Source organism: Berghia stephanieae, chromosome 3, assembly GCF_034508935.2.
Source record: "Berghia stephanieae isolate SIO BIC M18660-M18661 chromosome 3, UCSD_Bste_1.3, whole genome shotgun sequence".
Classification (NCBI taxonomy): domain Eukaryota; kingdom Metazoa; phylum Mollusca; class Gastropoda; order Nudibranchia; family Aeolidiidae; genus Berghia; species Berghia stephanieae.
In genome coordinates this window covers 96,812,895-96,884,983 of record NC_088362.1, presented here as the reverse complement: position 1 = coordinate 96,884,983, position 72,089 = coordinate 96,812,895, and the positions used below count along the sequence as shown (strand labels likewise).

The 72,089-nt window shown below is 35.8% G+C and overlaps 4 protein-coding genes across 25 annotated transcripts in view; 3 read left to right on the top strand and 1 right to left on the bottom strand.

Annotated features, from left to right (window-relative positions):
* The window catches only part of LOC144968930 (serine/threonine-protein kinase TAO1-like), a 28,029-nt gene extending 18,495 nt beyond the window's left edge, over nt 1-9,534 (top strand). For 4 of the 5 annotated variants that reach the window (XM_078907809.1, XM_078907807.1, XM_078907808.1 and 1 more), the window contains 5 exons: nt 502-699; nt 1,950-2,189; nt 5,538-5,750; nt 6,487-6,669; nt 7,135-9,534. In XM_078907809.1, the coding sequence (XP_078763935.1) occupies nt 502-699; nt 1,950-2,189; nt 5,538-5,750; nt 6,487-6,669; nt 7,135-7,371 (1,071 nt within the window). In that variant the 3' untranslated portion in view covers nt 7,372-9,534. The remainder of the gene's footprint in view (nt 1-501; nt 700-1,949; nt 2,190-5,537; nt 5,751-6,486; nt 6,670-7,134) is intronic. The other variant, XR_013644696.1, reaches the window with a different exon arrangement.
* Nucleotides 9,535-24,003: 14,469 nt separating this feature from the next.
* On the top strand, nt 24,004-40,141 carry LOC144968927 (mediator of RNA polymerase II transcription subunit 19-like). Of its 5 annotated transcripts, none has more exons than XM_078907786.1 (6): nt 24,004-24,219; nt 25,042-25,198; nt 27,082-27,181; nt 27,522-27,627; nt 29,839-29,945; nt 33,684-40,141. In XM_078907786.1, the coding sequence occupies exons 1-6, from the start codon at nt 24,024-24,026 to the stop codon at nt 33,735-33,737; spliced, it is 720 nt and encodes a 239-aa protein (XP_078763912.1). In that variant the 5' UTR covers nt 24,004-24,023; the 3' UTR covers nt 33,738-40,141. The 5 variants fall into 5 exon arrangements, with proteins under 5 accessions (XP_078763912.1, XP_078763911.1, XP_078763913.1 ...); XM_078907785.1 differs by having other exon boundaries at nt 33,681-40,141; XM_078907787.1 differs by having other exon boundaries at nt 24,006-24,219; nt 29,842-29,945; nt 33,681-40,141.
* Nucleotides 40,142-41,063: 922 nt separating this feature from the next.
* Nucleotides 41,064-60,093, bottom strand: LOC144968929 (uncharacterized). 14 transcript variants are annotated; one of them, XM_078907801.1, is made up of 5 exons: nt 59,893-60,093; nt 52,974-53,215; nt 50,053-50,227; nt 47,770-47,883; nt 41,064-47,148 (listed from the first exon to the last, which is right to left on the bottom strand). In XM_078907801.1, exons 2-5 carry the CDS (start codon nt 53,183-53,185, stop codon nt 46,942-46,944), a joined length of 708 nt encoding a protein of 235 aa, XP_078763927.1. In that variant the 5' UTR covers nt 53,186-53,215; nt 59,893-60,093; the 3' UTR covers nt 41,064-46,941. The 14 variants fall into 14 exon arrangements, with proteins under 14 accessions (XP_078763927.1, XP_078763917.1, XP_078763922.1 ...); XM_078907791.1 differs by having other exon boundaries at nt 52,974-53,392; nt 59,872-60,091; XM_078907796.1 differs by having other exon boundaries at nt 52,974-53,263; nt 59,893-60,091.
* Nucleotides 60,094-60,474: 381 nt separating this feature from the next.
* Nucleotides 60,475-69,555, top strand: LOC144968926 (protein HGH1 homolog). The gene is made up of 4 exons (XM_078907784.1): nt 60,475-60,608; nt 62,047-62,939; nt 64,626-64,816; nt 66,698-69,555. The coding sequence occupies exons 2-4, from the start codon at nt 62,270-62,272 to the stop codon at nt 67,049-67,051; spliced, it is 1,215 nt and encodes a 404-aa protein (XP_078763910.1). The 5' UTR covers nt 60,475-60,608; nt 62,047-62,269; the 3' UTR covers nt 67,052-69,555.
* Nucleotides 69,556-72,089: the final 2,534 nt, after the last annotated feature.

Here is a 72,089-nt window from a genome sequence, read left to right as displayed (position 1 = left end):
ACCCTTGAATCATATACCTATGATGTCCGCATGGGTGTACGATCTGATAGTGATGTCGTTTCTTCTTCTCTTTACTAGCCTATCCTGCTTCTTTGGTTTGTGATTGTATTTTTGACAGGGGATATTTTTTTTTTTCTGTAAATCTTCTGCCTGTTTGTTCTTGGTTATTTATAATTTAGCTTATGATATCTTTAGGTTATAATTTTGATTGACATTTGTACTATTTTTCTTAGATTGCCTGTTTTTTTTGTTTCAGCGGTCTCTCATATAACCTCAATTGTGTTGGAAGAGACCTAAAGCAACAAACAAACAAACAAAAGTCCCAGTATGCTACTGGTGCCTTTTGAATTGACAAATCATTATCGGTTGAGGTAGTCTTTTCTTTTCTTTCTTTTTTATTTTTTGCGATTTCCACAAAATTACGTTTTATTACATTTTTTGGATGGGATGTATACTTTTTTTCCTTGCCCTAAATGATGTTTTAAAATATTTGACTTTCAGGGTCTGGACACTGGTACTCCAAAGAAAGAAAGGGAGGACGTCATGAAAAATTTCAAGGAGACTTTGACGCGCAAGAAGAGAGATGCCGAATTCCGTTTAGAAAAATACCAGGCGGATACCTTAACGTTCAACCTACGTGCTTTCAAACGTCGAAAATTGTTGCAATTGCAGACATTGGAGCAACGTCTTTTACAAGAAGTAAGATGTCAGAAAAACCTTTTTTTTGGGGGGGGGGGGGGTTGTTGTTTTTCGGGGAGGGTGGTGGTGGTTTTGGGTGTGTTGTTTTAAATTTGTGAAAGACAGTAAAATGTGATGATCCATTTGCACTTAATTAATTTTGGTAGATCAGTTATATTTAAACAGAGTGACAAATTAGGGAGCACATACTGGTGTAAGATAAAGATCTGAAAAAGTGTGTATGAGACGGTGCCACGAGGAAGGCTGATTTTTTAGGATGGTGTTTTTCTTGTAGTTTTCATTTTTTTATTTGTTTCATACATACTTTACTTCTTCAGTTCTTTATATATTAATTCAGCCCTATCACTTCTACAGATATTCATGTTTGTGGCAGGTCTTTTTATATACAGACTTGTACATCCTCTGACTGTAATAGTAATTCTGACTCATCTGTATCGATCAACAATTGATTCAGCACCCTTTCTCAGTCTTGTTTATAAAAAGAAAGTTCTGTAGGAACAATAAAAAGCCGAATGCTCCACTCTGATTGTACTATTTTTAGTTTGGCAACCCATTGTCCATCCTCCAGCTTTGTGAAGCATTGTTAATGTTTGCTCTTCCTTCACATAAGTTGAGCCAGTGAGTCTAAAATGTCATTTTTAACCTTTACAAGCCTGACTCGTTGTTTGCTCCATGACATAGTTGATATAGTTATATTGCAATAAATGAAACTTTGCTTGTATGGAGTTAAGGTTACTGGAAAAAGGCTTTTGGTTTCGATTTTTATGGTCGACTTGATTTTGGATTCACCATTCACATTTCCTTTCACATTTTAACTTTGCCTTAAATTCAAAATGCCTGAATATTTTGTCAGTCATTCTGCTAGCCAAAAACTAATGGTGGACATACAAAATACTGAAGTGCGTCATGTGTACTGATTTCAATTTTGTGCTCGATTTTGTAAAATCAATTTTTAATGATTGGTTTTTAATATCTGAAACTTTCCAACAGTTTACACAAATTCAATAAATTATACATCAAAAGAAACTAGTTGTCAAATTCCATATATGGATATGTCATTGTATTTGTTCCAACCAGTATTGAATTATTAGCAGATTAATTAAGACTGTCTAGTTTCTTTTGTAAAGAACTGTATAGTATTGATTCCTTTCTATAGAAAATGTAAATTTCATGAGATAACTTCTTGAATGGGAATCAGATGACAAGAGCTCAATTTTAAAACCATCTTTCAATGAAATTATTTTTATCAGGAAATTGGTCAAAGAGCTGCTCAACAAGAATACGAACACACAATGCTTGTCAGACACCATGAGTCGACACAAGACTTGGAGTACAAACAGCTGGCTGCGTTACAAAAGATGAAAGATGAACACTTGAAAAAACAGCACGAGACAGAAAGAGAGAACCAACATGACTACAACCGCTGTGCTGAGGCAGACCTCCGTAAAAAACATGCCATGGAAGTCAAGCAGCAACCGAGAAGTTTAAGGGTGAGTGTCCGTCCTGTTTACTGGGTGGGGTTCCTGACCTCCCATAGTGGGCAGGGAGGTACATACTGTGTCTTCTATCCCCCTATATCTATTTTCCAACATGCTTTCTGTCTTTGTCTTGGAATGAGATTACTTAGTTTTGTCCTGGCCCTGGTCGGAGTCCTGCCTGGGAGGGAAACAGTCAAATGCATAGTTATTGTTTTGGGAGATTATATTTTTTTCCTTGTAAATCATCTCTCTGTTATGTATTATTATATGTTATTTTTAATGTATAATGTAAGCATTTGAGTGTATTCCTCTTTGTTGGATTTTGTGCTTGTCAGGATGAGACTTATAGGTGATCTCAAACTAAGTAGTTTGATAGTGTGCTCTTGGAATCTACATCTGATCCCTATTTGTTCCCAGTTCCCCTATGTCTTACTTTTTCTTGGGTGCTTTATTGTAATTCTAGAACTTTTTACTATCCCATTTTCTTCCTTTTTACTGGCGCTGATATAACCTAAATGTGTTGCACGTCGTAAAACCCTTAAAAGCAAAAACAAAACAGTGTCCCGTTTGAAAAGTATTTGCAGTGATGCCAAAACTCCGGTTTCACCGGAAAAAACTCCGGTCTGGAGCAAAAAATTCCGGGCTCCGGGCAACTTCCGTCAAATTCCGGTGAGGTCAATTTGTTCCAAGGAAACCCCCCCTTCCAACCACCAGATCATCATCATTGCCACTAGTATTACAACCATCATCACTACCACCACTACTGCAACCACCACCACATCATCATCACTACCACTACTACTACAACCACCACCACCACATCATCAGTACCACAACTACTACTACTACAACCACCACCACCACCACATTATCATCACTACCACTACCACAACTACCATCACTATTATAACCACCACCACATCATCATCACTACCACTACTACACAACCACCACCACATCATCATCACTACTACTACTACTACAACCACCACAACCAAATCGTCATCACTACCACTACTACTGCAACCACCACTACCACATCATCATCAATACCACTACTACTACAACCACCAGCATCACATCATCACTACCACTACCACTACAATCACCACTACCACTACAATCACCACTACCACATCATCATCACGACCTCTACTACTACAACCACCACCACCACATCATCATCACTACCACTACTACTATAACCACCACTGACACCATTACATCATCAATACCACTACTACTACAACCACCACCACCACATCATCATCACTACAACTACTACTACAACCACCACCACCACATCATCATTACCACTACTACTGCAACCACCACCACCACATCATCATCACTGCAACTACCACTACTACTACAACGACCACTTCAACATCGCTACCACTACTACTACTACCACCACCACCACCACATCATCACTATCACTACTACTACAACAACCACCACAACCACATCATCATTACCACTACTACTACTACAACCACCACCACCACATTATCATCACTACCACGACTACTACTTCAACCACCACAACCACAATATCATCACTACCATTTGTACTACAATCAGCATCACCACCACATCAGCAACACTACCACCACTACTACAACCACCACCACATCCTTATCATCACGACCACAACTACTACAACCACTATACCACCACCACATCATCATCACTACAACTACTTCAACCACCACCACCACCATATCATCATCACTACTACTACTACTACAACAACAACAACCACTATCACATCTTCATCATTACTACAACCACCAACACCACATTACCACCAGTACTAAAATCTCTACCATTAGGTTTTTTGCGCTTTACTTCATTTGAAATAAGGAAACTTTGGGATTGTATTTGGCATTGTGTTTATTTATCATAATATAATTCTAATCAGTTATCTATTTAGAACTATACAATATGTAAACACAATATCAAATACCATTCGAATTCCTTTTTCTTGTGTGCGGAAATTCCTCTTTCGGCATTGAAATTCCTACGAGTGGTGTCTGAAACTCCTGTGAGCCAAATTTAAAGTTGGCGTCTCTGTATTTGGAACCATTTTCTTTGCTTCTCTCTCTTCTTTTTTTCTTTCTTTTAGTCAAGGGGACCTGAATTAATTATATACATTGTACTTTTATGTATTTGTTTTTATTTCTGAAATTCATGTCAAGGTTTGTTTTGTTTTTTCTAATGCACCTGCTTATTATAGTATTAGAAGTTATGTAATAAAGGTGCTGCATGTGAAGAATGGATGAGAACATCCTCATAGATTGTAAACATGTTTGAATTTGGATACTGTGTTATATTTTCGGTTTTGCAAACCATTTGAAAAAGAGCGCATTTCAATACAATTCAAGCATCAGAATTATGGTTGATGAGGCAGACATGGAAGGAGCACAAATCACTGCACTGTATGTTCCACCTGTGTATGTTTTGTAGGTATGATTGAAATGTGACATGATTCTAAATTGATTCTTACAATGAAAACCTCGAAACAGTGGGCTTTATGGAGTCACTCTAACAACAATAGGCTTTAGGTATCCATAAAATCAGTGTGAAAAATGATATCACCATGTCTTTGTTCTGTTATGGAACTCACCAATAGGGAATGAGAGTAGCGGAAGAGTAGCGTCCCTTGATTGGACGTCAGCGGAGAAGTTATTTGTAAACAAACTGAAGCTTCGTCTCCAACTACAAGCCAAGCGCCCCAAATACAAAATGTATTATTCATATTTCTTTAATTTTCTCCATTATGAAATGTTAACAAAATATGATGTAGACTACAAATTAAAAATAAAAGATGTTGATAAATAGTACAATACAATGGGACAACCCTTCCTAAACTTACTGAACTTCCCGCTAATGATTGGTACTAATAATGGCGATAGCGTCTGTCGGTTGTCAAGACGCTACTTCCAACAAAGGGGCCCTACTCTTAAATCTGTTTTGAAATCTCATTCCCTATACCTGTGGCATGGTTTATATTATCAAAGATATAAAGACAAGATGAGAACCAAAATCTTGGCAAAAATCAAGTGACTGGGTTACCACCCCAAATGAATTGATATCAAGCTCCAGGTACAGATATTACTTTATTTAAGCATTTATTTAACTTACTTCATCTGTCTCCTTTATTATCCTGTTAGGGCCCAATATTTGATAACGCCCCATCTTTTTAAAGTGTGTTCAGTGTGTGTGTGTGTGTGTGTATTTTGAGTGGAATGTTGAAAAAATGTTATCCATCTTTCTTTTCATGAGCCCTGGAATTACCTTATAAGTGTTGCAAGCTCAAACTTCTAAAAACTAAAACTAAACCATAATTTTCAACAGGCTAAAGAGATTCAAATTAGAAAGCAGTTCAATGAAGCTGTGAAGACCCAGCAGAGGCAGTATAAGGCTCTCAAGGACCATATACTGCATCACACTCCCAAAGCAGATCAGAAGACTGTGGTGAAGAAACTCAAGGAAGAGCAGCTGAGGAAACTGACAGCACTGGAGGATCAGTATGAACTCAGCATTGCTGAGATGCTGCAACAGCAGAATGTAAGTCATGATAAATGACTTGATATTAGTTTTTTTTTTTTTTTTTTTTGTGACGGGAATCTTGTTGCTCTTTAATCTCCTTCTGATCTGTGTTGACCTTGCCATCTCAGTTTTACTCTTTTTAGGGTGCTAGTTAACTTGACCTAAATTTAAACCCCTAAAAAAAATTTTTTTAAAGACTATTTGAGAGTGTTTATTTCAGGGAGGATCTAGTACTTGTGTCTCAGACCTGGCATACAGATTGCTTCTGGATCTACTTCATTTCATTATCATAAATAGTCCCTTTTGCTTTTTTTTTTTTTTAACCATGTCCATAACATTAATTAGGATCTTATAAACTATACATATACATACATCAGATTTCAGAAATCTTTCATAAACACTTCTTCATTTGCCAAATTGTATAGAATCTCAAATGTGTTGATAAAATGTTTATTCATTGATTCATTTCCATCGGATTTTGATTATCCATTTATATACATATAAATACAATATAATAGTATATAATGTGTGTGCGTTCTTGTGCACCTAGTGTCGTTTTGACGACAGAATTGGGAGCAATATAATCTTTTGATCTGCTTTTCCCCGACATGGTATGTTCTAGACCTAAAATTGTGGCAAAAACTATAAAACTCAACTTTTTTAGTAAGTTTTTACTCTAAGGTTTTGAATGATACTACCAGCAAGACATCTGCTTATTCATCATTATATTATTGAAACAATATACGTTCTACAGGTACGTCTAGACGAAACTCAAGTTCAGGATGCAAATGAACTCAGTAAACGCCTGCAGCAGGAATTGGAGCTCCTGACAGCCTACCAAAGTAAGGTGAAAATGCACACGGAGGCACAACACCAACGAGAACGTAAGGTGCTGGAGGAAAAGGTATCCCTCAGACGAGCTCTTTTGGAGCAGAAGGTAAGTTAGTGTTTTATACCAATCTTTTATTCTGAACGCCAACAAATTGCCCTTAGCCTATCTTCCTTTCGATTGGATGGATGCTGTTATTCTATTATCTTTAAACTTTTCTTCAAACTTCCAATTTACTGGTACGGAAATTACTTAAGTGGCAAGTGCCGTAAAACCCCTAAAACCTGAAACCTCACTACCATTACAACCACCACCACCAACACATCATCATGTCCATTGCCACCACAACCATCATCATCATCACTTTTTTTTTTTTTTGGTCACATTCATATGGTGTCCAACGCAGGCCTAGAATTCCTTATTTTGCATCATAATTTCAAAGATTTTCTGGACGAGCTTTCCTGTGCTACAGAAATCGAGTGAATCTATGATAAACCAGGGAGGCAACTCTGTTAGATGTCATATAGCAAGGTTTCATTGAACATCTGGATTTTTTTTTCTCATCCTCTACAGATGGAGGAGGAAAAATTGAGCTTCCAAACAGAAGAAACAGAGAAACGGCAGCAGCTAGAAGAGAAACACAGCAAGCAATTAGAGGCTTTCGATATCGAAACAACAGGCCTGGGTCTGAAGGCAGTTGAAGTCGTGCAGGCCTCCCTGGAAGCTGCAGACGACGACATCAGCATCAGGGGCAGTATGTTGAGTCTGAGCTCAAGCAATTCCTTCTCTTCACACTCGCCATTATTATAACAATGTCCTCGTTTTGTTCAACACCAATAACAAAAGCAACAAACTATTCCTTCTGTAACTTTATTCAGGTAATTTCTTTGTTATATTGTTTATTTGCAAGAGCCCCCCCCCCACACACACACACACACACACACATACACACAGCGACCAACTTGTATGGAAATGACCCTTGCGTGTTCCAGGATTATACTTTTTTGACTAGCAAATTAAAACAAGGAACATAAAAGGCTCTAAATCTAGATTATATTATATAATAGTCCAAGCACACTGTTGTTTAGGGTCCATACAGTATTGTGTGTTAGGGTGTCCGCTATGCATACATACACAGACAAACAAACATTTTTTGTTTTTTGTTTTTTTAACTAAACTGTCATTGTACTTTTGTCAAATTGCTGGTCAAAAAATAATGGCAATGGCCTTTTTAATTTTGATAATTTCAAAAGGTATGTTAGGTGTGTTTTCTGTTTGAAAATGTGATCATTCCTTTTGATTTTTGTTTTTTCTCCTTAAGTTAAACGACAACTGCAATCGAATACTTTTTCCCCATGGTGTAATTTTCTCAAGTTTAATGATAATATACACATAAAACTGTTCACTCATTAAAACTAGCCACTTTATGATTGTTATGATTTTCATTATTATCATTATTATTAGTACTACTACTTCTATTCACATTATTGGCAGAAATGGAGATAAAGCCCTTAATTCACCTTTCAACCTAAAAAAAAAAACCAAAAAAACGACTTGATTTTGTAATTACATAAGTAGGTAGATCTAACATCCCAATTTACAATGGTAGGTTGGGGTTTTTTTCCCTTTTTTTTGACCATTTCCCAAGTCTTTAATGTGTTCAGTCAAGATTGACAAAATTAGCAGCAACAGAGGAAACCGATTTTCATCAATTGTGTTTAGTGCTCACAGATAAATATTTTATTCAGTTAAAAAGCAATTTTATTTTTAGTTCATTTGTATTATATTTTTTTTAGCTCTTAACCCTCAAGTGTACCTATGAGATACGCCAGTCCGGAATTAGAATTCCAGTATAATGTGCCAGGTGATTCTTGCCATTAAAAGTACAAAACAATACCTGTAAAATATATATAAAGGCAACAATGAGATTTTCTATAACTACCAAGACAGAATAGATCACCATGATAATATCACTGTGCCTACATTTGTATTTTTACATAGCCTTTACAAGTTACAATCATAGGATTTTTTTTTGTAACCAAATACATACGGGCATCGATTAACTCTCTCGAGTTCATATGCATGGAAAATCTAACAAATTCGTTCGATTTTCAATGAGGGTGAACTCGAGAGAGTTAAACGATCCAACAATCCATCCCTTGGCAAAAAAAAAAAACAAACAAACAAACTCAAGAGACTGGTGTATCTCAATCTGTTTTTCACCTCATTTCAAACCACCTATGCATTGTTTGCATTCTCATTAGCTACTTTTACACTTCGTCAGTTTTTTTTCTTTCTTGTTATAGGTTAAAGATACCTTTTTCTATATATATATATATATTCACTAAATAGTAGCAAATATGTAATGTACAGTGAACGTGGAAGTGTTTTTAAGTTAATGTTATTTCAAGGGTTTATTTCAACGCTGCTACAGATACTTCCATCTGTGTCTGCTACAGATACTCCTATCCTATCTGTGTCTGCTACAGATACTCCCATCTGTGTCTGCTACAGATACTCCCATCTGTGTGTCTTTGTTGACAATAATCTCTCCATCCACATCCCAATACAAATGAGAGGAACTATTTAAAACAACTACAAAATACTATTCTACTTATGTTATTTCATTTCTTGATTTATTATACGCAATGACAATAGTGTATACTTTGCTTTGATTAGTGTAACAATATTACGGCGCTTATTATCTTCTACATAATATACACGGTACCATTCTCACAAGAATGAAATTATTATCTTTTATTTTTATTCTTTGTTGTTGTTTTTGGGGGTTTTTTTGTTTGTTTTTATTTGCATAGGATGAGCCATTGAATATCACTTTTTGTTGCAGACATTTCTTTAACTTATATTTGCGTCTTTTTGTGTTTGCTTGACGTTGTTTTAGTTCTCTGTTTTGTTCTTTTTGTTGGGTTTGTTTTGATTTTGGTTTGTTTTCCTGGGTTGTTATTTATAAAATTATTATAGAGGAAAAGCCAGGCTATTTTATTATTTTTTTCACTACACGTGTTTATTGTGACAATTTAAAGTTGAATAATAAGATTGTCTCAATAGGGCATAATGTTATGTCTAAAAGATAGGTCTGATTCTTTCTTTAAAAAAAAAGGAAAAAAGAAGTACCTACACATCAATGTCTGTGTTAACTGTTACAATTATAACTCTATTCCGCGTACACACTCACAATGTGAATGAAACTGGATGATTGTAGAACATTTTGTTATGATTATTGGGGGTTTATTTTGGGTTTTTTATGGGGGAGGGGGGGAGTTGGCCATTATTTTGTACTTTAAAAAAAAAACAATCATAATAACACACGATTTTCATAATTGTCTTTTGTCTGTTTCGTTGGACTTTATTACATCTTTCATTACATTTACTTTTTTTTTCATTTTCCATATTTCTTTCTCTCTTTTTAAAAAAAAACTATTTTAGGCCTTTACTTAAATGAATTAACAGAGGACAAAGATTCCCGAGTTTTTTCTGCTGTATACATCAATTTTTTAATATTTTTTTATTATTAAAGTTTCTCTCATAAAATTAAACGCAACTTTTTTAAATGTGCAGACTTCCCAACTGCTTAGAAAAACTCTGTAAATCTAAATAACATTTTGTCTTTTACTATAGCCTCTCTAATTAAATTTGAATCCTTTCAAGATTTTGGAGGGTTATTGAACCCTGCAACTTGTTCATTTATAAAATTAGATAAGGTGACATCACTTTTTAAGCCATTTTAAAAATTTGAAGTTGGCAGGTCCTCTGCTGTCCTGTATATTGTGGAAAGATCATCAAGTCTTGTCAAGTAAAAGCTAATTAGATGTTGTGTATAGATGAGTAATGACCAAAAAAAAAAAAAAAAAGTAACCTTAGGAAATCAATGCTGTATACCAGCAAAATTTCTATTGTTTTTATTTTGGCTAGAAAAAGGAAAATGGTGTCTCTTGTATTAGAGAGAAATCTCTGAATAGGACACTCCCTTATTTAAGTCATTTTGACATGAACACGCCTTCACTCTGAGGAGAAATCATTTAGCAAAATTCTACCACTTTTTCTAAAACATTCTTCCCAAATTTTGTTCATTAAAAATTACAGCTTTTTTACTCATTGATTCGGCTCTTGTCTGCCATTTCATTCTTGTGGACATGTTTTGACAGTTTTGAAATTAAGCTATTCTGACTTTCTTAAACGATTTTGATGACGTCACTTGGCATATTTCAATAATTTGACTTCTTGTTAAAAGTTTTGATAATCGCTGACAATCATCCATCCTCTCAGTCTCGGGAAGAAGAATTTACATTTTAAATTAAATAAACACAAGATAATGAAATACATTTTGGCAGCATTGCCTTGCTCAGTGTATTCCATAGTGATGATTTATGCCTTGTTTAATCAACTTGCCCATAAGAAGTAGAAGCCCTTTCATGTACAAGCCTGATACTCAATTCAACTTGAGTCCAGTCGGGTAATGTGTGTAAAGTGCCTTACCCAGGGACAGAATACTGAGTCAATAATTTTGCCAGCATTGTTGATGATTGTTCAGTTACTAATCATGCTCATTGTTGCTTGATTCTGATACTAATTGAGAGACGATACGGCTTAGCGATTAATGCTATTTGCCCGTCATAATTGTGATAGTTCAGCATTCATGATTGATTTCACTAAATCACAGAACAGAAACCCATCCTTTTTTTTCTATGTAAAAGAGGTGGTTATGTTGTATATGGAGACTTGTAAAGTGGCAATTATATATTCCATAAGATTGAGGGGTTTTTGGGGGGTTTTTTTGTTTTGTTTATGTCTTTTCCCACCACCAATAAACTTTAGTTCGTTAACCACATATAATCGTGATGTTTGAAGATTATGACTCCAGCAAGTGGTACTCCCTTCCCTGTATGTCGTTTTTATGTTTACTATTATGTTTGCTGTATCAGCATTTACTATCTGGGACGTATTAATATGGTTTTATATCATGCATTCCTTTTTTTTTTCCTTAGTCTACTTTAAATTTCATTTTCTTTTAAAACAACAATAAAACTCGAATAATTGCTTAATCAGTGAATACTTCTTATTTATAGAGTTCAAAGTCAGTGCTCATGGTAGAAATTTTTAAAAAAACATAAAATTGTACTAATCCAATTGTTTTCTCATCTGCAAAATGTTGGTTTCTTAACTCACTCAACCCTAACACCGACTATGTCCGTAGTTTACCCAGGGTTACTTTTACCCCATGCCTATTTATTACATTTTTCTGAGACAAATTATAGGCGCAGTATCAAAGCTAATGTTTTTAGTTTTTGCATGTGAATGGTAGTTGAATAACACTGTCTATGTACATGCTCAGTTTTAATACATTTTTTCCAATTTTGAAAAGTAGCAAAAATCTGTAGGATTGAGTGAGTTAATTGTAGTGTGTATAAATAGCAGTTGGTTGGGACAGCAAAGCGCAGTCAATGTGAGGCCTTGTCTACCTAAACAAAACCTATAGAAGGGATTTTCTCTCTTCAGGCCCTCTAGAATGAACTAATCCAACTGAAAATTATCTTTGACATTTTATTGGGCTGGAATGCAAACGTTGGACAAATGATAAATACACAAAATCTTGTCTAGGCTCATGGTGGTCGCATGCTATGGGACTCTACTTTCAGGACTGCAAGTTGGGTTGTTATTTTTGGGGGGGAGGGGGGTTGTATGTTTGTTTTGTTGGTGGGGGGGGGGGGGGGGGGTGTTCACCCTAAACTAGATAGTGATGGGTGCTGAAGTAACCATTTTGAGAAGTTGAATTTTCTAAGTACGTTTGTATTCAAGTCACTAAAATGTCAGACATCATTTCTGATCGGATTTGTTTTATGTTTAAAGTTTGTACATAATGACTATACCTTGTAAACCATGTTGAATGCTCATGATGATGATGATGATGATGTTTGGTGATAATGGCAATGTAAGAATGTCTTTGCAGCACTTGTATTACGACAAAACACTTCCTTTTTTTTTTCATTTAGGCTAGAAAACTTTCATCTTTAAATATTGTTTGACAAGATTATACCAACCCTGTCAAAAAGTGGTAAACATGAGATTTCCTAGAAGAAAACATAAAAGTATTGGGTTAATTTTTTGACCAGGTGTGAAGGGTCATCGTAATTGATCAGTATTTGAAATAAATGTTTTCAGACCTTAATGAGAAAAAAAAGTGTATTGTTAGTGTCCATGTCTATATGATGTGTAAGTGTGGTTGTGTGTGCTTCCACTCATTGCATCAAATTGTGTGAAGGAAGTGAAATAATTTGGTTATCTTTTTTTTTTTTTTGGCTGGGAAGTTTCAAGATATGAAATCATTGAAGGGGAAATCGATTACCCAAGATATGTTGCTATATCAAACTATTTCTATTATTATTATTATTATTATTACTGTTAATAAATTGCATAATCACTTTTATAATGTGTACAGACAAAATTACTTCCTCTGCATACAACATTTATTTATCTATAGTATATCATGCTTCCGTTTCTACAATCTTATTCAAATCACTTTTGAAACTTCACATACACACAGACGTACACACACACCCATGCACGCGCTCAGATGCAATACACATCTCTTTTTCTTTTTTTTAAATTAATATTAAGATTCATTTACTAACATGATACGCTGTATGTACCTATAGTAGGTATGTTACTGTATTGGTTCCTATTGGTTATCAGTAACCTTTAAGAAGGCAGTCATGGGTGCTCTACTGCCAAAGCAACATCAGATCATAAGTTTGTATTTTCCTTTAAAATGAAATTAGGAAAGGATTCTCAATTTATTTTTTATCATGAATTATTTATTTGTTAATTTATTTTCATTTCTTTTTGTTTCTAAGCAAGAACTGATTTTTGCATTTCCGTTACATTTTATGGAAGAAAAATATCTACCCATCTAGCGCTGTCATGTCTCATTTCAAGTATATGTTAGTAAATTTGTTAAAATCAACACAATAATATTTGCAGTCGAGTCACACAACCCTTATTTATCCCTGACGCCAGCAAAATCAGTTGTAATATTTGTATTAAACCATGCTGGTGTTGTTGTTTCAACTCAGGCACCCCCAGCTTCATCGATCACGTTTTATTAAACATTTAAATCAACCAGACGGGTCATACCTGATGACGTCAACATCAACAATATTTTTTTCAAGACTCTTTCCCTTCACAATCCTGTTTTACAGTAAACTTTTGGTTTCAATTCCGCTGCCTTTTATCGATGACGAATTGGAAAGAGACAAAAGGATCTGTTTAATTAATATACATGAACCAAAAACAATTGTTAAGAAGAAGAAGACTGCATGGAGCGCGCTTACCTTTCACCTCATATATTTGGAGTGAGTACAAAGTAAAAATGTTTATACATCAAGATGTTGGTGATTTGTAGCTATGACCTACAAATGTGTTGTAATCGCTCTTGGAACTCGTAAAAGTGTATGTAAATCAGTGCAAAGAAGGGGTTCTACAATCTTTGAGTTTGGAACTTTTCTAATTAGAATTAGAAGGTATTAATCCTTCGATATATTTTCTTCTATTCTGACCGCTATTCACACGACCACTACCCTCATTCTATAGAATTAATGATTGAAATGAACACACCCACCCATTGATTGTACATTGTGTCATTATTCACTCACTCAAACAAAAAAAAAAGTCAAATTATTCCCATACATTTTGTTGCTTTGATCTACACATACCTATTACATTACGTACAAAATTTTGCAATTTTATAATAATAATATGAAAACATTATAGGCAATTGATATCTAATAAATATTATATTGCTGGTCAGACCTGATTCAATGTTAAATATTGTATGATGCATTACGAACTTGTATTATCATTACTATGGTTATCATTAATGTTAACTAAATAAAGACATTATTTACAAACTTATGGTTTTATTTCCTTTTTTTTTTAAAAATCATTTTCCCTTCGATATCAGTTAAAAATGTGTTTGCGGGCGGTTGGTCGGGGGTTACTAGTAGTGGTAGTCATTTATTATTCTTATCCGTTGTCCATTTCTCTGTGGCGTTATGCCCTTGTCGTGAGGTATTGTTGGATGAAATTCCCCATAGGACATGGGGACGTCAGTCATCCATTGGCCGGGGAATTCTTCACTTGTCTGCAGTCTGGCTACCTCTTCAATCGCCCTAATATATATATATATATATATATATATATATATATATATATATATATATATATATATATATATATATATATATATATATATATATATATATATATTCTCTCTCTCTCTCTCTCTCTCTCTCTCTCTCTCTCTCTCTCTCTCTCTCTCTCTCTCTCTCTCTCTCTCTCTCTCTCTCTCTCTCTCTCTCTCTCTCTGTCTGCTTTTGTCCTGAAGTGGGGGAATCTTTGTTTTGCCAATACAGTAGCTGGAGTCCTTCCTGAGAGAAAATGAATAGATTTGTGAATGTGATGTGGTTTTTTCCCGTTGTAATTCATCTCTCTGTATGAGTGCTCATTAGTATTAGTAACCATTCAGATAGTAGCTGGAGACCTTTCTGAGAGAGAAAATGAATCATGTGTCTCGTCCTTGATCCAGGGGGTGACGAGAAATGGACCTCCAGCAGTCACGTTCTTGGGCGCGTCTTGTGTATTGGTGGAGATCCATCCCCAACCAATCATTGATGTCTTTGCCGACCTCGTGTGACCTTTTACCTTCTACCCTTCCTTCTGAGCAATCTTTAATAATAATAATAATAATAATAATATATACTTTATTCATCCCCAAAAAAAAAGTAAATTCGTTTACAGACGTGGCATGCATGAAAATGTAATAATAAACACAAAACTAATAAGCACTCATACTTTGTCTCGTTTATTATGGCCAAAAAAAGTGTCTCGATCTTAATGTTTGTTGTAGCTCTCTTTGTAAACCGAGAACTTCAAACACTTCTTTGTCTTTCAATCGTTCCATTTTATCCTACCTATTTTCCTAATAAATATCCACATTTCAAAATCATCTAATGTTCTTTCTATGCTTTTGTTAATTGTCCAAGTTGCCGAAGCATACAAAAGAATGGAGTAGATGTAACATTTTATGAGTTTAAACTTGTTTAGTAGGCGGATTTGCTTTGAATTGAAGATATTTTTCAATTACACAAAGTTTGATTTCACCATATAGATTCGTTTGGTCACAACATTGTCTGAGGAGCTTGTCTCATTGATACACTGACCTAGGTATTTTATTGAATTTACTTCTTGGATACTTTCTCCATTAATTTTGATATATGATTTTTGGAGACAACTATTAATTTTTGTTTTCTTCACATTCATGTCAAGTCCATTATAATTACGATCTTGATTTACAACAGATGCTAATTCCTGCAGATTATTGTTCTATGGCCAGAACTGCTGTGTCGTCCACATATCGGATATTGCTGGTGTTTCTACTGTGTTGAGTTACGAAGGATAAATTCTGTGTACATTTTAAATGGGGAGGCGAGAAAACGCACCCTTGCCTAGCACCTCTTTTGATATCTGTGAATTTTGAAGTGCCACTTCAACATTGCACAGCTGCTTTTTGGTACCATGACCAGTACAGGTTGGCAATCAGTCTAATATCTTTGCCCTCAATGCCAAATGTTTCTAATATTTCAATTAATTTGCTATGGTGCAATCGATCAACCGCTTTGGCGTAGTCGATAAAACGGGCATATTATACAACTTGAACTTCAATGCGTTTTTGTATCACAGTTTATGCAGAAAATGGTTTCTCTAGTTCCGATCTGTGATATAAAGTCAAATTGTTCATCTCCATTTATTTGATTTTTCACTTTATGTTTCATTCGTTCTAATATAATTTTTAACATTTTAATGATGCGACTCATCAGGGTTCGTGAATATGTTTGGGATTATTTTATCTGCGGAGGTGATTTTTTTTCCGTTGTAAATAATCTCTCTGTATGACTGCTTACGACCCTCAGAGTGTCTCGCTTTTGGTGACTGGGTAGGGTCTATTGACCTCCCATGGTGGGCAGGAGGTCACTTTGTGTGTCTTCTATTTCCCTGTATCTGTTTTCTGAGTCGCTTTCTGTCTTTGTCCTGGAATTTGATCACTTGATTTTGCCATGGTCCTTGTCGCATTCCTCGACTGAGAAAGAAATAGTCAAATGTATAGTGTTAGTTCTAGGAGGTGATTTTTCCCCCTTGTAAATCATCTATCTGTTATGCACTGATCGTTATATTTTTGTTTTAAACATATCTTGTAAACATTTGAGTGTGTTCTCCTTAGAGGGATCCTCTGTAAGTATCCTCTGCTAGTAGACACTAGACGTATGAGGCTGTTAGGCGATCTCAAACTAAGTAAATAACAATGTGAAATTGAAAGTAAGCTTCAATTTAATATATGAAAACAGATAAAATGGACCAAGTACAAACATTGATGGTTTACTCTTCGAATCTACATATGTTCCCTGCATATTTGAAACAATTCCCCTTTGCCTTACTTTTTTTTTTTTTCTTGTGTGCTTTAATCGTAATTCTAGAATGTCCCATTTTCTTCGTTTTTAATGGCACTAATATGACACTAAACGTGTTGCTAGCGCCGTAAAGCCCCTAAAAAACAATACCTCTTGGTGAGGATCCCATGCCGTTGTCGCTGTGAAACTTGTGATGGTCTTATGATGCCCACTGTGGTAGATTGTTGATGGGATTTATTGTAGCTCCTCTTGTCCTTACTTTTCTTAAGCATCCGTGACCCAATTTGTATTTGATCACGAAACTTTCCCTTTGTGAACCATCTTCCTTTTTTATCGGTGCTGATATCAAAGGTTTCAAGCGCAGTTTGTTTTTTAAAATGTATATTTATATATAACTTTGTAAACATTTGAATGTGTCGTTATTTTGAGGGATCCTTTGCTTGTACCTGGGTGCGACTTTTAGGACCGGGTGGGGCTTTTTGTCCTCCCATAGTGGGCTGGGAGGTCACTTGTAGTGTCATCTATCCCCTTATTTCTGTTTTCTAACGTGCTTTCTGCCTGCCTTGGAATGAGATTACTTGGTTTTATCCGGGCTTGACGGGAGTCCTTGGCCAGGGAGGGAGACAGTCAAATATATTTAACATGTAGGACGGTACATGACGCCTGTTAGGCGATTCTACAATTTTATTATTTTTGGACGGAGACAACGCTGTTAACGGCCAGGTACTCATTTTACACATGAGTACGGTGAGAGAATGTGAGTAAAGAGCCTTCTCCAAGGACTCAACTATGCGCCGAGCGAGGCTCGAACCCAGGACCTTCCGATCCGAAAGCGAGTGTTATAGGTACCACTAGACCACATAGCCGCAATAAACGTAGGAGAGGCATCACGCCTATATGGCACTGTGTAAAGACAATACTGTTACCAGCTAATTATTCATTTTATAGATAGTATGAAGTTAACGTCACTCGGGTCTTTGTTATTGTTTTCTGCCATCCGCGTTTATGGGTAATTCTCACTAAACTGTATTAACCAGACTATAAACGTTTAAGGTTACACATAGTTTTGTGTGTTGGTTCGTGTTATTTCCGGATGGCAATGTTGTGAGTTTCTTAGCCAAGCGCATACTATCTATAGAAGGGTGCGTTGAGAAAACCCTTCTCGTGAAATCAAATTGGCCCCGTAGATAGAGACAGTGTTGTTACTGGCTAGGTATTCATTTTACGCCTGAGTACGACGAGAGAATGTGAGTACAAAGCCTTTTCCAGGGACTCAAATTACGAATTTGTGTGACTCGACCTACAGGTCAGAAGGCGATTGTCATACCACTAGACTACAAAACAATACCAGTATGCCTACAATAAGTGAGAGTAAAACCCGAATCTTTCTAGTAAAGAACAGTTATTTAAAAAATTAATTATAATTAATGGTAAATCCTTATTAGTTGGGTGGGTACGATTGACCCCCCCCCCCTACCCCCCCTACCCCCCTACCCCCCCCCTACCCCCCCTACCCCCCCCCCCCCCCCCCGAGGCACACTGTGGATGTCACTCTTGCTGTGTCTTCTTTCCTCATAGAGCATCTATGATCTCGTTCCAAATTACTTTCAGTCTTTATCCTATAATGAGGCAACGAGGTTTTGTCCTAGCTCTGAACAGGATCCTTAGCAGAGGGAACAATTCGAGGTATAGTTTTCACTTTTTATTTTGAGATACAATTTTTTCACTTGTTAATCATTCCCCTATTATCTAGATTAGATTTTAGTTTTAAATGTTGTATGATATTTTGTTATCATTTTAGTATATTCATCGGGATCATGTGCTTGTGCTAGAATTGAATATTCGGGCTCAAACTAGACACAGGTGCTCTTGGAAACACATAGGAACCAACCAATTTTTAAAAATCGCCTTAAATTTAAGAAATCTTAAAGCCCCCCATAGACGCCGACATCCCCTGGTAGCGGGACGGATGACCTAGTCGCTGTGACCCGATCCCTGCGTTTATCGCAGATGATTTTTGCCCACATACGGGGAGATATTTTTTTAGGCGATCGGCGATCGGGGCGTGGCAGTATAAAAAAAGTGGACAATTTTTTTCGGATTTTCGCTGTTTTCACGTCGGATTCGTGATCAGCGTCAAATTTACAATAGGTTTGATACTAAGAACTGTGTGTTTACTCCAAAAATTGGTGAAATTAGAAATAAATTTTAATTAATAGTGAGGCTACGATCCCAGTTACTGTATGTTATTCTATCTTTCGTCTTGCGCACAATAGTGATTACTTCTCACTAAATTATATCAATTAGACTGTTGAAGGAACGAAATTGACATCATTCCCCTCTTTGTTATTGTATTAAGGCAGTCATTTTGGTAATTAGTTCTCACTAAATTATATCAATCAGACTTTTAACGTTCAAGGTTACTTGTAGTTTTGTGTGACGGTACGTTATTTCCGACTGGTGGATGTTGTGAGCATTTTACCTAAACTCATAGCATCAATAACCGTCCAAGATATTCCCATCATATGTAGCAATAGCTAAGAGAAGAGAGAGAGAAGAGAGAGAGAGAGAGAGAGAGAGAGAGAGAAAGAGAAAGAGAGAAAAATTTACTTGCGCTATATATACCGCTATATTCAATAAAGGTGCTCAAATCACTTTATAAGGGTCTTTGGCCAACATAAAAACATGTTAGACGAGACATGACTGTTAAGCGTTATTGCAATTGTTTCCCGACAGAGACGACGCTGTAAACAGCGAGGTACTCATTTTAACAGTGAACAAGGTGAGAGAATGCGAGTAAAGAGCCTTTTCCAAGGACTCAATTATGCGCCACTCAGAGCGGGACTCGAATCCAGTACCGTCCGATCCAAAGGCGAGTGTCATTTCACAAGATCACATGCATAGCCGCACAAAAAAGTGATGAGAGAATAGATTCATATGTATTGAAGGAGGAGAGAGCGGATGGAGTGAGTAAAGTTCTTGGATATTTATAGAAGGAACCAAATTGACGTCACTCATCTCATTGTTATTGTTTTTAGACACCCATTTTTATGATTAGTTCTCATTAAAATATATCAGACTATAACGTTCAAGATTCCATGTAGATCTTTGGGCTGGAGTGATATTTCTGGCTGGCGGACTTTGTGAGTATTTTAATTTAACACAGAGCATCAATAGAAGGAATGAATTGGACGTTAGTCAACCCGTTGTTATTGCTTTTAGACAGCATTTTATAATTAACTTATCACTAAGTTATATCAATCAGACAATGAACGTTCGCGTTTGCAGTTTTGTGTGTTAATATGTTATACCCCGATGGAGATGTCGTGAGTATTTTTCCAATACGCATAACATCCATACATTTGCAATCCGATTTAAGTTTAAAAGCAACGTAGACCACGGGAATTTTTCAATTTTGTGGACAATAAAGATTTGTTATTTATCGTCATTATTATTATTATTATTATTATTATTATTATTATTATTATTATTATTATTATTATTATTATTATTATTATTATTATTATTATTATTATTATTATTATTATATTATTATTATTATTATTTATAAAACAAATCGACAGTGTTCCCGTGGCAGGTGAAACGGGTACTCCTCGGGACTACTCGCATTCGCACCCCCCCCCCCCCCCAACCACAACCGCCACCACACACACGCATACAGCTCTTTTTTTTTTTGGGGGGGGGGGGGGCGTTGTTTGTAGAGTATAATTCAGGGTTACAATGCCCACCCCTGTCATCACGTAGTCAAGGCTTTTTGGCATCTGCCAATCCCAAATGTCTGTGTCAAGGTCGACCGTCATGTCGCGTCAACGGGTGAGGAGGAAAAAAAAAAAAAAAAGAACTGGCATATTATTATATCATTACATTGAAAATTATGAAAACGAAACTTTTGCCATCTACCTCTTCCTGGCGCAACATTTATAAAAATATTATTTTAAAAAAATAATAACACAGCATTTATTTGGCGCAATATCCACGTGCTCAAAGCGCTTTACAAGGGGTCCCAAGGCAACAGCAATATTAAACTTGAAAGACGAGACATGACGCCTGTCAGGCGATGTGACATTTTTTCCTAACAAATTCAACGAACGGCCATGTACTCATTTTACACCTGAGTACGGTGAGAAAATGTGAGTAAAGAGCATTTTCCAAGGACTCAACTCTGCGCAACGCAGAGCGGGTCTCGAAACCTGAACCTTCCGATCTGGAAGCGAGAGTCATACCACAAAACAGGGAGGAGCACTGTTCTGTCGGCCACATAACCTCAATATTAATTAAATTTTATTTCTAATTTCATCAATTTTTGGAGTAAAAACAAAGTTCTTGGTATCAAACCTATTGTAAAATTCGACGCTGATCACGAATCTGACGTCAAAACAACGAAAATCCGAAAAAAATTGTCCAATTTTTTATACTGCCACGCCCCCGATCGCCAATCGCCTCGAAAAATATTAAGCAAAGCGGGCTTTGCGAGCGATGGACCGTACCTAGGTTTATCGGCCAGGTATTTGGCCACACACATTGCGTTTTCACCCCGGTTTGCCTGATCGGGGTCTGGACCAGGATCATATCCGGGCGTGTATGGAGCCTTTAAGATTAATTTAACGAAATAAACGAATTGATTTCTATCCACCGTCATCAATGGGCACTAGTCGATATAATCGGTGTTGATACTACCGATACTTTATTCTCAAAAACGGCGTTTACACTGAAATTTTTAAAAATCCAAAAGATCCCAACTAATTTTTCATACAATCTATTTGGTTATTATAGCTTTTTACTGTAGATCGTTGTATCCGCGTACTTGTGCGTATGAGTCGATGTCAAGGCCATTTGTCGTCACTCTCAAAATTAGCCAAGTTGTCAGTGCCGTACACAGATACCAAGAGTTATTGGTGCATATCTGTTTTGATGTGTGTTTGACATGACAACAGCATTGTGTACTGGCTATACAATGATAATTTTTATTGTTGTATGTTTATATTTAAATATTGGCGTGTCTGCTTGTGTTTTTTTTTTCCAGGAAGGCAAATGTAATGGATCTCTCTTCCACTTTTTTAAGGACATATTCATTGAGAGAGAGAGAGAGAGAGAGAGAGAGAGAGAGAGAGAGAGAGAGAGAGAGGGGTAGAGAGAGAGAGAGAGAGAGAGAGAGAGAGAGAGATAGATAGAAGGGGGGGGGGGATAGAGGGGGTAAGGTGCATGTGTAAAAAAAATTGACTTCCTTATTTAAACAATTACTTATTGTGTAGATTGTGTTAAATCTAGACAGGCAGCTTTTGTTCGGTTGATTTGTTTCGATAAAAAAAGAGGTAATTTTGATTTTGCTCTTAAACACATGTATCAGCCTTTTGTGCCTTGTGTGCAATCTCAGCCTTTGTAATAGAATTTATAGCGAAAAATTGTAATGATGCGACATCTGCAGGAGAGAGGGTGGCGTTTGGTCTATTAAAAATGGCAAATTGATTTGTGGTTCTAGTTCTATTCTCTCGATGCTTTAGCTGCGCATGCGGTCATTACAATATAATATTCCCACCAATATAGAAATCAGAGAAGTGATAAGCCATGGAACGAGATAAAAAAAAAAAAGCTAGCTCAAGATAGAGAAGGATGGGAACTGTTTGTTTGTGGCCTATACCCTGACCCAGGGTGAAGAAAGGCAATGGTGATGAATATATAAATGTCCCGTTCTGCTTGTAGTCCTTGGCGTGACATAGCATCATCATCCTCTATAGCACATGACTAATTTACATATACCCTCTTCTCTTTAAAATGATAGACCCAGGCTTTTGTATTGGTTTTAAAGCAGATTTTCATTTGGTTAGTAGCCTACCTGGTAAAAAAGGTGATAGAATTATTTTCAGACACACTAGAATGCGTCGAGTTCATCATCATCCTCTATAGCACATGACTAATTTACATATACCCTCTTCTCTTTAAAATGATAGACCCAGGCTTTTGTATTGGTTTTAAAGCAGATTTTCATTTGGTTAGTAGCCTACCTGGTAAAAAAGGTGATAGAATTATTTTCAGACACACTAGAATGCGTCGAGTCCCCCCCCCCCCCTGGATTCCAGACATTTATTGGATTCCCAAACGTTAATATTACCATAATTTCGAGTGAAAATTTTTCAATAATGATTATAATCATAATTATCATTTCATTTTTGTTTAGGAGAAAACCCGATTTTACCATAGCAAAATCGCATCGGGTTATATTGAAAATAGATTTTGTCGCGCAATGATATCCTTACTACAATGATAAATTCGAAATCCAATCAATGTCAAGAATTTTATATTTGTGTTACTCTACTGTGTCTGCAGAGGCCCCTCCCTCCGTCTATACTTTTCACTTTTCACACACACACACACACACACACACACACATACACACACCGATGCTTATTTGCACCCCCACCTTTCTATTAAATATCAGCTCACAAAATGTGCCGAAATTCACCAAAAGGGAAAACAAAACGAAGAAAAAAAAAAAAAAAAAGAAAGAAACAGAAAAAAAGAAAAAGTGAGAAAACAAAAACAATCCAAAAATCGTTGGCTGTAAATTTACTTACAGTTACATTGGATTGAAAGAAAACCATTTTATACATTCCATCTCGTCTAGACTGAATTAGAAAATGCCCAAAATGCCCCCCCCCCCCCCCCCCCCACCCCCATCCCAGTTTTTTCCTTCTTCTCTGGATTACGCATCTCCCTCCCCCCCCCCCTTTCTTTGGTCAAATAGCGCACCCCCCCCCCCCTCCCCTTCTTTGGTCAAATTTGACACCTCCCAGCCCCCCCCCCCCCCCCCCCCCCCCCCCCCCCCCCCCCGCTAGAAAATTCAGGTTTTCAGAATATCGAACATCCCGAAAATGGAAGTATCGTTTCCATCGACAGTATCTGTTACAAGTACAAGTACTAATTAATATTAGTACCCATCACATTTCAACAACAACAACAACAATGGCTGACATGATGAGAAGAGCAGAACCAATGCAATCATCACCACGGTCGAGCCCTAGAGACCGTGGTCCAAGATCACCTGCGTATCCCAGACAAGATTCTTCTGGAACCCTCAAAACAACGATAAGTCTTGCTCCGGGAAAAACACCAGCAGTTATTCATACGGGTTCCTTTTATTTGGTGAAAGATATTCCAGGTGAGGAGGTGGCTGGTGGGGCTTGGGCTTTTTTTTTTTGGGACGTGGGATACTTTTTTGTAGCCTTTTGCTTCAAGTTCAATTCAACCTCGAGTTAAATGTTAGAAGAGAGCGTTTGCTTTTCTCCTTGCCTTGACGCATTTTATTTTTATGAGTTCTAATGCTACTGAGGGGAGGTCATGTATATTCCATTCTTATTCTTGTCATCGAATCTTGCGAATTTTTCGTAATTTTAATTTTACGAATCAATTTTAGACAAGTTGTATGGCCAATTACAAAAATACGATACGACCATGTCATTATTATTATTATTATTATTATTATTATTATTATTATTATTATTATTATTATTATTATTACTGAGAATTAAAATTCGCAATTCTCCATACAATCTCTCTCTCTCTCTCTCTCTCTCTCTCTCTCTCTCTCTCTCTCTCTCTCTCTCTCTCTCTCTCTCTCTCTCTTACTCTTACTCTCTTTTCCCTTATCCATATTTCTTTCTCAACCACCCTTCTAGTTTCATGTTATTTTTATAGACACATTTCATTGAGCAAGGGTGAACTTAGTTTATTCTTTTTACCTTTGTTAGAAAGACAATTTTTACACTGACAATTCATTAAAGATTCATGATTCTTATCTATAACCCGCATAGCCACTAGGTTGTAGTAACCAAGATATTGTAAACTGCTTTGTGAAGTAGAAACAAATACTTTCTGGTCATAAGCCTTTGATATGTAGGTCTTACATTTATTTTATTTTTTAAAGAATAGGACAATTTCGTATTTGCTGCAAACATATTTTACATTTTCTTAACTTTTTCAGATGAGGCTGAGTATACAGGAACCACCAATCTACTTCACCACTATAACTTAGAACATTCTTATAATCGATTCCTCAATAAAAAAGTCAAAGAAGAGTTATCTGCTTTCCTTCCCCATTTACCTGGAAACATCGACTCTCCCGGTGTCCAAGACAACAGGTACGTCGATATTTAAATTTAATCTCTCTTATGCTTATTCAACATCCCATAATCAAGGCTGTCCTGCTAATATTTATTTTTTTCCCATTAACCATAGGATTGTGGAACAAATTGCCGTTTCTTATGATCTATAAACATTATATTCAATACGTGGATAGATTCAAGTCTCTAGGGAGGCTCCGATTTGCATTGCTAACTCACTCAATCCTAGAGATTTTTGCTACTTTTCAAAATTGGAAAAATATATTATAAATGAGCATGTACAAGGTAGATTTAGTCATCTGCCATTAACATGTAAAAACTAAAAACAATAGCTTTGATACTACGCTTATAATTTGTCTCAGAAAAATGTACTAAGTCGGCATGGGGTAAAAGTAACCCGGGTAAGCAAAGGATATAGTCGGTATTAGGGTTGAGTGAGTTAATGTAATATTCATGTAAGCTTCAGTTCTTAAGTTTTGATAAAGGAATTTTCTTTTATGATTAGTGTTAAGTTTTCTCCAGGTGTGTTTCATATTGCCGCAGAACCCCTTCAAACCTTCCAGACATTTGAATTTAAGGTTCTCAAATTTGCCAATGAGGTTAGTTCATGCAGGGTGGCAATGGAAGACGACTTTGTGTGACTTCTGAGAGTAACATGATCAAAATGACTGCCAGCTCTTTTTTTAAAATGCGTGTTGACCCAATGAGTGATTTCTTTTGTTTAAAATCTACTCCTTGTTTCATGATTAATTTTGAATTTTCAAGTAGGTATTTTAAAATGTCTTCAAGTTCGCAAAACGAACACTATCAGTACTAACTTCAAAGTGGGAATCAGTTTGTGGCATTGATTTTTTTCAGACTGGACAAAGATTCAAACAGTGATGGCTTTGAATTTCGAGCCAGAGTGAAAGCCAAAATGAAAAAAAAAAAAATCTTATCTCGTCATATGTATATTTATATATACACAACGTCTTATGTTGACTGTCTTTAGCAGGTCTATCTTTCCAACAAGATTTTCTAACTGAATTTTTTTTTTTTTTTTTTTTTTTAATTATTTTTACTTTTCTTTGTGATTACAAAGAAATCATAATTTTTAAAAAGAGGTCTAGATCTTCATTGAAAATTTGGTATCTTCGACAGACAAATTTTTAATCTCAGGTCATTGTAAATATTTAGATAATAACAAAATCTTCACAATTTAGGATTTGCAAGTCGAGGTCCATAAAAAGTATCTTGTTGGACTTACTAGACTTATTTGGCAAACTTTTGAAAAGATCAAGTTCCAGATAGCTCTGTATGACATTCGCCTCGCTAGTAAATGGATAGGTATTGATCCCAGATGCAGGCAAGATTTTTTCTGTCCACCTGTCCAGCCGATCTTTAAGGTTCTGACAGAAAGCATTTTGCAATGGACTAGCATCCAATGAGTAACAAGCAATTATTGTTAGTTAATGCTAAAGAAACCATGATGAATAATAATAAGGCTTGTATATTCAACTGGAGTCCAATGTACAGTGGTACCTCTATAACGAAATAACTGTTGCTGTGTCAAAATTATATCTTTTAATCAACCAGGTGGAATACATAGTCCATCTTGTCAGTCAAGAGAATATGTGAAGTGTATGTCTCTTGTTATCAGTTTGTTTGTTTCAAGCAAAGTATTTTGTTGCTCAAAGATCAGTCCAAGGGCCATTTCTATATATTCGATGCCTATTTTAATTTAGCATGATGACAATGCACACATTTATGAAAAACTGTAGAGCTTACAAATTTTGAAGATTATGTGTGTGTGTGTGTATGTGTGTAGATGAACAATATTTCATGTTTAACAATGCATGTTATTATAATAAGAAAGAACAAATTTTATGTTTTAGTTCAAATTGCTTATTTTCTCCCGACAGTTCACTGAGGTCATTAATAGACAAAGTTCCCATCCTTGGAAAAGAATTAACACAGTTATCAGGTTCCACATTGTCTGGGTTTAGATTACACCCTGGTCCAGTAAGTGCCATTATTATTTGTTTGTGTGTGTGTAAGTAAAACTGTTTCTTTTGATACCGGGCTCCAGTTGTAAAAATAATAGTATCTATTATTCTATTCAGATAATGGTAGAAATTATAGTTAGATCAGGTTAGAAAAAGCTCAAATCTTCCATCTAAAGGCTTTATTTCTAGTTCCTTTACAAAAACTTTTTTTTTGGGGGGGGGGGGGGGGGGGGGGGGGGGTTGTTTGTTTGTTATATTTTAGTTGTTAAAATGAGAACATATTTAGACAAATTATTGATTCTTTTTGTTTCTGTCAGTGGAATTGAGTCTGATTAATTATTTGATTTTCTTTCTAGCTTCCAGAACAGTACCAAATAATGAACCAAATGACACAGAAGAAGAAAAAGCGCAAGAAGAAAATCAAGGACACAGAGAAAGGAAGTGCTCTACAGCTTGCCCAAGGTGATTACTGCCAAGAATTCTCTTTCACTTTCTTGATTGATTATAGGGAACTCCTCATTCTCTTTGTTTAACTGTTTAAAATTTAGTGGAAGAGCAATGTTCTTTCGGGGATGAAACAACTTTTATGCATGTATTTTAATGCCAAAACTGTGTATGGAGGACTGTCTGATGGTTGTTTCTTTTTCTATTTATTTTCCATGATTAAGACAGTTGTTAACCTAAAAAGTGGCCGCCATAACAGATTGTAAGGTGGACTCAGTCATGAAATGTACTGCCCTTTGTCACTGACTTAGTTTACTGGCATAAACACTGTCAATAGGTCGAAGTGATTCTACCATTGTATACATGGATTGTCATGGATGGATTGACATGTTACATCTCTTGAAAAGTTGAAATCACACCTTGATGATGACTTATTGTCGTTCAATTGTTTGTTTCCCTTATAGGAAATGATTTTAGCGGAAGAGTAGTGTCCCTTGATTGGACGTCACAGATGGAAAAGTTATTAGAGAGAGAATGTCATGTTGGTTGTGCGCATGCGTCTCTAGTCCTCGCTTCCGGAGACACTTCACCGAAAGCGAAGACAAGAGAGACACATGCGCAAAACCATGTTGATGTTCTCTCTGTAAGGTGATGTCCAATCAAGAGACGCTACTCTTCCGCTAATCTCATTCCCTATCGGTGGCTCATGATTTGATTGATGGGTTGTAGTGCTGATTAATTTACACGCAAGACAACAGGTTTTGTTTGATTCTCTTTCTTATAATGGGAGGTTTGACTTAATATGTGTCCGATGCATGGCATATCTGTGAAATCAATGTCAGTTTATAGCATGGTGCCCTTATTTTCTCCTTGTTTTTTGGATTCTATAAGTTTTTCATACAACTGACACATTTTTCACATGGAATGTGAATATCAATCATAAAGTACAAGAAATAGATGATGAGAAAAAGAAAAGAAAAAGTCATAAATTTATCTGTACACCCCAATAAGTCTTACATTTAAACAAATGAGAAAGAACTAAACTACAGCTAAAGCTTTTATATAGCGCAATATCCACTAAATGTGCTCAAAGCGCTTTACAAGGGTCCCTGAGCAACAGCGATACGTAACATGTAGAACGAGACATGACGCCTGTTAGGCGATATTACACTTTTCCGACAGAGACAACGCTGTTGATGGTCAGGTACTCATTTTACACATGAGTATGGTGAGAGAATGTGAGTAAAGTGTCTTTTCCAAGGACTCAACTATGCGCCGAGCGAGGCTCAAACCCATTAAATTACCTTCCGATCCGAAAGCGAGTGTCATGCCGCAAGACCACATAGCCGAATAAAAATATTCATGTAACACCTATAACATTCCAACGCGCTCCCCCTCCCCTTTCTGGAATTCTTTCCTAAAATCCGTTAAGCGATAGGATCATTACAGACCCTTTAAAATCCGGTTTGAAAACGTAACAGTACCGTCCCAAATTATTACCCTTATTTTTATTATAAAACTGAGGAAAAAAAGAGGTATTAAAAGTCAAAAATGTATAGTTCAAGTTTTTGGGAGATTATATTTTTGTTCCCTGTAAATATTCTCTTTATTATGTACTGTTACATTTTTTGTTTTAGATATATAATAGTTTGTAAAAATGTGAGTGTATTTCTCTTAGTGGGATCCTGTGCTGTTTTCAGGATGAGACTTTTAGGTGATCTCAAACTAAGTACATGGAGGGAATGCTCCTGGAATCTGCATCTGTTCCCTATTCTAACTAAATTCCCTTTGTCTTACATTTTCTTGTAAATTGTAAATCTTGTATTTATTGACTATCCAATTTTCTTTCTTTTTTTATTTACTGAAACTGAAATGACCTAATTGTGTTGTCAGAGCCGTAAAAACCCTTAAAAACCAAAAAAACAACAAAAACCTCCCCAAAAAACAAGGTTTCAAGATCTATAATTTCTGAGATTTTTTTAACAAGAGAAATTTTCCTCTTGATCTTACCCGAGGTTCTCAATAGATCAACTTATTTATTAAGCAGAAAGATCTTTTGACGAAGGACATCTTTTCCCCCATGAACAAAATGATTGACAATTGAAGAAAAGTCTTTCATTTGTCATGATTTGACTGGCTGGTCCAGACTGACAATAAAATAGTATTGAATTTAAGATACCTTTTAATCTGATTTGCAATCCTTTGTTTTTCTCTCTTTCTTTTTTAAAGTAGAAAACACAATGGGTGAACCCGAGGGAAAGAAAAAACGTCCCAAGAAAGAAGAGGATCAGAAAGACGGAAAGAAAAAGAAGAAAAAAGACAAGAAGAAGAAAAAGGTAGAAAAATAAATGCTGTATTCAAATCTGTATAAAAGTGTGTTTGGCTTGTTTGTGTTGAGAAGCAAACCAGTGCTTCATTTATTTGTGTTGTCCTTTTACATACCTTGTGTTCTGTGGCTAGAACTCAAGAATGCCCTTTTCCTAGAATCTGCAGACATTAGTTTTATCTCAGCTACATAGTCGAGTTCTCTTTTGCTGTTCAGGTTACTGAGGTGAGCAGTGATTGCTAAGGGTGAATATACTCAGATCTGCTGGGTTTTTTTAGGGTCTTTAAAAATCCTGCCAACATTTTTTCCCCCTTTGATGGGTTGGGGATGTTTACACAAGTAGTAATATGCTGACCTGAGTCTTTGAATGTACAGCATTTTTTTTTCTCTTGTCTCTCTTCACAAAAACTATAAATTCTTAATAGCTCATCATTTTAATGATCAAGATTGATTCCTTTTTCTTGAATTTAAAACGGTCAAAAGTATTAATAATTGTTTTGTTTTAGTACTTTTGGCTTTGGAAAAAGAAATGAAAAAAAGAAGTGAAAATACTGTTTTAAGAGTCCATCCTGTTATTATGATTATTATGGGTTGGTAGGGGAACCAATGGATTGTCTTAGATGGTATTCCACTGCAGCGTTGGACCTTCAATTTGGAATTCTCTTCCTCTTGATCATAGTGAAATTTCAACAGATCTCAGATGCTTTCAAAAGATGCTTTTGCATCCAAAGTACCCTTTTTAAAAGATAGTGTTAAATGGATTTTTTTTTTTCAAATTTTCAAATTTCCATAGCTGACGTCTTTTGCTTTCTTTGCCTTTTTTTTTTGGTCCATGATAAATTTTGACATTCATATATCTTGATAGCTCAGTTGGCAGAGCAATTGCGTTACAAATAAAGAGCTGGCATCTATCTCAGTGCAGTCAATTTTGTGACCTATCTGTCCACCCAGCTGTGATTGAATAACTGGGTCTGGTTGATCGTGTGAAAAGTCTTGTGATAATTATTATTGTCTGTTTATCAACTAAACCAGGGATAAACTTCTGCTGTATGGTTCTTATGATTGTAAAGGACAGCATTTTTGTGCAACTGTTATATATGGTGTAAGAGAGTCAATTATAAGAATTTATCCCCCCCAACAAAGATGTGTGATCAAAGTTATCTCAACTGTGGTCACGTGCTCACCAGTGCAAACCTTTGTTGAGATGATTCTCGAGTTCTTGTTTTGCTCCTGTTCTATGATGTGTGGAAGTTTGTTCTTTGTGTTGACCATAACAATAGCCTGTCATTTTATCATGTTACCCTATTGTTATTGTCATCTTACCATGTGAATAGAATATGCCCATATGCTAATGGCCAATATAAAATGCCCAGCCCTATACTATAATGTTACAGTGAGACCTCGACATAGCAGGTATGGGTATAACAGAGTTTTTAAAAAAATCTCTGCTTGTTCTCCCTCTTAGCCGTTTCTGGGTTAAAATACAATTTTAAAAATTAGTTAATTTCAATAGCAAACACGAAGAAAAAAAGATGACTTCATTTCAATGTTTTTTTGTATCACACATTACAAAGGCCTGTCACATTCATACATGAGAAAAAAATCAGTATAAGTAAAAATTGTATTTCCCTTCTCATTTTACTCTTACTTCTTTGATTCTTTCTGTCCTTCTTGTTTTATTGCAATGTTGAATGTTAGGAGTTATTCCTTAATTGGTTGGTTTTAAAGAAAATGGACCATCCCACATTTCAAAAGGTTTTTATAAAGTTATTTTTATCTTTTATCTCTTTGATTTAAAGGTCTTTCACTTTTTAAAGTTAAAAGGGTTAACGGTAACATGACACACTGACATCACATGCATATCGAAACTTGGCTTGGACGTTTAAAATAAAATGAAAGAAAATGGACAAATGAGTTGTGAAATATTATGGAATAGCCCACTTGTCAATACCATCCAATTTATTCCTGTAAATATTCGGTCATTCTCAGTTAGCACTGTGGATTTTACTACAGTCCACTCTGGATTAATGCAACTCGGTTAATTGCAACATTTCCCAACATTAATTCTATATAAAAGTCACTGGATAATTGTAACAAACTTTGGTTAATCGCAACAAACTTTAGACCTCGAAAAATGGTTATTCAAGAAATCAATCAAACAAAATGTCATGTTTAATTTCATTATGGGTGAAATCATGACAGGTTGAAGAATCGAGAGTGGGCGGGATTTAATGCTACAATAGTGTGTCACCACTCTATTAGAGACAAAAGAGAACTGGCTTTGCAGTATGGGTTTGTGCGGTCATATGTGACCTCATGATAAATCTCTATTGCCTCATTCAAGAAGGCTCTTTAACTCATTTGCTTCAATTTTTTTAATCTATCTAGCAATACGTTTATAAATATCTGACCACACGACCCTTGATGCCTTCTAAGAGAAATGAGTGATGTCAAACACAAAGGAAAAAGATGGAATTTACAAGAAAAAAAAAGAAAAACATGCACACTAAAGAAAATACAAAACAAAAAAAAAAAAAAAGAAACAAAACAAAACAAAAAATAACAACATATTTTTAATGAGGCCATGCACGGTCCCAAGCCTGTGTAAACTGAGAGGGAAATGTTGCAGATGATGCCATCAAAAAGTACTCATTTAACCTTCATCGAAAACAAAAATAACAAAAAGGTAAAAATGAATAAATAATATGATGAAAAGATTACATGCTATATTGAGTACGACCCGTCTTTCAGAAATAAAACGGATGTGAAGGAAGTGAACATGTCCTAAATGTCTTACCACTCCACGATAGCAGCAATGAAAGATCATCTAAGAAAATGTGGCAGGCTGGAAGAAGAAAGTGGTGATGAGGATGAAGATGATAGTGCTACATATATACAGAGCCGTGAATAGATTTCCAGGGGAGAAACATTTGTGAATGGATCAGTTTTATGTTTGGAAATTGAGAATTCATCAGTCTATAGTTTATTGTCACAATTACCTTGTATCTAGACTTTATGTCCAATTTTAATCAGATCTTTAATGATGATAAAAATAATAATGAAAATATATTTTATATAGTGCTTTATTCCCCATCCCAATAATGCTGTTCTTTCAAAAACAAACATAATTCTACAGTACTTGGCAAAAAAACCCAAAAAAACAAGAGTATAGATCAGTTTGGGGTAGTATGTTTATCACTTGCTACCTTTCTGCCTTTAAAAAATAAATTTGGATGATATTGTGTTCATTAAACTGATTTAAGCTCCTTTGTATAGTAATATTGTGATTTAACTCATGTATGTAATGTTCTGATTAAGAATGTTACTTGAAGTCGACTCAATTCTGAGTATTTGTGTTCGAGGGCAGAGAGAGTTAAGTAGGACAGCCATGGTTTGTATTTAGGCTGAAAAATTTTGATAATCTTCATTTGAATGTTTCGAAATCTGTTGCTTTGGGAAGAGCGTTCCAGTCTTTAATAAAAATGTTACATAATATTCTATAAAATTTATAAGGGAGTGTTGAAAAAAAAGTTATCCTTTCTTTCTTTTGCAAAATTACGCCCCCTTAAGGGGGGGGGGGGGGGTGTCTGGCCAATGATGACAAGTGATAAGGGGGAGGGAGAGGTATGGGGTCCAAAAGGGCAAATTTTTTGATGACTTAATATATAAACAGTTCCTTTTTTAGATGTAAAAGTCTTCAATCACCTTGGTATCAGGAATGTTATTTTGCTAAAAATTATTTCAGCAGAAACACAGTCCAGATACGTCTGCTGCTGTCAATGGTGGAGAGGCGCCATCTTGATGTTTGCAGAAAGTGTAGGAGACTTCAGCTCTGTACAGTCTTATCTGCACGGCACCCAAGTAGCCATCTCAAGTCTAAAGGAATTTAGAGATCAACCATTTTAAGATGAGCGGTGACAAAAATTTAGATAAGGATTTATTTTATGCTCTTAAGTTCACCAATTAAAAATTGGGAACAGAGCCACATTAGTACACAGGTGAATTTTCGAATCTGAAAATTACGATGGGTGGTCTTCACCTTAGAGTGGGGGGAATGTTGGCCTCCTGTGATGAATGGATGTCCAATTTAGATAGGTCCACTCCTCCAATTTTTCTTCTATCACTATTTTAAAAATAATTCGTCCTTTTCATGATACCTTGTGTCCTTCTTCTGGAATGAGACCATTTAGTTTCATCTAGGCCCTTTCTGGAGGCTTTTGCAAAGAATGAAACACGTATTTTCCTTTCATGAGAGATGACTATTTTCCCCCTCTACATGATCTGTCCATAAGTTTAACTCGCTCAACCCTGACTATATCCGTAGTTTACCCGGGTTACTTTTACCCCATGCCTATTTATTACATTTTTATGAGACAAATTATAGGCTTAGTATCAAAGCTAATGTTTTTAGTTTTTTGCATGTTAATGGTAGTTGAATAGTTCTATCTATGTACATGCTCATTTTTAATACATTTTTTTCCAATTTTGAAAAGTAGCAAAAACCTCTAGGATTGAGTGAGTTAATAGTATTTAAGTAAAATGTGAGTGCATTTTTTTTAATGGGGCGTCTTGCACTTGTCTCTGGGTTGGGGTTTTGTTTTTGTTTTACTGGCACTGAAATGACCTCAAAGTGTGAAGGTGTTGGTAAGGACAATCGTGAATAAAAAATCTGAAACTTCAAGTGTAAGGATCATGTTTACCATTCAAAGGTAGAAACTAGAAATGTTCCTTAAATGAAGAAAGAGTTTAAAAAACTGCCCGTAAAAGTTGGGTTGGTCTTTTGACCTACCATGCAGGGCAGGTCAGGGAGGTCACTACTGCTGTATCTCCCTATACAATGTCCTTTTCCAGGTTGATTTTCGTCTTGGGTGGGGTTAGGCTTCTTGACTTTTTCCTGACCCGGAGTCCTTGGTTAAGGGAGAGACAAGTTTTTTCCCCTTGCAAAATCATCTCTTTGTTGTTAAGTATTTTGTTAAATATTTTGTAATCATTTTAAGTGTATCCTCATTGGGATACTTTGCTTGTGTCTGGATGAGACTTTTATATGATTTCAAACTAAGGGCGCTGATAATAATAATGATAATATTCTCTCGCAATCAACTTTTCTTCTCTATTTGAACAAGTCCCCCTTTTTTTTTTTTCTTGGGTGCTTTTAATTGTAAATCATGATTATTTTTTGACCATCCCATTATCTCAGTGAGCTTATATTTATATTACACATCAAAGTATAAAACACTTACTACAATCAAGGCATTGGGGTACTATGGATGGGGGCATTGTGAATGTATGGGTTTATGGTGAGCTGTGGCGTTTCTCAGTGCCTGCCAGTGGCGCTGATGGTCGGTTCATCATATCACAATTTACAATGATTTTTCTCTATGTGGCCGTGTGCATATTGTAGGTTAGGTGAGTATGCACCATTAGGATAGAAGACAAGTGGTGGGGTGTGAATGGGTAGGTACTCCAAACCCATTGAAAATTCGCTGACCGCTGAAATTACCCGACTTCAAAGGGTCCCATGACACATAGTAATTAAAACTTTTATCAAACCAAAGATTGTTTTTGTCTTTATTTTGCGAGTGATTTCATATATATCAGGGCTGCCAGATGATCATGGAACCGCGAAAATTTGCTGTTGAAAGTGGCTTCGTGAATTTTCGAGGACCTTAAAAATATTTTTTTTAAATAGTGATTTTTTTCTCCCGAAAATTAACTGGCGACATTATTATGGTTAGAAAGGAGCTCATTTATGATGAATGAGTAGAGATATGTAGATAATATTAATATGGGGCAGTGAATGGTTACTTTTTGAGGATTGGTGGGGCCTTTGAAATTGTCGTTGCTTAGTTTGTTTAATGTATTTCTTCTGCACAGTAATCCCTTTATCTACTCTGCACTCTATTGTTTCGCCCTTTCCTTGCTAACAGGTTCACCATAAGTCAGGCTGAATTGCTAAGGGAAATTCACAGATCCACCCCCAATTGCTAAGCCAAGGGACATAACTCTAAATTCAAACACACTATTTTTTTAAAAATCATATAAAATCACCAAATTCATTTAGAATCAAATTTAATACACCATATTAAAGCCAAAAGAATGCAGTTTAAGAAAATATATACTTTGTTTGGGTTTCTTGTCCACAATGTCTTGTAAAAAATTAATAAAATCCAAAAAATGAAAAAAGCGGATATGAAAAGGCAGTGTTTTTGTTCTTTCATACTGTTTTTCTGTCACTTTTTAAAATTTTCATGAAATTTTGAATAACATGATCCTCCATGAAGATGGATATTGCACAAATGGCACCCTGTCGTGGTCTCCCTTGTTCTGCCACTTGCCATTTTGATGCCATCCACAGCACACTGATAGCAGCGTCGCTTGCGTCCAGGCATAGCTGACAAGGAGTGTGTTGATGCATAAGGCCTAGATTGTCCTGCAGCTGATGGTTCCTCTGTTGGATTTCTTTTTGATGCTGCTCTCCTTAGTAGTGACTTAACCCATAGAGGCCCGGTGTTTACTAAAATTTATTCCCCTGAGGCCCAGTGTAAGGGGCATAACTCTTAACAAAAAAATACCAACACAAAGTTAAAAAATTATTAAACGAGAACCAAATGACATAAAATTATAATTTTAATTCCTTTTTATAGCCAGATAAATTTGCTTTCGAATGATATATAACATGACATGTTTTGATTTCAATAAATTGGGAAAAAAAATATTTAAAAAAAAAGTCGTTCCCCGCACCCCCATTCCCGTCATTTTCGTCAATCTCGGACTCCGATTCAGTGTCCGAATCACCTTGATCGGGTGCTAACGCCTCGTCTTGTCCATCTCCACCATCGTTTACATCTTCTCTTTCTAGTTCGATATGCTTTCATTTCCAAAATCCTCTTCATCGTCTACACCACTCTCCAAAACATCATTTCTAGCGCCACGCAACAAACTCGTGAGGTACGGGAATGCCATTTTTCTGAATTCGATTACTCACTTGCTATCAACGATATAAACGTGCGGTAAAAAGGAAACGGAAATAGAACGATCGCATTACGTTTACAATGTTTCCGGTTTATAATAAAACGAAGTTGCAATAACAAAGTAAACATGATCCGTTTTTTCTCGGGGGGGCCGCGGGCGATGACGGGCGATGCGGGCCTCAACAGTCGCGGGCGACTCCAGGGGAAGCGGGCCTCTATGGGTTAACAATGGAAGTCCTGAACAGCAGGTGACTTGAGGCTGATGTGTCCCGTGGGCGAGCAGATCTCAAGAGTTGAAATGAATTGATGATGCAGACCTGAAGTAAATACCACACCACATAGCGCCACCATTCTCTCCCTGATCTACCCACAGAGTAGTAGGACCTGTATTGGTCATTTAAATCTACACCAAACATCCCTGAATTGTAATCGTGAACAGGTCGTGGAATCTCCAGGTTCACAACTCCGACCTTGGAACGACGAGGAACAACAGTTGTGGAAGGGTCCGATGAAGTAGAAATCACATTGATTTGCCTCTTGTCCATCCACTGGGTAGCAACCATAAGGCCATTTTGCTTCATGGCCACATCCCCTCTCCTCTGTTTCTGTTTGCGAAGAGGCCATCCCTTCCTGTTGGGTCGAATTGTCCCACAACAGTATGTACCCCGCCGGAGGAGGTCAGCAGCCAGACGTGGAGAGCTAAAAAAATTGTCAAAATACACGATGTGATGAAGATCCAGATAAGGTTGCACCATAGAAAACACAATGTCATAGCCCTGGCCATGGGGAGATGCTGCCTCGTTTTTACCGGTGTAGACCCTGAAGTTTAGCAGGTAGCCAGTGTCAGACTTGGCGAGACACCAGATCTTGATGCCCCATGGAGTAGGTTTATTTTTTATGTATTGTTTGAATGACAGTCGACCTGTGAAGCCCACCATTCCTTCATCTACTGCAAGTTTTTGTTTGGGTTTGTAGAGGGCGTAGCATTGTCCCCTGACATGGTCGAGGAGAGGACGCACTTTGTACAGAGGATCAAACGTCGGAAGATCACGAGTTGGTTGTTGCGAACTATCCGCCAAGTGAAAATATTGGTGGATCTTGGTAAAACGTTGACGACCCATTACATCAGCAATAGCTGGCTCACGCCAAAAGGGATCAGAGGACCAGTAGAGTGCTGTTTGAGGAAGCTTTTTGAGGCCAAAGAAGATGTTGATTGCGATGTATGTGCAGATGTCGCTGTGGTCAACTGGCTTCCAATATTTGTCTTCTTCGCCTTTTCCTTGCTGCTGTTGTTGGGCATATATGTTTGTTTCTGTCACCATCCTCTCCAAATGCTCATCACCAATAAACAGTTGGAATAAGTCAAAAGGCTCATCCCCTTCAAGTGAATGGACAGGTCCTGAGGCCTCGGTGAAGGGTTGCATCCGTGGTGTCACGTCGGATAGAATGTCTGACCAAGTGATTTCCTGATCGTCCGTCGCCACTTGTCCATCATCAGATGCTGACATGAAAGAAAAAAAAGAAGAAAAATGGATTTAGTAATAGGTCAGTGACTGATTAAATAGGTTGAAAATGTAGAGAAAGAGGAAGAGATGGAGAGTTCTGAATGACAACATAAAGGACGAAATGATAGATAATGAATGATGATGTGTTCAGGGAGGTCCCAGCAACGTGTATTTGCTTATAAAGGCCTAACATGTGTTGCTTAGTGGAAGGATGGAGGAGCTAAGTAATTACTGATGTCATATTACTGTGAAATATTCTTAACTTACAAATAAACTGTATTATATCTATCTATTTACCGGTGTAGACCCTGAAGCAACTCAAGTTTAGTTATCGATATCACTTGAATAACGTCATTTTCTTTGTTTACACTCACCTTGGCTGTCAGAATCAGAGTCCGAGTTAGATCTAAACTCTGGTTCTAGATTCTCTGGCTCCACACCGATGTCTGATTCATTATCATCTTCCTCAAAATCGTTCTCAAAAACAATAGAATTCAAAAATTCGAAGGCCATTGCAACCAGATTCTGTCTCAAACTTTGCTTGGAACAACGTGAAAGTAAGCGATTTTCAACTGGGCACAGTTTCAAAACGAAACTGAATAAACACATCCGGTTTCGATATACGGAATCGTCAAACCCCGATTAAAATCGTGGATTTCGCACTGAAACGAAGGTTCTCGAGAGCTCGTTGCTATGTTACGCTAAAACGAGGCCGTTCGCGAGAGATGCATCCAGTCCCATTAGCATGTGATCGGTAATGTCGCATCCAGTCGCATTAGCAAGTAATCGGTAATGTCGCATCCAGTCGCATTAGCAAGTAATCGGTAATGTCGCATCCAGTCGCATTAGTAAGGAAAGGGTTAAGATATGTATTGTGCAATAATCTTTACTAAATTGCTCATATTGAAATGCTAATTTATAAAGAGTAACATTTTTATGTACCTTACTTCAAAATTCAGTTTTCATCGTGATTTCTGAAATTCAGTCTGTGTCCAAGAGACACCCCGTTTGGTTGGAGCGGATTTTTTCAAACCTGCCTGGCAGCCCTGATATGATATATGGTTATTTATTTTGTTTGATGAGACATGGAGTCCAGAAAGAGAGTAGAAGTGAAAATGCATTGATGAAAATTTATGGATTTCGAGGGTGGTCATCTTTAAAATAGAAGATCGTGGTCTGTAATAAGCTATAAATAATCTTATATTAAAGTGCTGAAGTTCCCCTTTCTCAAACAATAAAGGCCGCTTGAATTGAACATACATCCGAAAGCACCTAAAAATGAATTCATATTTATTTTTTATTTATTTATATATTTTTTTCAAAAGAATGGCTGAAATAGGCCTTGATTAAAGAATCGGACCAACCATTAAAAAATATTCGACCCTTGTTGTCTTATAAAACAGCAAAATATAAAAAAGTAGGAACCAACGGCAGCTAGCTTTGCCGCTTTAGAAATAAGGCCTTTAAAAAAAAAAAACAACTTTGGGGAGGGGGGAGGGGGGGTTTCTTCCATTTCTTTCAATCTCAAGACATTGCAGATGGATTATGGAATTGTCAGAGGTATCTTTGAGACTTTTACATTTTATTGTTATTTTTCCTTCAAATATGTTAGCCATATGTTTATTGTAAGATTTAATTTCATATGGTTTGTGTTCATGGTTGTTTTTTTTTTAAATTTTTATGATTTATTAAAGCATGATGTAATTTCAAAATAAATGCTACCTAACCAATTTCCTGCTCTCCTTGATCAACTTGTATTTTAACATTGTTGTTTCGGCAATTCTGGTGTATGTGGCTTTATTTTTTCTTTAATTTGACCTACAAACTACAAAGAAAAATTTATTGAACTCTTTGACCCGTTGACTTGCAAAAAGGGATTATATTTTGCTATACTGATCACCACAGGCAGTGTCATTTGACTCGAAAATGAATAAAGAGAAGGGCTCTGGTTACCTAACTTTGACCTTTGCAGAGACAACATTATTTTATCCGCTTCTTCTCTTAAAATACCACTGCAAGGACAAGCATTGTATTTTGGTGAGTTTTAATTTTTTTCTAATTTATGATCGATGAGTGAGTCAGAACGTTCGTGTCCCACTCTGAGTGGCGCATAGTAGTAGTGGATTCCTAGGATTGCTCTTTACTCATATTCTCTCACTGTACTCAGGTGTAAAATGAGTACCTGGCTGTTAACAGCGTTGTATCTGTTGGAAAAGAGGTAACATCGTTTAACAGGCGCCATGTCTCGTCATACATATTATAAATGTTGCTGTCAGCTAGGGAACTCTGTAAAGCACTTTGAGCACATTTAGTGAATGTTGCGCTGTATAAGCTCAAGTTTTGTTTTATATTTATATGTAGTTAGTGCACTATCCATAAAGGGGAGAGGAGTGAAGGGCCAGAATTGGAATTTGACTACAAGGGATGAATTCTCTGCCGTCATTGGATGCTTGCTGTACCCTGGAAGAAGAGCATGATGGATCTCAAGACCCTGTTTGGCCGTTGTGGAGTGATAGTGATTGCACCTAGTTGTTATTTGGAGTCCGTCTTCATAGAAGTGGACATTGATAAGTCCAATGTATATATATAAAGAAGGGAGTGAATCCAATTGTCATCTACATGTATTGATTGACAAATTATGAACACAAGCTGTATGATAATGATAAAATTAAGTGTTTATTTAATAACGCAATAACAAAGCTGCCAAATCCAATTTTTTATTTTTGGGTCTGTTTTTTTTTAGTTTGCACCGTAAAGCGTGAGGAAAATAGGGCAATAGTTTGATGCTTAACAAGTAGAACGAGAGATGATGCCCGTAAAAAGTGTTATTACATTTTTTTCAGAGACCATGCTGTACTGTTAATGGCCAGGTACTCCTTTTATACCTGAATACGGTACAAGAATGAGACAGCATAGCCACACATAACAGAATGGACAATTCAGGATAAAATGTAAAACCTGCAGTCATCTCTCTCTCTTTAAATAAAATCATTACTAGTGTTCATGGTAAAAAATTTCAAATGCTCGTGTAGTTAAATAATTTAAAGCATGGATACATTATTTACCACACAAACCAATCATTAAAATTTACAAAAACTATAAAGTTTAGGTATAAGTGGCTCAGAATAAAAATAAATTTAAATATTGAGAATTTATTTCAATACTTATGTCGAAAGAAAATCAGTTAAAGAAGAAAATGATATAGCTGCACAGAGGTGAGAAAAAGCTTTAACATTTAAAATTAGCTTTTGTAATAAACAGTGGCAAACAAGAGAGGTGGCCTCCACAAAGGACAAAGGCAGTTTTTGTCCCAATAGAGAAAAAAGGAAACCTACAAGAATGTACAAATTATCGAAACAATTGCACTCTTCAGTCATGCAAGTAAAAATTTTACTCAAAATAATGATGAAATGACATGAAATAAAGCTTGATGAGAAATTAATCTACCGTATCTCAGGCAGGCTTTCAATTCAAACAAAAAGGCGCACACGAAATCAAATTTTCAATATTCATGCTCTGATAGAAAGATGTAGAGAGGCGAACACAAACCTACACATGTGCTTCATTGACTAAACTAAAGCCTTTATGTGAAACACTAAAAATTGATTGACACTTTTTTAAAAACGAACTACCATTACAAAATTGTAAACCCGATCTCGAATTTATACCTCAATCAATCAGTCTGCTTCTGAACATGGACTATCCACATGGCTTCCAGTCAAAAGGGATGTGAGGCAAGGCTGCATTCTGTCTCCCTCTCTTTTCAGTCTCTACACTGAAAATATCATGAGAGGGGTCGTTGATGATGAGACTGAACAAAGCCACATAAAAATTAAATGGCAAGTCAATCTTAGATCTGAGATATGCAGACGACACTGTACTCCTGTCAACATCGTAATGGACAATGATAAAAGTCCAAAGCTCAAATTTAAGTTAATGGAGAAAAACTGGTGTGTGTCAACAATTTTGTATATATCTTGGGGTAAGAATAGAGGCGAATGGGAAATTGACCCCTGACTGATATCCAAATGAGGATAACACTTGCCCAAACAAAATAGACAAATGATGACATTATGGAAAAGTGAAAGCATCTGTAATATAATCATACTTAGTTGAAAACAGCCAATATGGCAACACCATATGGACCTGGCAACTAAAATACCAACTTCCCCTCAGTTGTGAATAAACATGGTTGACGACTAGACCATATGTGTTTTGTTTGTCATTCATAGTACCACACTCAAATCATAACAAGCTGGATATACTGGAACATTGAACTGGATGACGAATCCAGTTACCTGACAACCTTCAATACCCCTTTCGGCAGATACAGATTCTTGAGAATGCCATTTGGTCTGAAAATGAGCCCAGACATTTTTCAAGCCAAGATCGATCAGACTTTTGAAGGATGCAAAGGCGTGATTGGAATATCAGACGATATTGTGGTACATGGGGAGACAGAAGAAGAACATGATGCCAACCTCAATGAGATGTTGAAAAGAAGTGAAGCCACCGGTTTGAAACTGAATCCAGACAAGTGCAAAATAAAACAAAACAGCATCAAATTTTATGGCATCATATGCTCAGAAGATGGTATAAAACCAGACCCTGCAAAAGTAGCAGCTCTCAAGAATATGAAGCCACCACAAACGCCCCGAGAACTACAATCATTCCTAGGACTGACGACATACATGAGCACATTCATTCCAAACACCAGTGACCTTACTGCACCTCTAAGAGAAATCCTGAAAAAGACAGCGATTTTTGTTGGAATGCTACAATGCAAGAAGCTTATGACAAAATCAAAGAGGCTATATCTGAAAAAGTAACACTTGCATACTTCGACAGCAGGAAATCAATCACGGTCCAAGTAGATGCATCACTGAAAAGGTTAGGGGCCACACTTCTACAAGAAGGTCTCCCCGTTGCATTCGCCAGCAAATCCCTCACGGAAGAGGAAACAAGATATGCCAATATAGAGAGAGAAATGTTGGCTGTCGTTTATGGCTGCGAAAGATTCCACACCTATCTATATGGACACCAATTCATTGTGGAAAGCGACCATAAACCCCTTGAGTCCATCCAACTCAAACATTTGAAGGCAGCACCACCTAGATTGCAACGAATGCTGCTTAGAATTCAGCCTTACAACTTGAAGATAAAATATGTTCCAGGCAAGGAAATGGCAATTGCAGACTCAGTGTCAAGAATCTCTCCACAAGAAATGAACATTCCATACTTTCAGAATTCAGCAACGACAAGCTTCAGAGGATCAAAGAGGAAGTCGAACAAGACACAGAACTAAATGCTCTCAAGCATACAGTTTTCACTGGATGGCCAGAGAAAATTTAAGATGTTGACTACCTCTGCAGACCCTATTGGAACTACAGAGATGAAATCAGCATAGAGGAAGGTATTTTGCTAAAAGGCAGAAGAGTTATCATTATCATACCCAAAACATTACAGAAAGAGATCCTTGAAACACTCCATAAACCACACCTGGGGATTGAAAAAACTCAACTAAGGGCACGAGCTTCAGTGTTTTGGAGAAACATAACCAGAGACATAGCAGAAATCACGAAAGAGTGTAAAACATGCCAAGCTTACCAACCATCTCAAAGGAAAGAACCTCTCATCCCTTCTGAAGTTCCACCCCATGCATGGCACACAATAGGTACAGACCTGTTCTACCTTGATGGAGAAGAATACCTTTTGGTTGCAGATTACTTCACAAAGTTTCATTTTGTAAGGAAGATTCCGCAAAACCAAAGCACTAGCCAAAAAATAGTGACACTAACGAAACAAATCATTAGTGAACATGGGATTCCTGTAACCATAAGATCAGACAATGGTCCTCATTTCAGCGGGAATGCATACAAAAATTTTACACAAAATTATGGAATCCGCCATGACACAAGTTCACCTCACTATCCACGTAGCAATGGATTCATCGAGAGCCAGGTGAAAATAGTGAAACGTACACTCAAGAAAGCACGTGAAACAGCATCAGATCCATTCATGGCCATGTTAGCTCTCAGGACAACTCCGATTGACAATAACACTCCATCACCTGCCCAACTACTCTATGGCCGACAACTGAAAGATGATTTGCCAAGAAAAGAATCTCGTGCTCCAGACCTAGAAGAAACCAAATGCCATCTTGAGAATCGGCAGAAAACCCAAGAACACTACTACAATAGATCAACGTATCAACTCCCAAAATTATCAATGGGACAGCCAGTAACCTACCAAAACAAATCGACCAACAGATGGCAACAAGGTATCATAATGCAGAAAGACGAACATCCCAGATCGTACCTTGTCAGAACAGAAAACGACAACATCATTCGTCGAAATAGGCACCATCTACGTCCATTGCCAAATCCAAATACAGCAAGACCAATATCGACATCTAGTGCCAATCATCAGATGGTACAGACAACGGCAGCACAGGTCGAGCTCCCATGCTCACCTGTGCCCGAACAGAACAAGCACGAGCGCTCTTCTGTTCGTGAAGACAATCTGTCTTCACAGGAACACAACACACAGACAAACAAAAGTAAATCACCTTATATAACTAGAAGTGGTCGTACTGTTAAGGTTCCACAGACTTACAAATGATAGGCATGGCCATTTAGCATGAAATATGATTGTGAATATGACCACTAACACGACAAACTTGCAAACACTAGATGCAAATATACACTAAAATAAGCCGCTAGGGCATTGGATAGGTTTTACATTTATCATAATTCAGTCAGTAGTTTAGAAACAGAGGAAACATCTTTTCACAGAAGAATAAAATGAAAAACGTTGACTATAACCTCAACATTATAATGTTGTTGGAAAGGGGGATGTTATATAATCATACTTAGTTGAAAACAGCTAATATGGCAACACCATATGGACCTGGCAACTAAAATACCAACTTCCCCTCAGTTGTGAATAAACATGGTTGACGACTAGACCACATGTGTTTTGTTTGTCATTCATAGTACCACACTCAAATCATAACAGCATCCAAATGAAAATATTAAGAAAATGCATCTTTCCAACAGCATTATATGGATGTGAATCATGGACAATCACAACAAACGATGAAAATATAATCAATGCATATGACCTGAAATGCTACAGGAAAATTCTCCACATTACCTGGACAACAAAGGAAACTGACCAAAATGTGAAAGAGTCCTTGGGCATTAAAGTAAAGAGCCGAATCTCATCAAGATGATACAGAAAATAAAACTTGATTTTTTTTTTTTTGGACATAAACAGAAACATAACACCCTTGAACATTTTTTTCTAGAGGGTATTGTGGAGGGTAAGATGGTCACAAGGCGTCAGCGGATGGATGAAAAAGACAAAAGCGTCTTTCAGTTGGCAGTTGTGGAGGCCAGGAAGGATAAGCCATGACGATGATGATTAGTGATCAGTTAGCAGCTCTCAATGCATCAGCTGTATTTAGGGGCACAGCTGCAAAATCTTGTTGGTACCACCATGTTGGGGACCAGGGAATATCTGGCAATTCATAAATTTGACCATGACGTTTCGTAATTGATAATTATTACTACACTCCAGTCAGCATGCTTTCCTCAAACTCATTCGATTGTCCCGATTTTTTTAACCTATTATTCTTTGTTGTCATTCCATTCCTTTCTCAAACTAATATTTACTTCAAACATGGTTTCCTCCAACTAATTTCACCCAGCGAACTTTTAAAAAATTAAATTAATTGAAGTTGTTTTTAAAAAAAATGTTTTGTTATGAGTCCGATGATTTCAACCACTGATGATTTACTGTGACACTGACAGTTACGAATGGTGTATCGTGTGTATCTATCTACACTACAGGTGTGTGTGTATACAATATGATACACACACAGTCACTCACACACTTTATTTTATCCTCGGTTCACGTAACCGAAACCTCTCTGCTTATTCTTATCCTTACATCGCCATTATTTCTACTTTCATTGCCACGCACCATGATTTGCTAATGGTTAGATACTACAGTAAATGAATGTCGTGATACAGCAACCCCCCCCCCCCCCCCCCCCCTCAAACACACACACACTTCAACCCCTTGCAACATGTCATTACATATCAATAAAGTAAATAAAGAATGAAAAGTTCCATTTATTCATCAAATTTGTCCTAGGGTCTATTCCAAAGGAAGATTGAAATAATCCAGGTGTCAGCCGCAGCACAGCGCCACAAATTGAGCAAGGGAAGGTGGCTAGCTGACTGTTATATAACACAGTGGACATTCAAACTCGGTAATCTTTCGAATATGAAGAAAAGACCAAACCACCCCCCTCCCCACATGTCGTTATGGAAACGTATGGTTTCCCTGAACATTTTTACAAGTCCCAAGGAGTTTGAGTATTAATATTCATGATGGTCCCCACAAACAAATTGATGATAAGAAAGAACAGCAATATAACAAGAATTGGGGGAGGGGGGGGGGTAGGTACAACAAGGTTTTACTGTACTCCTGCTTTACTATTATTTAAACATAGAAATGTGTTTTAAGACTTAAATCCAACCACCGTCTGTTGTGGTACAAAGTCAAGACCAATTTGATTACATATGCCTTGTGTTGAGGGGATATATACCCTCTCTTTTGGACTGAGAAGACTACTCCTATCTTTCTCCAACACTTGGTACTGGTCCAGGACAAAATCTGTGATGTCTTTGATATTCACAACATCTTTAGTACCGTAATTTTTCAAGGCCTGCATAAGAAGAGATGAAATTTTTATAAAGTGGATAGATTGTAAAATCGGTAGGAGAAGAATGATACAAATTTCTATTACAGTTGAAACTAATCGGAACAAAATTCAAATGTCTATTCCATATTAGTATTAGATAAATATGTTTACACACTGAGTAAATATAATATAAGAGTAAGAGCAAAAATTCAGATATATTGCTTATTCACACGAATACTTTAGTTCTGTATTACTGTACTGTTACACAGTACAGATCGAGTATGATAGCCTCAGATAATTCCATTTTTATGCAAGTCAAATATTTCATTGTGTCTATTAACAAAGTGCAAATTTACTTATTATTCCCTATCAGCATGGATGAAAGAAACTAAACAACTGACTTTCATACATATTCATCGTAACACAATTGCTGGCCCTACAAAAGAAAGAATAAGTGTAGAAAGGGGATGGGGTGAAAGTGGAAGAAGTACCAATTGCATTGTGAAGTAGACCTGTATCCTTAGTGTGAAAGTTAGAAACTGTGTCTGTTTGGGATCCCTCGTAAAGTGCAGTGGGTATATTTAATGGATATTGCGCTATATAAAATATTAAAAAGTAAAAGGAATTATATAACTAAATACAAACTTTTCCTCTTAGTCCAAGCTGGATAGCTCTCCTTTTCAGACTCTCCCCCTTTGGAGTGTGATCAGGGTCCCACTGAATTCGAACTTCATCCGATTTCCTTGATTCTTGGTCACCCTGAAATTGACAAACATTTGTTGGATTATAGTTATAGAAATAATCACCAATGCAAGTCATTTCACCAAAATTGTTGCTTTTGAAATGAAATTTATTAAATAGGCATGTAAAATTATATTTCAAAATAAATATCATATATTTTAACAATTGGATGTGGGGAAAAAAAAAAAAAGTCAGGCCTCCACTATAGTTATTGTGAGATGGGGTCGCAAGTAGAGGTGTTTGTTTCTCAAACATGTTCTGATCTCCTGGTTCTTGAAGCTGTGTTTGCAGATAGGACAGATCCAGTGGTCAACATATTGCCACCATTGCCGGCTTACTAATAATAATAATAATATGTTTCTATAATGCCTAATCAACCACTTAAAAGTGCTCTGCAGTGCTAGAATATTTCTTTAAAATCGATAAAACTTCATCCTCAGTAGCTAGCCTGAACGAATCCATAGTTGTAAAAGAGTGATGGCACAAATCGGGTGGTGAATCAATATTAGTGGGACGTGGATGATAATTCGTAGTGGCTTGATTAAAATTGTCCAGCTCTTTTCAGACAATATAAATTTTGCTTTTAAAATAAGTAGAAAAATGCGTAGCCGATTCACCTGGGCAGCTATGGGCAGGTAATAGGGAATGAGATTAGCGGAAGAGTAGCATCCCTTGATTGGACGACACCTTACAGTGAGAACGTCAAAATGGTTTTGCACATGCGTCTCTCTTGACCTCGCTTTTGGTGAAGTGTCTCATGCCGCACAACCAACATGACATTCTCTCTCTAATAACTTTTCCGATCGTGACTTCCAATCAAGGGACGCTACTCTTCCGCTAATCTCATTCCCTATATAGAGGAATTAGATGAATGGCTTTTGGTCAGGATGTATAAATTTTATATAATGCCTTAAGGTTGTCTTTCGTGGACAGTACTGTATCCTTTACATAGTTTGAACGAGCAGATGTTATAGCTTTATTACAAGCATTACAAATGGATACATATATTTGGCAGGGAACTTCAAGTTTTGACTTGCTCCCGTTTTTCTCTGCACGCCTCAATTTATGTTTCTTTTGTCTTATTTCTTCATTGTACCGTTGGGTGTTTGGTCAATTGATGTTCTAGGTGACAGTGGGACATTGATTATTCAAGGCGCTAGACGTGGTGTCATTGAATAATTGGATCATATCAGATAATGGAGAGGCGTTTTTTATAGATTCAGTAATGTCACAAGATATCATTTTGTTCTTAAAAGCATCTAAATCAGGTGATTTTGTTTTTCTGTAATTAATGCATTTACTAACAGGAGGAGGACTATTTATATTCATAAAAAATGAAAAGAATTTATGATCTGAGATGTTAGAATCTTTGATGGTAATTGGAGAGATAAATTTGTTATTGTTTCTCGCGATGACGAAATTATGTGCCCTTTAATGTGTGTAGATTCTTGGAGGAGCTGGGACAGGATGTGGGATTTTAAAACAGTGCAGAATTTTTAATGTTGTCAAAATGAATATTAAAATTGCTAAGAAGTAAATTTTCCATTCTGGGTAGTTTTGTTGAGTATAAAAATTTCACATTCATCTAAAAATGTTGTAAAACTGGAATCATTCTTCCGGGAATAAGGTAGATGGTGGAGGCCGGATAATTGATAAATAGCATTGTGACAGGATAAAATCACTTCTAGATCTTCAAAAGACTTGTATGGTGTGAATATTACTTCTTTGGTTTCAAGGGATGTTTTAAAAATAATCATGACGCCACCACCTTTCTGTTTTGTGTGTTGACATTAAATATACCAAAACCCTCTACTAAACAAGCTCTCTCAATTGCCAAAAACATTGTTAAAATGTTAAAATTATCTTACACATAAAAACTGACATTAACAGAATTAAGCCAATCATTGAAAATTGAAAACGTTTGGCACCTACTCGTGATCATGCAACTGCATTAAAAATTAAAGTTGCTGATTCATGCCGCCTAGAATTAGCTGTCTTCAACTTTTTAACTTTCCACCAAAGAATCAGCAATTTCCTTAATCAGGATCATTAACAATAACAAGTTCACAATTGTATAATGGAAGTGTTAACCTTGCATTTCTAAAAATTATTTAGAAAAAAAAATCAAGAATATAGTGATTAAACAGATCTTGAGAAGGAAAAAATAATACTGTTAAAATAACTTACTCCTTTGCCAGATTTAGCAACAGCCAAAATATTTTCAAACCCTTGCCTTGTCAACCATACAGCTAAGACTCGTTCTTGGTTGTGTTTTTGAGCCCAGCCACATCGGTACATCATCCACATGAAGTTTGTCTTGATCCATGACATGCGTTCGTATTTAAAATCAGGACCACCGAATCTGAAATTTATAATGAACTTTTTAAACAGCCTATTAATTTAAATGAAATTATATTATATTTGAAATACGAGCTATCAAATCTGGGTTGAGATAAAATATGCACATGCCTCAAATTATTGGTATAATTCTAACATTATTTTGCCATGGTCTAGAAAATTAAAATAATTAACCATATGAAACTTGGGTTAAATTCCTCTGGTCTGTTAAAATAAAATGCTGAATACTAAAATTTCATTAAACTTTGATTTCATATTTTGGCATCAGTTTCACCCCGACAAAATACCAGATTTAGGTGTTTTAAAAATTCCTTCAATACCTACGGTACATGAATTTTTATTCTCAGCTTGTCAGCTGTCTGAAAATAATACTTAACTACCAGGTGACCCCAAAATAATGAAAACCCAAAAGACTAGCTAATATCAGAAATGTTATAAAATATATAAAAACAAAATGGGTTTAATTTAAAAGAGTATTAATTCGAGTTTATTATATGAAACTTACATGAATGTATGACAATATCTGTAGATTTTAGAGCACATGTTCTAGGTAATACCCTTTTCTCTCAATGCACAATTTTAATCTGGATACAAAATTGTTATTATAGTCTAATAGTCTGACATTGTTCCACGTAGATTCTCTTCAATTGCTTTGAAGCCTCCTATCTCTAATGTGATAAATTGGTGAATGTTTCATGCATCATGAAATATTTTAAGTATTTCCACAAGAAGTCGTATAGATTAAAGATTTGGCTGTGACTTGCCAATTCATGTCGGGTTGGTCATTTCCGATCGATTTACTCTTGTTACTAAATGGTCTTGCATCCATTTCATGGTAACATGAGTGGTATGGGGAGCAGCCGAGTCTTGTTTTAGCCATTGAAACCTTAAACATGCAATCCCCTTTGCATCACACCACCGGGCTGGGAACTCCAATAAATATAATTTTTACTGTTTCTATAGCCATTTAAGTAAAAAAAGATTCATCTCATGATGTTCTTTAAAACCTTTTTTTATTTTTAGTCTCTTTAAATGTTCAATTTCTTCAAGCATCACAATTCTATATCCTTGCATGGGTGAGGGGGAGGGGGGGGGGGGATAGTTTAGTTAACTGATTAATCATCCCAATCTATTCAGTTCTTTCAGACTTTAAACACTGTGCTTTGAAGAGTAATCTTTTACTCATATTTTGCACCAATCCATGTGTTTTAAACTTACTTGGCTATTTCCAAATGGTTGACTTTGTAGGAATCGGAATAGCATCTTTGTTACATGTGTCAGGGTTCAAGTGTTTAGCAAATGAGGCTTGAGTTTTCTTGATTGATTTCGTTTCAAGATATGCGCTTACCACAAAAATGCGTTTTGGTAAACCAAATGTCTATTTTCTCAATACTTCTTTGCATTCAATATTCAATCTGATTGTTTACATTTCCATTAACTCACTCAATCCTAGAGATTTTTGCTACTTTTCAAAATGGGAAAAAATGTATTATAAATGAGCATCTACATAGATAAATTATTCAACTACCATTAACGTGTAAATATTAAAAACATTAGCTTTGATACGACCATACGCCTATAATTTGTCTCATAAAAATGTAATAAATAGGCATGAGGTAAAAGTAACCCCGGGTAAACTACATGTAGTCGGTGTTAGGGTTGAGTGAGTTAATCTGGATAATTCAGCTAACTTTGGTCCATATTTGGTGCAAATTGATTGACAAACACCGGAGTTAGTAACTGATCTTTGGGTTTCCATTCTTTTTTGATCAATAGGTATTATTTGACTAGGTTTTAATTTGGTTGACATAGATGGCATTATGGTTAAAGATTTGCTTCCTAACATCAAGGACAGGACTGGGTCCCAGGTCCTGTTGTTAACCTATCAATGAATCCCAGGTCCTGTTGATAACCTATCAATGAATCCCAGGTCCTGTTGTTAACCTAGTAATGAATCCCAGGCCTGTTGTTAACCTATCAATGAATCCCAGGCCTGTTGTTAACCTGTTGTTAACCTATCAATGAATCCCAGGTCCTGTTGTTAACCTATCAATGAATCCCAGGTCCTGTTGTTAACCTATCAATGAATCCCAGGTCCTGTTGTTAACCTAGCAATGAATCCCAGGTCCTGTTGTTAACCTAGTAATGAATCTCAGGTCCTGTTGTTAACCTATCAATGAATCCCAGGTCCTGTTGTTAACCTATCAATGAATCCCAGGTCCTGTTGTTAACATATCAATGAATCCCAGGTCCTGTTGTTAACATATCAATGAATCCCAGGTCCTGTTGTTAACCTAGTAATGAATCTCAGGTCCTGTTGTTAACCTAGTAATGATCCCAGGTCCTGTTGTTAACCTATCAATGAATCCCAGGTCCTGTTGTTAACCTATCAATGAATCTCAGGTCCTGTATTGTTAACCTAGCAATGAATCCCAGGTCCTGTATTGTTAACCTAGCAATGAATCCCAGGTCCTGTATTGTTAACCTATCAATGAATCCCAGGTCCTGTTTTTCACCAGCAAATAATGAATAGCTGGCTCTTTTTAGACCAGGCAAAAGTAAAGATAACTTGGAACTGGTCCTTGAGCCAACAGTTCAATCTCTAACATCTGTTCAACAATGATTATTCTGTACTATAAATTATAATAAATTTTATATAGAAAGATCAAGGTCCTTGACTGGCACTCAAAATTTGAAACTGTAATTCAGATTGAAGATATGATCTGAATTAAGATATGAAACCAACTTACTGTTGATATTTTACGGCATAACTTGCAATCTTCGGGTTGTATGCTTGGTAGACAACAACAGTTTCATCATCATAATGGGCTAAAATGTGTTTTCCTTCTTGAGGCCATTGCCGTGACTGTTTAATGTATTCCTCCTTCACCAATTCAAATTTTTGAAACTTGATATCGCTCTTTTGACCAGGTGTACTTGGTTCTCCATCAAATGCTGCCATTCTTATCAATAATGTAAATTAAAACTTTAACTGTAAAAGCCAGATTACCTATCTTATAGGGATATTGTCACAACTCTACTAAATATATATATGCACTTTGTCAGAATACTTTACTCCTCTTCATATCTATCAATCTCAGTTTAAATCTGCTTCAAATTATTTTGATTGTGATTCTATGAAAGAAAATTGTTTTTTTTTTGTAGTAGGCTATAGAAAAAAGACTAGTGATAATGAGAAGCTATGATAACTTATTAATTAGATCAGAAGAAAAAGGTGAAATGAGCAGTAAATTACGTAAGCCTACGAAATCATGTTTATACAGTACAGCTCGCAAACAATGGTCTCGGATGCAATGAAGGTTTGGCTACAACGGGAAATTTTTTAATCCCCATTTTACGGACTACATAACTCATATAAATCACGCATGGCTATAACTGGGAATTGGTTCTTGGAACTCGGCTACATCACGAGTATGAGTTGCAAATTTAGAAAAGAACCACGCTCAAGAAAAAAAGCAAATCACACAAGGGCAACATAACTTATTGGGAACGGAGATAGGCTGGGGGTGGGCGAATAGTGGTTATTATGGGTACTATAGATATTTCTCTGTGTACTTTTTGTAACATGCTATGACAATGCAACAAAAGGCTAGTAAGAGTGACGGCCGCATGACTGACCAATCAACATGTTGATACACTCAGTCTAATGTAGAGTGAGGGGTGTGCGAGTCATGACTTATTGGTAACTGCCTAATGATAAATGGATGATGAGCTCCATGTGAAGCAAAGACTGTCTTTTATTATCATAAGGACAGTGCGCTACTTGTGTTCTGAAGTGCTGTAGTGGCTGTCAGTGGCCAGATTGGGATGGGTGGAAAATTGAGGAAAGTAGGATGGTAGATTTTAACTGTTAGATTGTTCCAACTCGCCTCTTCTTCTGAAGTAAGTCGTAGAGGGAGAAGGGGGGGGGGGGGGGGGGGGGAAATGGTGAGGGGTGGGAGTTAAACGGATAGAACTCAGAATCACGGTCATTTGATTTATTTACCTGGAGAGATAACTTGAAATGCGTTCTTTGCAATTTTGTATTTTCTTCAATATTGCAGCCCTTCAAATACTGTAAGGATGGATCTAACACTAACAGGACTCGGCTACAACAGGGATTTTTTTGTTAGTCCCAATATCCCCATTGTATCTGAGTGCCATTGCAATAAATTGATGAATATGTTCACTGCAGTTTTTTTCCTTGTTTTTTTTTTACGAACCAGCCTGTAAAGGACCTTATTCAATATAGTAGGCACCACCCAGAAATTCACATAAAACATATATTAGACACTCTCACGACATAACTGTTGTGGTTATTGAGGTTTGTCATTGTAAAATAGACACGAGAAAATGAGATGGAATGCGCTCAACAATAAAATTCTTTTTGCCAGAGAATCAAAAGGAAATTAAAAAAAAAAAAAAACTTAATATGTTTTAATTAACTGTAATCAAGGTATCACTGGCCAGGTTCTGCAGCAGTATTATATTTATTTTTTTAATGCGATTGTAAGTTATAATCCATTTCATTATAATCCTGTATGTTCAATCAATACACATGTTCTCAGACATATTGATGTCAGATATTATATTATTTTGATCTTTCCAATTTAGTGTGTTAGTTATTGTTACTCCTAGATATTTCAACCTGCTCACTTCTAGTAAAACCAAAGCTAGAGGTGCCTAAATGAGCCAGTAAAATGGAGAGAAAAATAAAGTGAGTAGATGTGACTCATATATAAGGGAACAACACAAAACAAACAACGTTTCGGCCCTTGGCCTTCGTCAGATCACTTCTAGTGTAGTGTTATGTATTGTGTATGGTGAATGTACGATTTTCCTATTGTTTTGTGAAGAATTTGAGAACCTGGCACTCGTGAGGATGGAATTCCATGCTATTTTCTATTTCCCAGCATTGTAAGCTATCTAGATCAACTTGAAGAATATCTGTGCCGTGTTTAATTTCTGCAAATAATTTCAGTTGGGTTCCTGGCAGTATGACAGTGTGGAAGGATCTATGTGAGTACTGATTTTGACTAACCATCAAGCTGCACTGCAACTGACGCCTGGGTTATTCTAGTCTTCACTTGAAATAGACACTAAAGACAAATTTCCCCTTGGTGACGAATAAAGGGAATTTAAATTTTTTTTAAAGAAAGTCAATGACCAAGATAATTTTAAGATAGGCTACTTTCAATTGATAGGATTAGTATTAGTATGTAAGTTACGATTTTAATAGCTATTATTTCCATGTTTTTAGAGCACAGGAATGACTATTTTTGCATCCTTAGAAAGTCAAAATCCATTTTTGACAGACAGGGGATCTGCTCCTCCATCCACCGCGAAGCCTACAGCTTTATTGTATAGATGATTGGGCGCAAAATATAAATAAACTACATTATGATTATTATCATTTATTAATATCATTTTTTTTTTTGATTTATTTATTTATTTATTCATTATTATTATTATTATTATTATTATTATTATTATTATTATTATTATTATTATTATTATTATTCATTATTATCTCATCATCATCATCATCATCATCATCATCATCATCATCATCATCATCATCATCATCATCATCATTATTATTATTATTATTATTATTATTATTATTATCATTATCATCATCATCATTATTATTTATATTATTATTATTATTTATTTTTATTATTATTATTATTATTATTATTATTATTATTATTATTATTATATTATTATTATCATTATTATTATTAATTATTATTATTATTATTATTATTATTATTATTATTATTATCATTATTATTATCATTATTATTATTATATATTATTATTATTATTATTATTATTATTATTATTATTATTATTATTATTATTATTATATTATTATTATTATTCATTATTATTATTATTATTCATTATTATATATTATCATTATTATTATTATCATTATTATTATTATTATTATTATTATTATTATTATTATTATTATTATTATTATTATTATTATTATTATTATCATTATTATGATCATTATTATATTATTATTATTATTATTATTATTATTATTATTATTATCATTATTATTATTATTATTATTATCATTACTATTATTATTATTATTATTATTATTATTATTATTATTATTATTATTATTATCATTATTATCATTATTATTATTATTATCATTATTATATTATTATTATTTATTATTATTATTATATATTATTAATTATTATTATTATTATTATTATTATTATTATTATTATTAAAAAAGGAATGCAGAGGCATCGTGGAGAAAATCGGGCCTTGAGATTGACCGGCTGATATATATAGCAAAAAAGCATAAGTATAAAACCACCTGCAAAAGAGCAAAAAGAAACTATTATAACACAAAACTGTCATCAGTGAGGGACACTAAGGAATTTTTCTCTGTTTCAAAGGAACTTTTAGGGGAAGAAAAGGGCATGTGTCTACCCACTAATATCCCGGTAGAAAAGCAGCCGGATGCATTTTCAGATTTCTTTTCGGGAAAAATATCGAAAATTCGGAACAATTTGGACCTCGTGCAAAATGAAGATATAAATTTCCACCCTTTTTCGGGTTCACAGGGATTCTCTTGTTTTAAAGAAACAACTGAAGAAGAAATTTCTAAAATAATTTTTTCATCTTCCTCGAAGTCATGTGATTTAGATCCTTTACCAACTAATATTTTGAAATTATGTCTTCCTGAATTGTTACCTTGCATAACTTATATTATAAATCAGTCACTTATCTCAGGACAAGTCCCAGATATCTATAAACATGCAATTGTAAAGCCTCTCATAAAAAGCAAAATCTCAATGTAAATGACCTTAGTAACTACCGTCCCGTCTCAAATCTGCCATTTCTTTCTAAAATCCTTGAAAAAGTTGTACTCAGACGTCTTTCACAACATCTCCATGAAAACAATCTATGGGAAAAATTTCAGTCAGCTTATCGTTCTTACCACAGCACAGAAACTGCTCTGTGCTGTGTTGCGAGTGATTTGCTTGATGTTTTAGATAAAGGTTCTGTTTCTCTTCTGACATTGTTAGACCTTTCGGCGGCGTTTGATACTATTGATCACGGTATTCTCATTAAACGACTTAATATAACATTTGGCTTGTCTGGGACTGTCTTGCAGTGGTTTGAATCTTATTTAGATGGCAGAAAGCAACAGGTTATGATTTTAGATAAACTTTCTCGTCAACATACATTGTCTTTTGGTGTTCCTCAAGGCTCTGTTTTGGGTCCAATTCTTTTTGTTTTGTATACTTCTCCATTATCTAATGTCATCACTGGTCATGGGCTGCGCTATCATCTCTATGCAGATGATACGCAACTTTATGCTACTGATAAAACTAAAAATCTCGAAAATATTGTGAAACGTGTGGAAGAATGTGTGACGGATGTGAAAGAGTGGATGGATGCAAACAAGTTGAAAATGAATGAGTCAAAAACAGAAGTGATGATTGTGGGAAATAGAGGGCTGTTGAAGGTGAATGATGGTCTTGAGGTGTTGATTGGGGGTGAAAAGATCAAAGTTTCAAAGACTGTGAAAAATTTGGGTGTCTATTTTGATTCAGAAATGAAAATGTCAGCTCACATTTCTGCTCTCTGTAAATCTTTATACTTTCAATTGAAGAAAATCAGTTCGATCCGTCAGTATATTGCAATTGGAACATGTAAAACATTGGTTGTTTCCCTCATTTTTTCGAAACTAGACTATTGTAACTCGCTGCTTGTCAACTTGCCTCAGGCTTCTATTAAACAATTGCAACTACTGCAAAACAGTGCTGCAAGATTAGTTTTTGGCAAAAAAAAATTTGATCATGCAACCCCTTTGTTGGCCTCTCTCCACTGGTTGCCCATTGAAAAGCGCACATATTACAAAGCAGCGTGTCTTGTTTATAAGTGTTTGGCTGGTATAGCACCGGCATATCTCACAGATCACGTGGTCATGTGTAAATTTGAAAATTACACTTTAAGATCATGTAATGACCAAACGAAAATTTCGGAAAAAAGATCAAGAACAAAATTTGGTGATAGATCGTTTGCTTGTTTCGGCCCAAGATTTGGAATGAACTACCACGTGGTCTGAGGGAGTGCAAGTCTTTACCTACTTTTAAAAAGAATCTCAAGACACATTTTTACTGTATTTGTTTTTCTTGACTCTATATGAATCCTTGATTTGGCTATGAATTGTTATTGTTGTTATTATTTTATTTTTTTATTTTTTCACTTAAAATTGATATTTATATTGTAAAGTGCCCAGAGCTTGTGTTTTACACGAGAATGAGCGCTATATAAATGTGTATTATTATTATTATTATTATTATTATTATTATTATTATTATTATTATTATTATTATTATTATTACTATTTTTATTATTATTATTATTTTGCGTTTCGTTGACGAGGAGGATGTGTCTGTTGTTGTGTAGTGATGGTGGTGTTGATGTGGTGATTGTAGTGGTGGTATTGATTGTTGCTTAGTTTTGATAACGATCTGGTAGCTGTGGTAGTGGTAGTAATGATGATGATATGATTATGATGGTTGTGGTTGTAGTAGGGGCAGTGGTAGCGATGATGACGAGGAGGATGAAGATGATGTAAAGGTGGCTGTGGTTGCTATAGTTTTGATAACGATGTGGAGGTTGCTGTGGTAGTAGTAGTAACGATGATGTTGTGGTGGATGTAGTAGTAGATGTATTTTATTGATTGTAAATTCTATTATTTGCAGGAGCACTGAGATGTGAGTAATGAGCAATGGCGAGAGAATGTGTGTTTGTGTGTGTGTGTGTGTGTGAGAGAGAGAGAGAGAGAGAGAGAGAGAGAGAGAGAGAGAGAGAGAGAGAGAGAGAGAGAGATTCCTGGAACTTTATAAAATATATTTAACTATCTAACTGTAAATAATACAATAAACGGGGACGGCACTATTTTCATTAAAGTAATCTGACAATAAGCTGATAGATTTCAAAATGAGAACGAATGATCAAGTCGGAGAGGTGGGGACTGGGAAACTTTCATGGATTGGATTGGGGTAACTAAAACAAAACAAAACAAAACACGATCTTGTCAGGTTTCAGACTTGAAGGAAAATTTGAAACGTTCAAAATGTCAATTCTAAGACACAGAATGTTCCAATCATCCCTCCTTTTCTTTCCTCAAACTAACACACAACTGAGAAGAAGCAGTTAATAAACCTTACAAACAAAATGGCAGATCTCCAATGTAAACAAAGTTACAACAAAAACAAAAAAGACCTAAATGATGGGTGGTTTAAGGGGATATCTACACAACTCGATTTGAAAAGCGATTTACACCAGTTTCCAACATCATTCCTATGCTCTACATCCAAAGAAAGGTTGGTGTTGCGATGAAAATGGAAAAAAAAAAAAAAGAAACTCCAAAGTGAACATAATCTGGTGCAGACGTAAGCTGAGAAAATCGATAACTAACGTCGTTCTGACTTTGAGCCACGAATCTGTCTCTACCTCTACACATCTTAATCAACAATGAATCAATATTTATTACAAATGAACACAATACCATAAACTTAAACTTAAACTTAAACGATTTAATTTATCGTTATTTAGTATTCACGCTCAACCTTAATTATAATCAGTACAGACCAAATGATCATATTGGCAAACCTGATCTAAAATAACACTGTTGTGTATCATTATTTATCAGTTTTTTAAGATAAATATTTTCTGGGCCATTTAGGCCCAAGCCTGCAAACGGATCATTGCACAAGCAAAGTGAAATTTTATTATGTTTTCATGGTTTCAACTTTCAACTTTCAACTGTGAGGAAACGAAAGTTGGCCCTACAAAGTGATGAAACTGAAACACTTCTTTTTTTATTAGTTCCGCTTTCGATTTTGCGATTTTGTTTACTTCACTTCATGCATTCCAATTTGCCATCATGTTTTAAGATAGAAATAATGATTTTCTGGACTTCGATTTAGGCCAAACCTTCAACGGACTTCATTGCTATCAGTCAATTAGTGAAATTCCTTATTTGGTTTTCATGGTTTCGCTTCAACTTTCAACTGTGAGGAAACGAATTGTTCTATGAGCGCGCACAGATATGTGATTGTCATCAATGACTGAAACAACTTCATTTTTTTAGTGTTGTTGGCATTTTGTTGATCCTTCCCATGGCATTTTGTTGAAAAATAATCTCAATCCGTGTCCATGTTGCTTGGATAATAGTTGTGATTGTATATTTTAATTAATGACCTTCCCATTTTCTTTTGGGGAAGAAATTCCATATGCGTCCGCCACTCTAAAGCGGGCTTTATCGAGTCGTGGTCAGAGGGATGGATGGGGTTTCACTCAGAATTTAGACCAAACTCTCAATCCGAGTCGGTAACATTGGGGCCCCAAAGTCTGAGTCTGAGTCCTGATGAGTAGTGGACTTGGCCCACTGTTTATTATTTACATAGATGGCTATAAATGATCTTTCTGATATTATAAATATATTATAAGATGTTTGTACACGTTCGCCAAATATATATATCGAAGTGACTATTCTCACCCCCCGGATGCTAGTCTTCATAATAGTAATAGTACACTACACACCCCGGATGCTAGTCTTCATAATATAGGGGGCCTAGTAGTCCACAATTGTATGTTTAATCCAAAGGTTGTAATGCAGTAATTTGTTAAGTTTCTTGTCACAAGTTGCACAATTTAAAAAAAAAATCAATCCAATCCAAATCGCAAAAAGCCGGCGACGTTTTTTTTTGGTAATCCAATCGGCCGGGGGGGGGGGGGGGGGGGAGGGGGTGAGAATAGAGGTAGCCTATATATAGACAGAGAGAGAGAGAGAGAGTGTGTGTGTTAGTGTTATTTTAAAAAAAAATCAAACAATACAATTTAACCCATTATATATAGGCAAAGGCGAGATTAAAGTTTACCGTGTATAAAGGTTACCGTATATGTAGATCCTGAGGCTAGGTGCCGGGTTAGTAACGAAAATAATGATACCAAAATATCTGCGATAGGTATTTCTCTCTTGATAACGAAGTTATGCATCTTTAATTGAACCCACCCTAAAACTTTTAGTAAAAGCGAACAGCAGTTTCCAGTCATAACTTTCTTATGGGCCAGTTGGGTCACAATTTGCTGTTGCTGCTCACTAAACTTCCTAAAGTTACTGTGTACGTAGACACTCCGTAGCCAAAACCTATATATATGCTGGTGGAAAAATAAAACCTCTTATTGCCTTATTGCTACAGACCATGGTTGGATGGTCCCAAGTTTCGGAGGATTATTAGTTTTGACACCTGTCAAGCATAGGGGAAATTGGACGAGGGATTGGTAACTCTGACGAGGGATTGGTAACTCCCACCTTTTTTTTTTCCAGATAAAAAAAAAAAAGAATAAAAAACTTGAAAGAATGCCTTATCTTTTTTTCACGTGAGTTGTCTGGGGGGAAAAAAAGCTACAAAAAATCCAATGAGGCAGCCTGTGTTGCTGGGTAAAATTTGGGTGTGCAAGGCTTGTTGACGAAATACTCCATTTGGTAGGGATCGTGTCCTTCCGAAAGTGCCCAACCGGTAACTAACCAAGATGATCACACAACTTTTACTTTACTGGAATAAAGCAATGAAACTTTCATTGAAAGTAATAAAAACCCTTTGTTTTAGTGGCTTAATAGAGGTCAATTTCTTTCTTTCTTTAGATAAATAAAACTTTAATTCAAGGTCAGCATCAACATATATTTACATATTGTAATGTAATTGGAGGACGCATTTGGAATTTCTCCCTTATTTTTCTTTTTAAAATTCTCATTGGAAGGTTAGATACATTTTCATGCCAACACATGCAAATCTGAAAACTACTCACTAGACTGTTAATGATACCAAGGACTTGGGATTTATATAATAATTTAATTATAAATATTAAATCAAGTCAGTAGGCATAGCATGTGATTGATAGGAATCAAGAGAAAGTGAAATAAATACATAAAGAAAAATAAGTGTTTTATCTGTTTTTACTGACATTACATTTTGCAGTCAGGATGGATGCGGCTAAATTGCAACACGTGCAAAAAGAACTTCTTCCTTTTCTGAAAATAGATGCCAGAGTTGATGTCAAGTCTGTTGCAATTCGATATATTTTGGAAATGACAGGAACTAAAGAAGGAAGAGAGTTCATTGTTATGGTGAATAAATTGCTGAAAGCTGTGGTGGATTTGACTTTAGACCCAGAGCATGACGTGTCAAGAGATTCATATTTGACATTAGTGAATTTGTCAGCTGATGAAAATTTATCATGGAAATTAATGACTACATTGTCAGAACCACCTTTTTTTCATGAACTACTCCGACGTGTTCTTGAACCAAATTGCAGGTGGGCTGATGAAGCTTCTAGTATCGTTGCAAACATAACTCGTTCAACGCCTTGTGCTTCAAGGCTAAGTGGGCAAATTCTAGCTGAAAATTCAAAAGTGACAATGGAAGGTATTGTTAATGCATTGTGCACTGTAAACTATAATGCAAAAAAAGCTTATCTTCACCATTTAGGTCCTATTTTGTCCAATTTGACTCAAGTTCCATCAATAAGGAAAATAATCATGGATAAGAATCGATGCATTGTACAGAAGTTGATGCCATTCACAGAGTTTTCAAGCTCTCTCACCAGACGTGGAGGTATCATTGGTGCTCTTCATAATTGCTGTTTTGAATATGGTATGCATTAACGTGTTAGTTTTTACTTCAATGTATTTGAAATTGAATTTAATGTCATTTAAAAAATATTATTAGCAATGAAAAAATACCTAGCAATGTGAAATAATTTATGTATGGTAGAAAAGCTTCCAAGAACAACAAGAGAGTTATAGGCATGATTGCCAGTTTTCCTGTTCATGCCGGAATTCCGTTTCGCGATATCTCCGGTTTCAGTGTTTTGAGTAAAATAGCCTATTAGCAATTTCCTCATCGTGTCAATATGTTTGCTGTGTAATCATTTAATAATGGTATAAAAACGGTGATGAAATAAGAGTAATGTTTAGGCTGCATTTTCAGTAGGAACATTTTCAGGTTTGGCAAAGTGTCGAGATTTTAGTTTCAAGTCTTAGCACTTCTTCCTGCTGGCACCCATGGTTATAGGCGGTACAGTGCACAATAATGATATAAATTGAAAGGATTTCTATACAGCCCACTCTAATACTCATGATTTGAAAACACTATATATGATATTTTTTTAAAGTACTATTTCATTAAATAAATATTATATAAAAATGCTGTTGGGTCAACTTTAAATGGCACAGTGCTGCTCCTGGTTTGATAGTCTTTTACACCTGAGTCAAGTGTAAGACTTACACCATGAGACCGGCTACAGAATGTTATAAATGCTTTTTTGGGGTGTCTTCTGACATCTCATAATTAGATCTCAGGGCCACTGAAAGTGCATTTTGTGATCTCAATGGGCGATTTGAAATATACAGCGCAGCACAGAATTCTCGAACAAGTTGAGACCTAGCTTGTTTGTTCGAGTTCGAGATTTCTGTGTTTTTGAGATTTCCATGTTGGGTAGTTTACAAAGAATATGAAGAAGATTGTGAGGGAGGGGGAGAGGAGGTAAACGTGTGTTGTTTCGGTGAGGCCCCATCATAATGAAGTGTAGTATTAAGTGCTTGTGCCTCTTGTTTCATTCAATAACAGGTGTAATAATGTTCTCCTTTACATGTATTATAAAAAGAAGAAAAGCCAATACGTCCCTTTGTTGATTACACACTCAGCATGCTACATCTTTAATATACACATCCGGTATCTAATCTCCTCACTTAGCTCTCTCATGCCATGTGTTTCTCACCTCCATCTTCCCCACCACTAATCACTTCTTTGATTTTAATACAGTAGCGGCCTGCTGTCATCATTGCCTCACTAGCCCCCATTGGTACTGGTACACATAAGAGTGAGGAGTCCTGTGCATCAGACACTGATCAAACATGCTTCGCCCTCTCCCCTCCCCTCCCCCATATACACTCACACTTACAAAAGTTTAACACATTAACTCATACATTTAAGGCCACATTTAAGGCCACAAAGAGAGTTATGGCAGTGTTTATTTCTGTTCTCTACAAGCATAGGGCAAAAGAATTTTGTCAACAAATGCAAAAGTTAAGGTCAATTTTAATCAATATTTCCATGTTAGCCCCCTTGAGATTTTTGTGTCACCAGTACAAACAATATATAGGGATTTAAACAAGGAATAGAGATTTGTTCGAAATTTCTGTGATTTCGAGATTTTCATGCTGCAATGTAGTCTCTTATTCTTATCAACTTCTTTAAGATGTTCAGAGCACAACCACTTTTGTGTTTGAAACATAACATAGCTATTTTATCATTAATTTTTTTCCTCCCTATTTATAGATTTCCACCCATGGCTGCTTAGTGATGAAGTTGACATCTTGCCAAGACTACTTCTGCCTTTGGCTGGACCAGAAGAATTTGATGATGACGACATGGACAAGTTACCCGTAGACCTACAGTATCTTCCTCCTGAGAAAATGCGAGAATCAGATCCTGATTTGAGGGTTATGCTTATTGAATCTATTCACCAGGTATGTTGTTGATGGTAATCACTTTACTTAAGATTGAAGAAAAATGGAAACTAACAAGATTGAGAATTATTTGTTTCTATGTTTTTACTGTATTGTGGGTAATAGGTTTGATACATAGTTTAAGCATGCAGGCTTTTTGAATACTCTACCCAACAAATGCAGTTTTTATTTAAAGCTCAGCTGCTATTTTTTTAATAGTAAAAAATGTGTCATTTATATCCTAAAGGTTTATGCAGCAGGAGTTTATTCTACTTCCTGTATTGTTAAAGAGAAAGTAACCTTATCATTGATTGATTGACAGAGAGGCCAAACAGATACCATTTTCCCACAATCTCCCTTTTGTCAATGCGCATGTTCTCTATCACTAACCACAGTTTCAAAATATTCATGTTATTGATGAGTTTTCATTTGGTTACATTTTTTTCCCCACAATCTCTCGAAGTGGCCACATCCATTACACATTTTTTATTCTTCAAGTCGATATGACAGGCTAATGAAAACCTACCAATCAAATTATGGCTTTTTTTTTTTTTAAGACTCATGATAGCTCACTTACTTTAACACTTGAATATCCATCAAGATCAAGATAATCATATTTTATTAACTGTATTTTTTCATGTTTTAAACATCCAAAACACAAAATATGATGCAACTTATATAAAATATTGAAAATATGATTACCATGAACTTCATTATACTTTGAGACTTCAGCAAACCACGATTAGTGTGTTCCATGATCCAGCCAAACTTTTTGAAAATTTATTGCACTCAAGGCCATGAACAGATTTTGTGAGCTTATTTAAAGGTCAAGGTGCAACCTACATTAAAATAACTTAATACTAACAAAAACAAAATGTTTTCCCTTCAAATAGATGTAGTTAAATTTATAACAGTAAAAAATTGGTATTTTTTGCTGGTAATAGCTTTGAAAACGTTTTGGTACAGACCATGCTGTCTTTGAGCACGCTGTTATTAAGCATGTACAGACTAAATCTAGAGCTAAATTGCTCTTACCAAATTTTTGCTATATAAACTACAAACGAGTCTTATAACATGTAGATTCTTTTTATAACTTTATTTTTTACTTTTATGCACTACAGTACTTTAAGCCTTTTTCGGATTCCAGTACGATCGGATACTAGCGCACTTTTTGGTGATGACTGATCGTGCCAGTATAACGCGAGTACTGTATTATTATCATGATTATTATTATTACTGCTGCTGAGGTAATAAACAGGTGTGGTTTAAATTGAAACTTTGGCCTTTGTTTGTGCGTTTGCGAATCGCAATTTTTTCTCCCCACTTGTCGGATAATGTTCCGCAAAATTTGGCAACTTTTGGCAATTTTTATGGCAACTTTTGCCCTTTTTTTATGGCAACTTTTTGCAACTTTTGGGGTTTTAAATGGCAACTTTCCGCAGGGACAGCTAGTGGAGGTAGAAGAGGAGGAAGATGAAGCAGTGGAAGTTGCAAGCAAAATGCCTTCTTCCTCGCAGATGTTGCAAAACTTGAATACTGTTCGTGTTCTTATGGAATCAACTGGTCTCACATCTCAAACTAAATTTGAGGCAATTACAAGAGCTGTCAAAAATGGATGAAAGTTTTTTTTGTTATTTAAAATGATAAATGAGATATGTGACCAAGTTGTACCACAGTGCATCATACTCCATATTTATATGGGTTGAACCATGTGCCTATTACTGTTGGGTTTTTTTTTTTGGTTGTTTTTTTTTAAAGATTTCGTTCCAAAGATATTGATTGAGAATTTTTGTTCATCAGGGGTGACAAGTCTATTCATTTTTCACTACCACATGATCATTTATTCATCTCCCAACATTTTATTTTATTCACCTTTGGCATCGTTATTATTTTTTATTACAGCTTTGTAGCACTCAAGCAGGCAGATTGTATGTGAAAAACAAGAATGCATACGTTATTCTTCGAGAACTACACAAGTGGGAAAAAGATGCCTCTGCAAAACTTGCATGCCAAAAGTTGTGTGAGCTTCTTATCATGGATGAACCTGCACCAGGAATGGAAGATTTACACAACGTTGATATTCCCGAAGACCTGGTTCCAAAATTCGAAAAAATGGATGCAGCATTATTAAAAGATATGGAGGAAGAATTAGAAGGAAATGAGGCGGATGTAAATAATGACATTTCCAAAGAAATTGATGGAAAGGACAATGAAGGTGGTCTAAAATCTGGTTTATATAGGGTTGACCAAAACTAAAAGTGAGAAGTGTCATGTTTTTTTTACAACCCAAATAATACCCCTACCACCACAAGTTGTTTAGAACCTTATGGTCTATGCAGCATGAGTTTATTATACTGGTTTTTGTGTTATTGAATGGACTGTAAAATTGTTTGCTACCCTTTAGATAGGATGCTAGTCTGAAATAAAGTATTTTCCACCACACCTTAAAGACTTAGCTACCCAATCAATATGGATTTTCTCCTTTTGCTTGAGAGGCGATTATTCTACAAACTGAGTTATCGCAAACCGTCATGCAACCCAAACAAATTGATATAAATAGAGAGATGTTTGTATTTCAGGCAAACTCAATTTAAATTTCATACTAATAAAATTTTGGGGTGTATTACTGCAGTAAAGTTTTAAAACAGCATTTTGCTACCTTTGATGTCGACTTTTATTGTTGGAGTGGTGTAGGAATAAAGCTGTAACATTTCTCTTTTAGATGATACTAAATTTTGCTCTGTTTATTATTTGATGTCGAATTATCAATGTTTGAAGGTCCAGTTTAAAAAAGTAATTATCTTTAATTAACTTCTGTATTTGTTGATAAATTTCTTTTGCCTTATGTTTGTCTTGAACGGAAACAATAACGACCATCGCTCTCTATGTGGCCTTAAATGTATTAGTATTAGTTAATAATGTGGTAAGCGTATGTATATATATATATATATATATATCTATATATATTATATAGGGGATGGGGGTGCGAAGCATGTTTGACCAGTGTCTGATGCCTCATTCGACGTCTCATTCTAATGTGTACCAGAACCAGCAATGATGACCAGAGGCCTTTACGTTACTGTTATTGTATTCAAGAAGTTATTAAGGGAGGGGAATACAGGGTCAGAAGGCAGGCATGAGAGATATAGGTGAGGAATGCTAGTGATCAGAGACTGGGTTTGTCGGTTAAAAACATCACAGTGTGTAATCAACAAAATGGGACGTGCTGGTTTTATCTTCTTATTATAGCACATGTAAAGGGAACATAAATTCACTTGTTATTGAATGAAACAAGACTCACTATTCGCTACACTTCATTATAATTGGACCTCACCAAAACAACACACATTTACCATCTCTTCCCTCACGTTATTCTTCATATTCTTTGTAAAATACCTAACACGGAAATTTAGAAAACAAGGAAATCTGAAATCTCGAACAAACGGTCTCAACCAGTTTGAGAATTCCATGCTGCACTGGTATTATATATATATATATCAGTGGAGATAATCCATGATTTATTGACACCTTCAAAGTCAGCAAGGATTGTCTCTCTTCATATATCGGATTGCTGCACAATCAGATTATTGCATGCTGTGCAGCTCTCCCGCCGAGCACTGTGCAGAAAAGCGATGACTACTGTACATGTTTTATTATTATTGTTATTATTATTATTATTATTATTATTATTATTATTATTTTTATTATTATTATCATTATTATTATTATTTTATTATTTTTTATTATTTTTATTATCATTATTATTTGTATTATTATTATTATTATTATTATTATTAATTATTATCATCTTCCCATCATCATAATCCTCAGTACCATCATCATCTGGGTGGGGTCTTTTGACCTGTCGTGGTGGGCAAGAGGTCACTTGCTTTATCTTCTATCTCTCTGTATCTGTTTTCTGAGTCGTTTCTCTCTTTGTCTTGGAATTGGATTAGGTACTTAGTTTTTGGTCTGGGCCTTGCTGGAGTCCTTGGCTGAGAGGTAAACAGACAATTGTATGATGTTTGTTTTGGGAGGTGATGTTTATTTTTCCTTGTAAATCATCTCTGTTATGTACCGATAGTTATATTTTTTTGTTTTGAAATTATCTTGTAAACATTTTGAGTGTGTTCCTTTTAGTGGGATCCTGCACTGGTGTCTGGATGTTTTAGTTTTAGGTGATTTCAAACTAAGTACACTGATGGTATACTCTTGAAATTTACATCTGTTCCTAATCTGAACTCATTCCTCTTTGTCTTAATTTTCCTTAGGTGCTTTACTTGTAATTCTAGAGTTATTTGACTCTCCCATTTATTTTCTTCCTTTTTACTGGCGTGGATATGACCTAAATATGTTGCCGGCGTCATAAAATCCTTTTAAAAAATTACAAAACACATCACCATCATCATCATGGTGAATTTTATTTTAACATTAACAGACAATATACATAAATGTTTGACTGTTGATGAACTTTTATAATGATTGAATAAAATGATATTTACCTTCCAAATTAAATAGTTGTGTAGGTATAAATATTCATTGGTGACATTTGCCTCCTCACTAGTAAACTTTTATATGATACAATAATATATGGTTTACTTATGGGTGATACTTTTCTAGTCCCCATGGATGATATTTTTTTTTCGTTTTCTTTACACTTGAGGCTTTACATGACACGAAAATGATGCAAGTCGAAATTATTTGTAAAAGCTGGGATGGAAATAACATTAAATAAAAAGATTGATACAGTCATTAAATAACATTTTTATTGCTCATTCAAATTGTTTCATTTACCCCCCCCCCCCCCCTCCCAATGGGATGGGGGTTTTTTTCTTACTTCCAGTAGTGGGCAGTCGGTCTCTTACTGTGTCATCTATCCTCCTCTTACACCTGTTGTGTTTTCCAACTTGCTTTCCTGGGTGGGGTTCCAGACCTCCCATAATGGGCAGGGAGCTACATACTGTGTCTTCTATCCCCCTATATCTGTTTTCCAACTTGCTTTCTGTCTTTGTCTTGGAATGAGATTACATGGTTTTGTCAGGGCCCTGGCTGGGAGGAAAACGGTCAAATGTGTAGTTAGTTTTGGGAGATGATATTTTTTGTCTTGTAAATCACCTCTCTGTTATGTACTGTATTAAGATTTAAATTTGTTTACATATCATATATGATTTGTAAACATTTGGGTGTATTCCTCTTAGTGAGGACGTGTGCTTGTGTCTGGATGAGACTTTTAGTTAGGTGATCTCAAGCTAAGTACTTTGATAGTGTGACCTTGGAATCTACATGTTTCCTATTTGAACCAAATCCTCTTTGTCTCACCTTTTCTTGCGTGCTTTAATTATAATTCTAGAACTTTTAACTATCCAATTTTCTTCCTTTTTAATGGCGCTGATATGACCTTAAAATTAAAATGTGTTGCAAGTGCCCTAAAACAACTTGTTTTCTTTTTTATCTTGGAATGAGATTACGCACATACTTGGTTTTGTCCTAGCTCTGGCCTGAGTCCTTGGTGGGGAGGGAAACAGTCAAATGTATAATTATAGTCTTGCGAGATTATATATTTTCCCCTTGTAATTCTAAATCATCTCCCCGCTATGTACATTCCCCTTTGTCTTACTATATCTCCTGTGTTTTCTATTGAAAATCTTGAATTATTTTACTCTCCCATTTTCTCCCTTTTTATTGGCGCTGAAATTTAGTGAAATGACCTAAATGTGCCGCAAAACCCTTAAAGATAAATGAAAACAAACAAAATTATTCCCCCAGCGGGCCATATGAAACTATTTTTCAATTTCATACAGTACCAGGGCGGGTGGTTGGATGGGAGCATCACCCTTGAATCATATACCTATGATGTTCGCATGGGTGTACGATCCGATAGTGATGTCGTTTCTTCTTCTCTTTACTAGCCTATCCTGCTTCTTTGGTTTGTGATTGTATTTTTGACAGGGGATATTTTTTTTCTGTAAATCTTCTGCCTGTTTTTTCTTGGTTATTTATAATTTAGCTTATGATATCTTTAGGTTATGATTCTGATTTACATTTGTACTATTTTTGTTAGATTGCTTGTTTTTTTGTTTCAGCGGTCTCTCATATAACCTCAATTGTGTTGGAAGAGACCTAAAGCAACAAACTTTTTTGTACCAACATCTTATAATATCATCACTGACTATCGACAAGTACTTATTCACATCCGAGACACTGGGTGGGATATTTTGAGCTCCCTTAATGGGCTGGAGGTTACTTTGATATCTCCTGTACTCACCATTTATCTTGATAAACAAGAAGAACAGCCCAGCGTGTGTGCATCAGGTTCCGTTACAATCTCAATAAGAAACCAATTGAATTGGGTGGGATCTTTTGACCTCCCATGGCGGGCAGAAGGCCACTTGATGTGTCTTCTTCTACTTCTATCCCCCTATATCGGTTTTCTGAGTTGGTTTCTGTCTTTGTCTTAGAATGGGATTACTTGGTTTTGTATTGGCCCTTGCTGGAGTCCTTGGATGAGAGGAACACAGTCAAATGTATAGTCAGTGTTAGTTTTGAGAAATGACATATTTTTCTTTTTGAATCATCTCTGTTGTAATATTTTTGTTTTTTTTTATGAATATCATATTTATTAAGCATTTAAGTATATTCCTCTTGGTGGGATCATGTGCTTGTCTGGATGAGACTTTTGGGTGATCTCAACACACTTGTAGTGTGCTCTTGGGATCTACATCTGTTCCCTTTTTGAACCATTCCCTTTTGCCTTACTACTTATTCTTCCGCGCTTGTTTTTTTTTTTGTTTTTTTTGAATATCCCATTTTCTATCTTTTTACTGGAGCTGAAATGACCTTAGTGTGTTGCAAGCGCCGTAAAAACCATTTAAAACAATACATATGCAATGGATACTGATGTGATGATCATCGCAGAAGCAGCATCAGGTGTGCTCCCAAAATATGCGGTTTGGATAGCATTCGGACATAGTAGTAATAAGCTGGGTACATCTCAAGCCACATGAATGCAAACGAATTTGGAAAAGCAAGGTAGTCAGTTTGTCTGAAATTTGACCTCGGTCGTGAGTTTCGAGAAAGTTGAAGAGGAGAAAAAGAAAAAGAGAAAAATATTAAAAAGGAAAAAAAAGAACTAGTGTGAAAAAGTGCAAAAAGAAAGAAAAAGTAAGCGAAGCACCAATAAACATATTTTACGTCAGTCAGCAAGAAAATCAATATTCAGTTGTAGACATTGTCCTTTGGAAAGGTTTAAGTAGAACCATTTCGATATAATATAATCAATATCGTTCGTTTCCCT

What these genes read in the sequence shown, in the direction of transcription:
- LOC144968926 (XM_078907784.1), top strand. Translation starts at nt 62,270, where the DNA reads ATGGATGCGGCTAAATTGCAACACGTGCAAAAAGAACTTCTTCCTTTT. An exon ending in TAATTGCTGTTTTGAATATG is followed by an intron (nt 62,940 to 64,625) that starts GTATGCATTAAC and finishes CCCTATTTATAG; the next exon opens with ATTTCCACCCATGGCTGCTT. An exon ending in TTATTGAATCTATTCACCAG is followed by an intron (nt 64,817 to 66,697) that starts GTATGTTGTTGA and finishes TTTTTATTACAG; the next exon opens with CTTTGTAGCACTCAAGCAGG.
- LOC144968929 (XM_078907801.1), bottom strand. Translation starts at nt 53,185, where the DNA reads ATGGCAGCATTTGATGGAGAACCAAGTACACCTGGTCAAAAGAGCGAT. An exon ending in TATGCCGTAAAATATCAACA is followed by an intron (nt 50,228 to 52,973) that starts GTAAGTTGGTTT and finishes TATAAATTTCAG; the next exon opens with ATTCGGTGGTCCTGATTTTA. An exon ending in AGCTTGGACTAAGAGGAAAA is followed by an intron (nt 47,149 to 47,769) that starts GTTTGTATTTAG and finishes CTTCTTATGCAG; the next exon opens with GCCTTGAAAAATTACGGTAC.
- LOC144968927 (XM_078907785.1), top strand. Translation starts at nt 24,024, where the DNA reads ATGGCTGACATGATGAGAAGAGCAGAACCAATGCAATCATCACCACGG. An exon ending in CCCGGTGTCCAAGACAACAG is followed by an intron (nt 25,199 to 27,081) that starts GTACGTCGATAT and finishes TTCTCCCGACAG; the next exon opens with TTCACTGAGGTCATTAATAG. An exon ending in TGCTCTACAGCTTGCCCAAG is followed by an intron (nt 27,628 to 29,838) that starts GTGATTACTGCC and finishes TCTTTTTTAAAG; the next exon opens with TAGAAAACACAATGGGTGAA.